General features: G+C 35.9%; 3 protein-coding genes and 1 long non-coding RNA gene across 36 annotated transcripts; 3 read left to right on the forward strand and 1 right to left on the reverse strand.

Annotated features, from left to right (window-relative positions):
* Positions 1-37,257: 37,257 nt before the first annotated feature.
* Positions 37,258-43,569, reverse strand: LOC130973523 (putative disease resistance protein RGA1). The gene is made up of 3 exons (XM_057898089.1): positions 43,448-43,569; positions 42,938-43,083; positions 37,258-40,876 (listed from the first exon to the last, which is right to left on the reverse strand). The coding sequence occupies exons 1-3, from the start codon at positions 43,490-43,492 to the stop codon at positions 37,570-37,572; spliced, it is 3,498 nt and encodes a 1,165-aa protein (XP_057754072.1). The 5' UTR covers positions 43,493-43,569; the 3' UTR covers positions 37,258-37,569.
* A 1,425-nt stretch (positions 43,570-44,994) lies between these two features.
* Positions 44,995-45,996, forward strand: LOC130975575 (serine/threonine-protein phosphatase 7 long form homolog). Its single transcript, XM_057900346.1, has 3 exons — positions 44,995-45,063; positions 45,337-45,605; positions 45,747-45,996. The coding sequence occupies exons 1-3, from the start codon at positions 44,995-44,997 to the stop codon at positions 45,994-45,996; spliced, it is 588 nt and encodes a 195-aa protein (XP_057756329.1).
* A 5,260-nt stretch (positions 45,997-51,256) lies between these two features.
* Positions 51,257-52,916, forward strand: LOC130976607 (uncharacterized). Its single transcript, XR_009084717.1, has 4 exons — positions 51,257-51,558; positions 51,808-51,967; positions 52,053-52,160; positions 52,400-52,916. It is a non-coding gene; the product is annotated as an uncharacterized LOC130976607 (long non-coding RNA).
* An 810-nt stretch (positions 52,917-53,726) lies between these two features.
* LOC130974011 (triose phosphate/phosphate translocator, non-green plastid, chloroplastic-like) lies at positions 53,727-58,252 on the forward strand. 33 transcript variants are annotated; one of them, XR_009084364.1, is made up of 8 exons: positions 53,731-53,763; positions 54,256-54,362; positions 54,984-55,074; positions 55,264-55,335; positions 55,631-55,697; positions 56,318-56,385; positions 56,495-57,051; positions 57,671-58,252. XR_009084364.1 is itself a non-coding variant. In XM_057898723.1 (7 exons), the coding sequence occupies exons 1-6, from the start codon at positions 54,686-54,688 to the stop codon at positions 56,497-56,499; spliced, it is 336 nt and encodes a 111-aa protein (XP_057754706.1). In that variant the 5' UTR covers positions 54,405-54,685; the 3' UTR covers positions 56,500-57,051; positions 57,671-58,252. The 33 variants fall into 33 exon arrangements, 5 of the variants coding, with proteins under 5 accessions (XP_057754706.1, XP_057754707.1, XP_057754703.1 ...); XR_009084362.1 differs by having other exon boundaries at positions 55,276-55,335; positions 55,615-55,697; XR_009084358.1 differs by having other exon boundaries at positions 55,276-55,335.
* The last annotated feature ends 2,696 nt before the right edge of the window (positions 58,253-60,948 follow it).

Raw genomic sequence — 60,948 nt, forward strand, 5'->3', positions numbered from 1 at the left:
TTCTATATAATATCTCAAATGGACCAATGTAACGAGGACTAAGCTTACTTCTTTTACAAACCTCATTACTCCTTTCATAGGTGACACTCTAATAAATACCTGATCATCCATTAAAAACTCTAAGTTACGCCTCTATTATCTACATATGCCTATTTTGAACTGCTAATAAGCATTCTCTTATTAAGAAAACCTTCTCAACTGCATCTTGTACTAAATTTGGTCCTAACAGCTTAACCTTACCAACCTCAAACTACCTAATAGGTGACCTACATTTTTTTTATAAAAAGCCTCAAATGGTGCCATTTGAATGCTGGCTTGATGACTATTATTATAAGAGAACTTGATCAAAATTAGATAGCTATCCCAATTTTTATTAAAATCTAGAACACAACACCTTAACATATCTTTCAATGTTTGAATTGTCCTCTATGATTATTCATCAGTTTGAGGGTGAAAAGCTGTGCTAAGATCCAGACGAGTTTCTAATGCTCTCTAAAAATATTTCCAAAAATGAGAGGTGAACTGAGGTCCACGATCTGAAATAATGGACACTAAATTTTCATGCAGCTTAACTATCTTATCAACATAAATTTGAGCATATCGAGCTGCACGAAAAGTTGTTTTCACCGGAAGAAAGTGGGCTAACTTCGTCATTCTATCCACATTTATCCAAATTGAATCCAAACCTTTAAAACTACGAGGTAAACCTGTTACAAAATCTATCGTAATCCTTTTCCACTTCTATTAAGGTATCTCAATTTGATACAATAACATAGCAGGTCTTTAATGTTCAGCTTTAACTTGTTGGCAAGTTAAGCAATGAGAAACAAAAACTCATATGTCTTCTTCATGCCTTTCTACTAAAATAATTGTGTCAAATTTTGATACATCTTATTGGAGTCTGGATGAGTTGTGTACTTAGAATTGTGAGCCTCCTCCAAAATAGCTTTCTTCAAGTCGTGATTATGTGGCACACATAAGTGTTGACCACAATGCGAAACATCTTGATCAAGAGAAAAGTCTAAGTTCTTCCCATTGCGAACATCTTCCATAAGCTTCTTTAACTTCAGGTCATCATTTTGTGCAGCCTTGATCTGTTCTATCAGGAAAGATTGGGCTCGGACATGTGCTAAAAAAATTCCTAATTCTTCAAGATCAAATTGGATTCCACCAGCCTCCAATTGGTGGGCTTCTTCAATAATTGGTCTCCTTGCAAGAGTGATATGGGCCAAGCTACCCATAAATTTTCTATTGAGGACATCTGTCACAACATTTGCCTTTCCAAGATGATACAAAATGGTACAACTGTAATTCTTTAGCAACTCCATCCATCTCCGTTGCCTCAAATTTAAATTCTTCTGTTGGAATATATACTTTAAACTCTTGTGATCCGTATAGATCTCACAGGTCTCACCATAAAGGTAGTGTCTCTAAATCTTTAAAGCAAAAACGACTGATGCCATTTCCATGTCATGAGTTGGATAATTCTGCTCATGCTTCTTGAGTTATCGCGAGGCATAGGCAATAACTTGACCATGCTGCATCAATACACAACCAAGTCCTATCCGAGATGCATCCCAAAAGACTGAGAATTTTCCAGACCCGGAAGGTAAAAAAAGGATAGGTGCTGAGGTTAGACAAGCCTTAAGCGTCTGAAAATTTTTCTCACAAGCTTCTAACCATTAAAACTTTACATTCTTCTTGGTTAATGGTGCAGAAATTCTTGAGAAGTCCTTGATGAAACGCCGAAAGTAACCATCCAACCCTAGAAAGCTACGGATTTTCGTCATTGTAGTAGGCCTTGGCCACTTTTGAATGGCTTCAACCTTATTTGGATCCACCATGATTTCATCTTTCGATATGACATGTCCCAGAAATGTCGCTTGATCAAGTCAAAACTTAAATTTAGAAAACTTAGCATAGAGTTTGTGGTCCCTTAAATTTTGCAACACAATCCTTAAATGATACTCATGTTCCATAGCACTTTTCAAATACACCAAGATGTCATCGATAAAGATGATAACAAAACAATCTAAAAAAGGTTTGAAGACTCAATTCATCAAATCCATAAAAGTTGCTGGTGCATTTGTCAAACCAAAGGACATTACTAAGAACTCATAATGTCTATAGTGGAAACGAAAGGCAATTTTTGGAATGTCTTCCTCTTTTATCTTCAATTGATGGTACCCTGAATGCAGGTCAACCTTAGAAAAATAGGTAACTCCTTGAAGTTGATCAAACAAATCATCAATCCTTGGTAATGGATATTTGTTGCTAACAGTTATCTTATTGAGCTGATAATAGTCTACACATAGTCGCATCGTTCTATCTTTCTTCTTAACGAATAGAATAGGAGCTCCCCATAGAGAAGTGCTAGGATGAATGAATCCTTTCTCCAGCATGTCTTTCAATTGAACTTTTAATTCTCGTAACTCAGTTGGAGCCATACGATAGGGAGGAATGGACATAGGCTAGACTCCTGGGGCTAATTCTATGGAAATTTAACTTCACGGTCAGGTGGCATCCCTGGTAGCTCATCAGAAAATACGTTAGGGAATTCTCTAACTATAGGAACCTAATCAAGACTAGGCACTTCAGCATTAACATCTCTAACAACTGCCAAAAATCTTCTGACTAATCCGCTAGCATTCTTTTCATGTTTTGTTTGTTCTTTCAATTTTGATTTTCTGAGAGAGGAGAGGAGATGAGTGGGACTGAGGGTGGGTCTAGGCTTTGGGTAGAAAATTTAGGTATTTTAGGCCAAAACGGTGCCATTTTGAAGGTGGTTCCCAAACCGGAAGACCTCTAAAAACCCAGTCGGTTCTACCAGTTAACTGTCGGTTTGACCGATTTTTAATCAATTTTTTGTCAGACGATTTTTTAGGCTAACTAAATCGTTCTGGTGATTAGTTCTCGGTTAATCTGATTGAACCGACAGGTCTAGTTCAATTTTCAAAACAATGGTTAAAAATGCCAGTTATGTGATAAATCAGTCACCATCAACTGCAATTGAATTGAAGACACCAATGGAGATGTGGCAAGGTAAGTCACGTAATTATTCTTCTTTACATATATTTGGTTGTCTTGTGTATATGATGTACATTTTTCAAGAAAGAACAAAGCTGGACCCAAAGTCTAGAAAATGTATATTCTTGGGTTATGCTGACGGAATTAGGGGTATCGCCTGTGGGATTCTACTATCCGTAAGGTAGTTGTTAGCAGAGATGTAATATTTATAGAAGATGAATTTCAAAGAGAATAAGAAAATGACAGCATTATTAAAGAAATAATCACTGTTCAAATAAATGAAAAATGCAGAGAAGATGATATTTCTAAAGCAGAACCAGAGCACGAAGAACAAGAAGCATAGGCCAATAACATAGAAGTTCATTGATTCATTCGACAAAGAAAAACACCATCTTGTCACTCAAATTTTGTTCTGACAAGCTGATGAGCGGATAATTTGTACGCTTTTTGGCATTGTTTTTAGTATGTTTTTAGTAGATTTAGTTAGTTTTTAGTATACTTTTTATTAGTTTTTAGTTAAAATTCACTTTTCTGGACTTTACTATGAGTTTGTGTGTTTTTCTGTGATTTCAGGTATTTTCTGGCTGAAATTGAGGGACCTGAGCAAAAATCTGATTCAGAGACTGAAAAGGACTGCAGATGCTGTTGGATTCTGACCTCCCTGCACTCAAAGTGAATTTTCTGGAGCTATAGAAGCCCAATTGGCGCGCTCTCAACGGAGTTGGAAAGTAGACATTCTGGGCTTTCCAGCAATATATGATAGTCCATACTTTGCCCAAGATTTGATGGCCCAAACCGGCGTTCAAAGTCACCTTCAGAATTTCCAGCGTTAAACGCCGGAACTGGCACCAAAGTGGGAGTTAAACGCCCAAACTGGCACAAAAGCTGGCGTTTAACTCCAAGAAGAGTCTCTACACGAAAATGCTTCAATGCTCAGCCCAAGCACACACCAAGTGGGCCCGGAAGTGGATTTTTATGTCATTTACTCATCTTTGTAATTCTTAAGCTACTAGTTCCCTATAAATAGGACCCTTTACTATTGTATTTTTCATCTGGAGATCTTTGAATATTTTGATCACTGGGGGCTGGCCTCACGGCCATGCCTAGACCTTGTTCTTATGTATTTTCAACGGTGGAGTCTCTACACACCATAGATTAAGGTGTGGAGCTCTGCTGTACCTCGAGTATTAATGCAATTACTATTGTTCTTCTATTCAATTCAGCTTGTTCTTATTCCAAGATATTCATTCGCACTCAAGAACTTGATGAATGTGATGATTATGTGACACTCATCATCATTCTCACTTATGAACAAGTGACTGACAACCACTTTTGTTCTACAAGCAAACAAGGCTCTAATGTTTATCTCTTGGGTTCTTTAACCGGAATCTTCGTGGTATAAGCTAGAATTGATGGCAGCATTCAAGAGAATCCGGAAGGTCTAAACCTTGTCTGTGGTATTCTGAGTAGGATTCAATGATTGAATGACTGTGACGAGCTTCAAACTCGCGATTGTGGGGCGTTAGTGACAGACGCAAAAGAATCACTGGATTCTATTCCGACATGATCGAGAACCGACAGCTGGATAGCCGTGCCGTGACAGGGTGCGTTGAACATTTCCACTGAGAGGATGGGAGGTAGCCACTGACAACGGTGAAACCCTTGCATACAGCTTGCCATGGAAAGGAGTAAGAAGGATTGGATGAAGACAGTAGGAAAGCAAAGAGACGGAAGGGACAAAGCATCTCCATTCGCTTATCTGAAGTTCTCACCAATGAAATGCATAAGTATCTCTATCTTTATCTTTATCTTTTATTCATATATCATCCATAACCATTTGAGTCTGCCTGACTGAGATGTACAAGGTGACCATAGCTTGCTTCATACCAACAATCTCCGTGGGATCGACCCTTACTCGCGTAAGGTTTATTACTTGGACAACCCAGTGCACTTGCTGGTTAGTTGTGCGAAGTTGTGTTTATGCCATGGTATTGAGCACCAAGTCTTTGGGGCCATTACTAGGGATTATTTGAGTTATGAAAAGTAGTGATCACAATTTCGCATGTCAAGTTTTTGGCGCCGTTGCCGGGGATTGTTTCGAGTATGGACAACTGACGGTTCATCTTGTTGCTTAGATTAGGTATATTTTTTTTCAGAGTTCTTAAGAATGAATTCTAGTGTTTCAAGGTGATGTTCTTATCATCACCAAAGCTGATTGATTCTCATCAATTTAGCTCTTGAATGCAATGTCCTGCTGAAGCTTGGCTAGCCATGTCTAATTTCTTTAGACTAAAGCTTTAGACTAACATTGCATGATTCCTGGAATTCTCATTAAGAATTTTGATACCTTTATTTTCTCTTCCACTTAATTTTCGAAAAAACCAAAAAAAATTACAAAATCATAAAAACCAAAAATATTTTATGTTTCTTGAGTCCAGTGTCTCATTTTAATTTTGGTGTCAATTGCATGTTTCTATTCTTCTTGCATTTATTCATGTGTCTTAAGTGATCTTCAAGATGTTATTGATGATTTCTTTGTTCTGATCTTTGAATTCTCTTGACTTGAGTGTTTTGTTGTTTCTCATATGCATTCTCATTTTGTTAGTGTCAGTAGTATACAAACTGCTAAGTTTGGTGTCTTGCATGCATTGTTATTTGATTTTAGTTGCATTTTGTTATTCCTCATTATTAAAAATCAAAAAAAATATTTTTGATTTGTGTCTTTTCAAGTCAATAATACAGAGAATTGATGATTCAGAACATTCAGCAGAGGAATTACACAGAAAAAGCTGGGCGTTCAAAACGGCCAGTGAAGAAGGGCAAACTGGCGTTTAAACGCCAGCCAGGGTGCCTGGCTGGGCGTTTAACGCCCAAAAGGGTAGAGCATTGGGCGTTAAACGCTAGAATGTGCACCATTCTGGGCGTTTAACGCCAGGATGGCACAAGAGGGAAGATTCTGTTTTTAATTCAATTTTTTTTCAAGTTTTCAAAGTTTTTCAAAATCAAATCTTTTTCAAATCATATCTTTTCAATCAAATCTTTTTCAAAATCAATTTCTTTCCTTTTTCAAAAATACTTTCTATCAATTAATGATTTGATTCAACATTTCAAGTATGTTGCCTTTTCTGTTGAGAAAGGTTTAATGTTTGAATCATATCTTTTCTTGTTAGGCAAGTCATTAATTTTTAAAATCAAATCTTTTTTAAATTATTTTTCAAATCATATCTTCTCAATCACATCTTTTTCAAAAAAGTTTTCAATCATATCTTCTTCAAAATCTTTTTCAAAATGTTTTTTTTTCTTTTACTTAATTTTCGAAAAATCTCTTCCCCTCTTCTCACATCCTTCTATTTATGGAGTACCACTCCTCCTCAATGCACAATTCGAACTCTATCTCACTAAGTTTGAATTCTTCTACCTCCTCCTTCTATTTTTCTGTTCCTCTGACACCTCAAGGAATCTCTATACTGTGACATAGAGGATTCCATATTTTCTTGTTCTCTTCTCTTTCATATGAGCAGGAGCAAAGACAAAAGCATTCTTGTTGAGGCTGACCCTGAACTTGAAAGGACCTTGAAGCGAAAGCTAAGAGAAGCTAAGGCACAACTCTCTGTAGAGGACCTAACAGATATCTTCAAAGAAAAAGAACCCATGGCAGCCGAAAACAACAACAATACAAACAATGCAAGGAAGGTGCTGGGTGACTTTACTGCACCTACTCCCGACTTCTATGGGAGAAGCATCTCTATCCCTGCCATTGGAGCAAACAACTTTGAGCTTAAGCCTCAATTAGTTTCTCTAATGCAACAGAACTGCAAGTTCCATGGACTTCCATTGGAAGATCCTCATCAGTTTTTAGCTAAATTCTTGCAAATCTGTGACACTGTCAAGACTAATGGGGTTGACCCTGAGGTCTACAGACTTATGCTATTCCCTTTTGCTGTAAGAGACAGAGCTAGAATATGGTTGGACTTACAACCTAAAGACAGCCTGAACTCTTGGGAAAAGCTAGTCAATACCTTCTTGGCAAAGTTCTTTCCACCTCAAAAATTGAGTAAGCTTAGAGTGGAAGTCCAAACCTTCAGACAGAAGGAAGGAGAATCCCTCTATGAAGCTTGGAAAAGATACAAACAATTGATCAGAAAATGTCCCTCTGACATGCTTTCTGAATGGAGCATCATAGGTATTTTCTATGATGGACTCTCTGAACTATCCAAGATGTCTTTGGATAGCTCTGCTGGAGGATCTCTTCATCTGAAGAAGACGCCTACAGAAGCTCAAGAACTAATTGAAATGGTTGCAAATAACCAATTCATGTACACTTTTGAAAGGAATCCTGTGAACAATGGGACAAATCAGAAGAAAGGAGTTCTTGAGATTGATACTCTGAATGCCATATTGGCTCAGAACAAGATATTGACTCAGCAAGTCAATTTGATTTTTCAAAGTCTGTCTGGAATGCAAAATGCACTAGGCAGTACTAAGGACGCTTCATCTGAAGAAGAAGCTTATGATCCTGAGAACCCTTCAATGGAAGAGGTGAATTACATGGGAGAACCCTATGGAAACACCTATAATTCTTCATGGAGAAATCATCCAAATTTCTCATGGAAGGATCAACAGAGACCTCAACAAGGTTTCAACAACAATAATGGTGGAAGAAACAAGTTTAGTAATGGCAAGCCTTTTCCATCATCTTCTCAGCAACAGACAGAGAATTCTAAGCAGAACCACTCTGACTTAGCAACCATGGTCTCTGATCTAATCAAAACCACTCAAAGTTTCATGACTGAAACAAGGTCCTCCATTAGAAACTTGGAGGCACAAGTGGGTCAGCTGAGCAAGAAAATTACTGAACTCCCTCCTAGTACTCTTCCAAGCAATACAGAAGAAAATCCAAAAGGAGAGTGTAAGGCCATCAATATGGCCGAACTTGGAGAGGTTGAAGAAGCAGTGAACGCCACTGAGGAAGACCTCAATGGACGTTCACTGGCCTCCAATGAGTTCCCTAATGAGGAACCATGGGAATCTGAGGCTCACACTGAGACCATAGAGATTCCATTTGATTTACTTCTGCCAGTCATGAGCTCTGATGAGTATTCTTCCTCTGAAGAGGATGAGTATGTCACTGAAGAGCAAGTTGCTAAATACCTTGGAGCAATCATGAAGCTAAATGACAAGTTATTTGGTAATGAGACTTGGGAGGATGAACCCCCTTTGCTCACCAAAGAACTGGATGACTTGTCTAGGAAGAAATTACCTCAAAAGAGACAAGATCCTGGGAAGTTTTCAATACCTTGCACCATAGGCACCATGACCTTCAAGAAGGCTCTGTGTGACTTAGGGTCAAGTGTAAACCTCATGCCTCTCTCTGTAATGGAGAAGCTAGGGATCTTTGAGATACAAGCTGCAAGAATCTCACTAGAGATGGCAGACAACTCAAGAAAACAAGCTTATGGGCTAGTAGAGGATGTTCTGGTGAAGATTGAAGACCATTACATCCCTGCTGATTTCATAGTCCTAGAGACTGGAAAGTGCATGGATGAATCCATTATCCTTGGCAGACCCTTTCTAGCCACAGCAAAGGCTATGATTGATGTTGATAGAGGTGAACTGATCATTCAAGTGAATGAAGAATCCTTTGTGTTTAGAGCTCAAGGATATCCCTCTGTCACCATGGAGAGGAAGCATGAAGAGCTTCTCTCAAAACAGAGTCAAACAGAGCCCCCACAGTCAAACTCTAAGTTTGGTGTTGGGAGGCCACAACCAAACTCTAAGTTTGGTGTTGAACCCCCACATTCAAACTCTAAGTTTGGTGTTGGGAGGTTCCAACATTGCTCTGAGTATCTGTGAGGCTCCATGAGAGCCCACTGTCAAGCTACTGACATTAAAGAAGCGCTTGTTGGGAGGCAACCCAATGTCATATTTTATCTATTTTCCTTTGTTATTTTATGTTTTCTGTAGGTTGATGATCATGAGAAGTCACAAAATCAATTGAAAAAGAAAAAAACAGAATGAAAAACAGAAAGAAAAACAGCACACCCTGGAGGAGAACTTGCTGGCGTTTAAACGCCAGTGAAGCTAGCAGATGGGCGTTTAACGCCCAGTCTGGCACCATTCTGGGCGTTTAACGCCAGAAAGGGGCACCAGACTGGCGTTAAAGGCCAGAAAAGGGCAAGCACTTGGCGTTAAACGCCAGAAATGGGCACCAGCCCGGCGTTTAACGCCAGAATTGGCAAAGTGTGCATTTTTTTGCACGCCACTTGGTGTAGGGTTGAATTTTCCTTGACACCTCAGGATCTGTGGACCCCACAGGATCCCCACCTACCCCACCACCCTCTCTCTACTTCACCACTCACATCCATCCTTCATAAAATCCCACCTACCTCACCATTCAAATTCAAACCATTTTCCCTCCTAAACCCACCCATAAAGGCCGAACCCTACCCCTCTCCCCACCCCTATATAAACCCATCTTCACTCCTTCATTTTCACACACACTAAACACTACTTCTCCCCCCTTTGGCCGAACCACAAAGCCATCTCCCTCTCCTCCATTTCTTCTTCTTCTACTCTCTTCTTTCTTCTTTTGCTCGAGGACGAGCAAACCTTTTAAGTTTGGTGTGGTAAAAGCATTGCTTTTTGTTTTTCCATAACCATTTATGGCATCCAAGGCCGGAGAAACCTCTAGAAAGAGGAAAGGGAAGGCAAAAGCTTTCACCTCCGAGTCATGGAAGATGGAGAGATTCATCTCAAGGGTGCATCAAGACCACTTCTATGAAGTTGTGGCCTTGAAGAAGGTGATCCCCGAGGTCCCTTTCAAACTCAAAAAGAGTGAATATCCGGAGATCCGACATGAGATTAGAAGAAGAGGTTGGGAAGTTCTTACCAACCCCATTCAACAAGTCGGAATCTTAATGGTTCAAGAGTTCTATGCCAATGCATGGATCACCAAGAACCATGATCAAAGTGTGAACCCGGACCCAAAGAATTGGCTTACAATGGTTCGGGGGAAATACTTAGATTTTAGTACGGAAAATGTAAGGCTGGCATTCAACTTGCCCATGATGCAAGGAGATGAATATCCTTACACTAGAAGGGTCAACTTTGATCAAAGGTTGGACCAAGTCCTCACTGACATTTGTAGAGAGGGCGCCCAATGGAAGAGAGATTCAAGAGGGAAGCCGGGTCAATTGAGAAGGCATGACCTCAAGCCCGTAGCTAGAGGATGGTTGGAGTTTATCCAACGCTCAATTATTCCCACTAGCAACCGGTCCGAAGTTACTATAGACCGGGCCATCATGATTCATAACATCATGATTGGAGAAGAAGTAGAAGTTCATGAGGTTATAGCCCAAGAACTCTATAAGGTGGCGGACAAGTCCTCTACCTTGGCAAGGTTAGCCTTTCCTCATCTCATTTGTCACCTCTGTTATTCAGTTGGAGTTGACATAGAAGGAGACATCCTCATTGATGAGGACAAGCCCATCACTAAGAAAAGGATGGAGCAAACAAGAGATTCCACTCATCATGAAATCCCTGAGATACCTCAAGGGATGCACTTTCCTCCACAAAACTATTGGGAGCAAATCAACACCTCCCTAGGAGAATTGAGTTCTAACATGGGACAACTAAGGGTGGAGCACCAAGAACATTCCATCATCCTCCATGAAATTAGAGAAGATCAAAGAATCATGAGAGAGGAGCAACAAAGGCAAGGAAGAGACATTGAGGAGCTCAAGCACTCCATAAGATCTTCAAGAGGAAGAACAAGCCGTCATCACTAAGGTGGACCCGTTCTTTAATCTCCTTGTTCTTTATTTTTCTGTTTTTCGAAAATTAATGCTTATGTTTGACCATGTTTGTGTCTTATGATCATTAGTGTCTTAGTGTCTGATGAGCGGATAATTTATACGCTTTTTGGCATTGTTTTTATATAGTTTTTAGTAAGTTCAAGCTACTTTTAAGGATGTTTTCATTAGTTTTTATGTTAAATTCACATTTCTGGACTTTACTATGAGTTTGTGTATTTTTCTGTGATTTCAGGTAAATTCTGACTGAAATTGAGGGATTTGAGCAAAACTCTGAAAAAGGCTGACAAAAGGACTGCTGATGCTGTTGGATTCTGACCTCCCTGCACTCAAAATGGATTTTCTGGAGCGACAGAACTCCAAATGGCGCGCTCTCAACGGCGTTGGAAAGTAGACATCCAGGGCTTTCCAGAAATATATAATAGTCCATGCTTTATTCGAAGATTGACGACGTAACTTGGCGTTAAACGCCAAGTTCATGCTGCTGTCTGGAGTAAAACGCCAGAAAAACGTCATGATCCGGAGTTGAACGCCCAAAACACGTCATAACTCAAAGTTCAACGCCAAGAAATGCCTTAGCTCGTGGATTGATCAAGCTCAGCCCAAGCACACACCAAGTGGGCCCCGGAAGTGGATTTATGCATCAATAACTTACTCATGTAAACCCTAGTAGCTAGTCTAGTATATATAGGACATTTATCTATTGTATTAGATATCTTTGGTCTCAGTTTTTGTTTTATTCTTCATCCTAGGAGATCATTGATCACGTTTTAGGGGGGCTGGCCATTCGGCCATGCCTGAACCTTCTGCTTATGTATTTTCAACGGTGGAGTTTCTGCACACCATAGATTAAGGGTGTGGAGCTCTGCTGTACCTCAAAGATTAATGAAGTTCTACTTTCTTTTATTCAATTCCTCTTTTATTCTTATTCCAAGATATTCATTCGTACCCAAGAACATGATGAATGTGATGAGTTAATAACCTCATTAACGTTCTCACTCATGAACGCGCGTGATTGACAACCACTTACGTTCTACATGCAACACAAGCTTGAATGTGTATCTCTTAGATTCCTCAACAGAATCTTCGTGGTATAAGTTAGATGGATGGCGGCATTTATGAGGATCCGGAAAGTCCAACCTTGTCTGTGGTGTTCCGAGTAGGATCCTGGGAATCCGGAAAGTCTCACCTTGTCTGTGGTATTCCGAGTAGGATTCCGGTAATGAATGACTGTGACGTGCTTCAAACTTGCAACCTACTGGGCGTCAGTGACAGACGCAAAAGAGGGATTCTATTCCAGTAGGAAGCGGGAACCAACGGTGATTGGCCGTACTGTGACAGAGTGCGTGAGCATTAGCTTTCACTGCGAGGATGGGATGTAGCCATCAGCCATGGGTGATGCCTCCAGACTGGTTAGCTATGCGAGTGACAGCCGCATAGGATATTTCCCGAGAGGAATGAAAGTAGCCACAGTTGATGGTGAACCCCTATACAAAGCTTGCCATGGAAAGGAGTAAGAAGGATTGAGTAGAAGGAATAGGAGAGCAAGCGTCCGAGAGCTCTACAGCATCTCCATTCCGCTTATCTGAAATTCCTACCAATAAATCTACATAAGTATTTCTATCCCTTTTATTATTTATTTTCTTATTTCTATTTTCGAAACCCATAAATCAATATTTAATCCGCCTAACTGAGATTTACAAGGTGACCATAGCTTGCTTCATACCAACAATCTCTGTGGATTCGACCCTTACTCACGTAAGGTTATTACTTGGACGACCCAGTACACTTGCTGGTTAGTTGAACGGAGTTGTGAAAGAAGGTCAATTTCTAAAAGGAATAATTTCACAATGATGCCAAAAGGCACAAAATAGGAATCACAATTTCGTCCACCAAGTTTTTGGCGCCGTTGCCGGGGATTGTTCGAGTATGGACAACTGACGGTTCATCTTGTTGCTCAGATTAGGTAATTTTCTTTTCAAAAATCTTTTTCAAAATTTTTCTTTTATTTTTTTTGTTTTTCCAGCTTTTATTTTCGAAAATAATTAATAAAAATACAAAAAAATCATAAAATCATAAAAATCAAAAATATTTTGTGTTTCTTGTTTGAGTCTTGAGTCAATTTTTAAGTTTGGTGTCAATTGCATGCCTTTAAAAATTTTTCTTGCAATTTTTCGAAAACTCCATGCATTCATAGTGTTCTTCATGATCTTCAAGTTGTTCTTGACAAGTCTTCTTGTTTGATCTTGATGATTTCTTATTTTGTGTTGTTTGTTGTTTTTCATGTGCATTTTTGCATTCATATTTTCCATGCATTAAAAATTTCTAAGTTTGGTGTCTTGCATGTTTTCTTTGCATTAAAATTTTTTTTCAAAATTATGTTCTTGATGTTCATCATGATCTTCATAGTGTTCTTGGTGTTCATCTTGACATTCATAGCATTCTTGCATGCATCTTGTGTCTTGATCCAAAATTTTCATGTTTTGGGTCATTTTTGTGTTTTTCTTTAAAAATTTAAAAATCAAAAATATCTTTTCCTTATTTCCCTCCAAAATTTCGAAATTTTGGGTTGACTTGGTCAAAAAAAATTTTCAAAATTAGTTGTTTCTTACAAGTCAAGTCAAAATTTCAATTTTAAAAATCTTATCATTTCAAAATCTTTTTCAAAAATCATATCTTTTTCATTTTTTTATATAATTTTCGAAAATTTCAAAAATTATTTTTCAAAATATTTTCAAAATCTTTTTCTTATCTTTTTATCTAATTTTCGAAAATTAGCTAACAATTAATGTGATTGGTTCAAAAATTTGAAGTTTGTTACTTTCTTGTTAAGAAAGGATCAGTCTTTAAGTTCTAGAATCTTATCTTGTAGTTTCTTGTTAGTTAAGTCTTTTTAAAAATTAAATCTTTTTCAAAATATCTTTTTCTCAAATATATCTTTTTATCTTTATTTTATCTTTTTCAAAAATTTTATCTTTTTCAAAAGTTGATTTCAAAATATCTTATCTAACTTACTATCTTCATATCTTTTTCAAATTTGATTTCAAATCTTTTTCAATCAACTAACTAACTTCTTGTGTGTTTTTTATCTTTTTCAAAACCACCTAACTACTTTTCCCTCTCTAATTTTCGAAAATATCTCTCTCTTTTTCAAAAATTCTTTTTAATTAATTAATTGTTTTATGTTTTAATTTTAATTACATTTTATCTCTAATTTTCGAAAATCACTAACTCTTTTTCAAAATAATTTTCGAAAATTATCCCTCCCCCATCTTATTCTATTTGTTCATTTATATCCTAATATCTCATCTCACATCTCTGCCATCCTCACAGTTGTGTTTCTTCCATTACATTACATTCTTTGTCTCCCTCTCTTCTTCTACCCCTTTCTTCTTCTACTAACATAAAGGAATCTCTATACTGTAACATAGAGGCTTCCTTTTCTTTTCTTGTTTTCTTCTCTTTCATATGAGCAGGAACAGGGATAAAGGCACTCTTGTTGAACTTGATCCAGAACCTGAAAGGACTCTGAAGAGAAAATTAAGAGAAGCTAAATTACAACAATCCAGAAGTAACCTTTTAGAAAATTTCGAACAAGAGGAAGAGATGGCAGCCGAAAATAATAATAATAATAATGCAAGGAGAATGCTTGGTGACTTTACAAAACCAACGTCCAAGTTTGATGGAAGAAGCATCTCCATTCCTGCCATTGGAGCCAATAACTTTGAGCTTAAGCCTCAACTAGTTGCTTTAATGCAACAAAACTGCAAGTTTTATGGACTTCCATCTAAAGATCCTTACCAGTTTTTAACTGAGTTCTTGCAGATCTGTGACACTGTAAAGACAAATGGAGTTAATCCTGAAGTCTACAGACTCTTGCTTTTCCCTTTTGCTGTAAGAGACAGAGCTAGAGTATGGTTGGATTCACAACCCAAGGATAGCCTAGACTCATGGGATAAGCTGGTCACTGCCTTCTTGGATAAATTCTTTCCTCCTCAAAAGCTGAGCAAGCTGAGAGTGGATGTTCAAACCTTCAAACAAAAAGATGGTGAATCCCTCTATGAAGCTTGGGAAAGATACAAGCAGCTGACCAAAAGATGTCCATCTGACATGTTTTCAGAATGGACCATATTAGATATATTCTATTATGGTCTCTCTGAATTTTCGAAAATGTCATTGGACCATTCTGCAGGTGGATCTATTCACCTGAAGAAAACGCCTGAAGAGGCTCAAGAACTCATTGACATGGTTGCAAACAACCAATTCATGTACACTTCTGAGAGGAATTCCGTGAATAATGGGGTACCTCAGAAGAAAGGAGTTCTTGAAATTGATGCTCTGAATGCCATATTGGCTCAGAACAAAGTGTTGACTCAACAGGTCAACATGATCTCTCAAAATCTGAATGGATTGCAACATGCATCCAACAGTACTAGAGAGGTAGCTTCTGAAGAAGCTTATGATCCTGAGAACCCTGCCATGGCAGAGGTTAATTACTTAGGTGAACCTTATGGAAACACCTATAACTCATCATGGAGAAATCATCCAAATTTCTCCTGGAAGGATCAACAAAAACCTCAACAAGGTTTTAACAATGGTGGACGCAACAGGCTGGGCAATAGCAAGCCATATCCATCATCTTCTCAGCAACAGACAGAGAATTTTGAACAAAATAATTCTAATTTAGCTAATATTGTCTCTGATCTGTCAAAGGCCACCTTCAGTTTCATGAATGAAACAAGATCCTCCATTAGAAATTTGGAGGCACAAGTGGGCCAGCTGAGCAAGAAAGTCATTGAAACTCCTCCCAGTATTCTCCCAAGCAATACAGAAGAGAATCCAAAAGGAGAGTGCAAAACCATTGAAATACTCAACATGGCCGAATGCACAAGGGAGGAGGAGGACGAAAATCTTAGTGAGGAAGACCTCCTGGGACGTCCTTCAAGCAAGAAGGAGTTTCCTATTAAGGATCCAAAGGAATCTGAGGCTCAATTAGAAATAATCAAGATTCCATTAATTCTCCTTCTGCCATTCATGAGCTCTGAAAACTATTCATCCTCTGAAGAGGATGAAGATGAAACTGGAGAGCAAGTTGCTCAATATTTAGGAGCTATCATGAAGCTGAATGCCAAGTTATTTGGTAATGAGACTTGGGAAAGTGAACCTCCCTTGCTCATTAGTGAACTGGAAACTTGGATTTAGAAAACACTACCTCAAAAGAAACAAGATCCTGGCAAGTTCTCAATACCTTGCACCATAGGCACCATGAGCTTTGAAAAAGCTCTATGTGATCTGGGGTCAGGGATAAATCTTATGCCACTCTCTGTAATGGAGAAGCTGGGGATCATTGAGGTACAACCTGCCTTGTTCTCATTACAACTGGCAGACAAGTCAGTGAGACAAGCCTATGGATTAGTAGAGGACGTGCTAGTAAAGGTTGAAGGCCTTTACATCCCTGCTGATTTCATAATCCTAGACACTAGGAAGGAAGATGATGAATGCATCATCCTAGGAAGACCTTTCCTAGCCACAGCAGGAGCTGTGATAGATGTCAACAGAGGTGAGTTAGTCCTTCAATTGAATGGGGACTACCTTGTGTTTCAGGCACATGGCCATCCCTCTATGACAAAAGAGAGTAAGCATGAAGAGCTTCTCTCAGTTCAGAGTCAAGAAGAACCCACACAGTCAAACTCTAAGTTTGGTGTTGTGAGGCCACAACCAAACTCTAAGTTTGGTGTTCAAACCCCATATCCAAACTCTAAGTTTGGTGTTGGGACTACACACTTAAGTTGACCTGATCACCTTGTGGCTCCATGAGAGCCACTGTCAAGCTATTGACACTAAAGAAGCGCTTGTTGGGAGGCAACCCAATTTTATTTATCTAATTTTATTTTATTTTGTTTCTTTGTTATTTTTGTGTTTAATTAGGTACATGATCATGAGGAGTCACGAAAAAAATCAAAAAAAATTAAAAACAGAGTCAAAAACAGAAGAAAAAAATTTTTCACCCTGGAGGACGCACGGGCTGGCGTTCAACGCCCAGAAGGTGCATCTGGCCGGCGTTCAACGCCAGAACAGAGCACCATTCTGGCGCTGAACGCCCAAAACAAGCTACATCCTGGCGTTTAACGCCAGGATGCGCACACAGAGGACAATCTGGCGCTGAACGCCAGAAACAAGCATGAAACTGGCGTTTAACGCCAGAAACATGCATTACATGGGCGTTTAACGCCCAGAACATGCACCAATGGGCGTTTGAACGCCAGAATGATGCATGAAGACATGTTACATGCCTATATGGTGAAGGAATGGTATTTGTTTTCACCTTAGGATCTGTGGACCCCACAGGATCCTCACCTCAGGATCTGTGAACTTCACAGGATCCCCATCTACCTCGCCCTATCTCTCTATATTCATGTTTATCCCTTCTTCATTCACCACTCACTCTTTCCCATACACCCCACCTACCTTTACAATTCAACTTCTCCTTCCCACCCAATCCCACCCATATAGCCGAATCCATCTCCCCTCACTCACCTCCATTTTCTTCTTCTTCTTCTTCTCTTCTTTCTTCTCTTGCTCGAGGGCGAGCAATATTTTAAGTTTGGTGTGGTAAAAGCATAGCTTTTTTGCTTTTCCATTACCATTAATGGCACCTAAAGCCAGAGAAACCTCAAAGGGAAGACAAAAAGCTTCCACCTCTGAGTCTTGGGAGATGGAATAACTCATGTAAGCTGGAATAGCTCAATTGGTTAGAACATGTGGCTGCAAATCAAGAGATCCCTGAGATACCTCAGGGGATAAGTTATCCTCCACACAAACATTGGAAGCAACTAAGGGTGGAAACACTAAAATTATTATGGATCATTCAACAGAAGCAAGGAAGAGACATAAACGAGCTCAAAGAGCACCATTGGACCTTCAAGAAGGCGCCACCTTCACTCAGGTGGATTCATTCCTTGTTCTTTATTTCTTTCTGTTTTCGGTTTTTAATATTATGCTTATCTATGTTTTGTGTCTTTATTTCATGATCATTAGTATGTAACCATGCCTTAAAGCTATGAATAAAATCCAGTACTCCTTCACCTCTCTTAAAAGAAAAATGTTTTAATTCAAAAGAACAAGAAGTACATAATTTTCGAAATTATTAGTAAATTTAATTTAATTATATTGATGTGGTGACAATGCTTTTTGTTTTCTGAATGAATGAATGAACAGTGCATATGTCTTTGGATCTTGTTGTTTATGAGTGTTAAAATTGTTGGCTCTTGAAAGAATGATGAACAAAGAGAAATGTTATTGATGATCTGAAAAACATCATGAAATTGATTCTTGAAGCAAGAAAAAGCAGTGAAAAAGAAGAAGCATTCGAAAAAAAATGGAGCTAAAAAGAGTATACAGAAAAAGAAAGAGCAGTAGAAAAAGCCAATAGCCCTTAAAACCAAAAGGCAAGGGTAAAAAAGGATCCAAGGCTTTGAGCATCAATGGATAGGAGGGCCCAAGGAAATAAAATCCAGGCCTAAGCGGCTAAATCAAGCTGTCCCTAACCATGTGCTTGTGTCATGAAGGTCCAAGTGAAAAGCTTGAGACTGAGTGGTTAAAGTCGTGATCCAAAGCAAAGAGTGTGCTTAAGAGCTCTGGACACCACTAATTGGGGACTTTAGCAAAGCTGAGTCACAATCTGAAAAGGTTCACCCAGTTATGTGTCTGTGGCATTTGTGTATCCGGTGGTAATACTGGAAGACAAAGTGCTTAGAGCCACAGCCAAGACTCAAAAATAGCTGTGTTCAAGAATCAACATGCTTAACTAGGAAAGTCAATAACACTATCTGAAATTCTAAGTTCCTAGAGAAGCCAATCACTCTGAACTTCAAAGGAAAAAGTGAGATGCCAAAACTGTTCAGAAGCAAAAAGCTACAAGTCCCGCTCATGTAATTAAATTAATATTCATTGATATTTTGGACTTTATAGTATATTCTCTTCTTTTTATCCTATTTGATTTTCAGTTGCTTGGGGACAAGCAACAATTTAAGTTTGGTGTTGTGATGAGCGGATAATTTATACGCTTTTTGGCATTGTTTTTATATAGTTTTTAGTAAGTTCAAGCTACTTTTAGGGATGTTTTCATTAGTTTTTATGTTAAATTCACATTTCTGGACTTTACTATGAGTTTGTGTATTTTTCTGTGATTTCAGGTAAATTCTGACTGAAATTGAGGGATTTGAGCAAAACTCTGAAAAAGGCTGACAAAAGGACTGCTGATGCTGTTGGATTCTGACCTCCCTGCACTCGAAATGGATTTTCTGGAGCTACAGAATTCCAAATGGCGCGCTCTCAACGGCGTTGGAAAGTAGACATCCAGGGCTTTCCAGCAATATATAATAGTCCATGCTTTATTCGAAGATTGATGACGTAACTTGGCGTTAAACGCCAAGTTCATGCTGCTGTCTGGAGTAAAACGCCAGAAAAACGTCATGATCCGGAGTTGAACGCCCAAAACACGTCATAACTCAAAGTTCAACGCCAAGAAATGCCTTAGCTCATGGATTGATCAAGCTCAGCCCAAGCACACACCAAGTGGGCCCCGGAAGTGGATTTATGCATCAATAACTTACTCATGTAAACCCTAGTAGCTAGTCTAGTATATATAGGACATTTATCTATTGTATTAGATATCTTTGGTCTCAGTTTTTGTTTTATTCTTCATCCTAGGAGATCATTGATCACGTTTTAGGGGGGCTGGCCATTCGGCCATGCCTGAACCTTCTGCTTATGTATTTTCAACGGTGGAGTTTCTGCACACCATAGATTAAGGGTGTGGAGCTCTGCTGTACCTCAAAGATTAATGAAGTTCTACTTTCTTTTATTCAATTCCTCTTTTATTCTTATTCCAAGATATTCATTCGTACCCAAGAACATGATGAATGTGATGAGTTAATAACCCTCATTAACGTTCTCACTCATGAACGCGCGTGATTGACAACCACTTACGTTCTACATGCAACACAAGCTTGAATGTGTATCTCTTAGATTCCTCAACAGAATCTTCGTGGTATAAGTTAGATGGATGGCGGCATTTATGAGGATCCGGAAAGTCCAACCTTGTCTGTGGTGTTCCGAGTAGGATCCTGGGAATCCGGAAAGTCTCACCTTGTCTGTGGTATTCCGAGTAGGATTCCGGTAATGAATGACTGTGACGTGCTTCAAACTTGCAACCTACTGGGCGTCAGTGACAGACGCAAAAGAGGGATTCTATTCCAGTAGGAAGCGGGAACCAACCGGTGATTGGCCGTACTGTGACAGAGTGCGTGAGCATTAGCTTTCACTGCGAGGATGGGATGTAGCCATCAGCCATGGGTGATGCCTCCAGACTGGTTAGCTGTGCGAGTGACAGCCGCATAGGATATTTCCCCGAGAGGAATGAAAGTAGCCACAGTTGATGGTGAACCCCTATACAAAGCTTGCCATGGAAAGGAGTAAGAAGGATTGAGTAGAAGGAATAGGAGAGCAAGCGTCCGAGAGCTCTACAGCATCTCCATTCCGCTTATCTGAAATTCCTACCAATAAATCTACATAAGTATTTCTATCCCTTTTATTATTTATTTTCTTATTTCTATTTTCGAAACCCATAAATCAATATTTAATCCGCCTAACTGAGATTTACAAGGTGACCATAGCTTGCTTCATACCAACAATCTCTGTGGATTCGACCCTTACTCACGTAAGGTTATTACTTGGACGACCCAGTACACTTGCTGGTTAGTTGAACGGAGTTGTGAAAGAAGGTCAATTTCTAAAAGGAATAATTTCACAATGATGCCAAAAGGCACAAAATAGGAATCACAATTTCGTCCACCAGTGTCTATGCCTTAAAGTTATGAATGTCCTATGAATCCATCACCTCTCTTAAATTAAAAATGTTCTTAATTGAAAAAGAGAAGAATTGCATGAATTTTAAATTTTATAACAGATTAATTATTTTGATGTGGTGGCAATACTTTTGTTTTCTGAATGTATGCTTAAACAGTGCATATGTCTTTTGAATTTGTTGTTCATGAATGTTGGCTCTTGAAAGAATGATGAAAAAGGAGACATGTTACTGAGGATCTGAAAAATCATAAAAATGATTCTTGAAGCAAGAAAAAGCAGTGAATACAAAAAAAAGAAGGAGAAAAACGAAAAAAAAGGGAGAAAGAGAAAAAGAAAGAAAAATAAAGAAATGAAGTTGTGATCCAAGGCAAAAAGAGTGTGCTTAAGAACCCTGGACACCTCTAATTGGGGACTCTAGCAAAGCTGAGTCACAATCTGAAAAGGTTCACCCAATTATGTGTCTGTGGCATGTATGTATCCGATGGTAATACTGGAAGGCAGAGTGCTTTGGGCCACGGCCAAGACTCATAAAGTAGCTGTGTTCAAGAATCATCATACTTAACTAGGAGAATGAATAACACTATCTGGATTCTGAGTTCCTAAAGAAGCCAATCATTCTGAATTTCAAAGGATAGAGTGAGATGCCAAAACTGTTCAGAGGTAAAAAGCTAAAAGCCCCGCTCATCTAATTAATGCTGATCTTCATAGATGTTTTTGGAATTCATTGCATATTCTCTTCTTTTATCTTATTTGATTTTCAGTTGCTTGAGGACAAGCAACAATTTAAGTTTGGTGTTGTGATGAGCGGATAATTTGTACGCTTTTTGGCATTGTTTTTAGTATGTTTTTAGTAGATTTAGTTAGTTTTTAGTATACTTTTTATTAGTTTTTAGTTAAAATTCACTTTTCTGGACTTTACTATGAGTTTGTGTGTTTTTCTGTGATTTTAGGTATTTCCTGGCTGAAATTGAGGGACCTAAGCAAAAATCTGATTCAGAGACTGAAAAGGACTACAGATGCTGTTGGATTCTGACCTCCCTACACTCAAAATGGATTTTCTAGAGCTACAGAAGCCCAATTGGCGCGCTCTTAACGGCGTTGGAAAGTAGACATTCTGGGCTTTCCAGCAATATATGATAGTTCATACTTTGCCCAAGATTTGATGGCCCAAACTGGCGTTCAAAGTCACCTTCAGAATTTTCAGCGTTAAACGCCGGAACTGGCACCAAAGTGGGAGTTAAACGCCCAAACTAGCACAAAAGCTGGCGTTCAACTCCAAGAAGAGTCTCTACACGAAAATGCTTCAATGCTCAGCCCAAGCACACACCAAGTGGGCCCGGAAGTGGATTTTTATGTCATTTACTCATCTTTGTAATTCTTAAGCTACTAGTTCCCTATAAATAGGACCCTTTATTATTGTATTTTTTATCTGGAGATCTTTGAATCTTTTGATCACTGGGGGCTGGCCTCACGGCCATGCCTAGACCTTGTTCTTATGTATTTTCAATGGTGGAGTCTCTACACACCATAGATTAAGGTGTGGAGCTCTGCTGTACCTCGAGTATTAATGCAATTACTGTTGTTCTTCTATTCAATTCAGCTTGTTCTTATTCCAAGATATTCATTCGCACTCAAGAACTTGATGAATGTGATGATTATGTGACACTCATCATCATTCTCACTTATGAACAAGTGACTGACAACCACTTTTGTTCTACAAGCAAACAAGGCTCTAATGTTTATCTCTTGGGTTCTTTAACCGGAATCTTCGTGGTATAAGCTAGAATTGATGGCGGCATTCAAGAGAATCCGGAAGGTCTAAACCTTGTCTGTGGTATTCTGAGTAGGATTCAATGATTGAATGACTGTGACGAGCTTCAAACTCGCGATTGTGGGGCGTTAGTGACAGACGCAAAAGAATCACTGGATTCTATTCCGACATGATCGAGAACCGACAGCTGGATAGCCGTGCCGTGACAGGGTGCGTTGAACATTTCCACTGAGAGGATGGGAGGTAGCCACTGACAACGGTGAAACCCTTGCATACAGCTTGCCATGGAAAGGAGTAAGAAGGATTGGATGAAGACAGTAGGAAAGCAAAGAGACGGAAGGGACAAAGCATCTCCATTCGCTTATCTGAAGTTCTCACCAATGAAATGCATAAGTATCTCTATCTTTATCTTTATCTTTTATTCATATATCATCCATAACCATTTGAGTCTACCTGACTGAGATGTACAAGGTGACCATAGCTTGCTTCATACCAACAATCTCCGTGGGATCGACCCTTACTCGCGTAAGGTTTATTACTTGGACAACCCAGTGCACTTGCTGGTTAGTTGTGTGAAGTTGTGTTTATGCCATGGTATTGAGCACCAAGTCTTTGGGGCCATTACTAGGAATTATTTGAGTTGTGAAAAGTAGTGATCACAATTTCGCATGTCACAAGCCATGATGCATATTATCTTTTGACAGAAGATAGAGAGCCAACAACTTTTATGGAGGCTATGCACAATCCAGATGCTTCTATGTGGATGATAGCAATACAAGAATATATTGAGGCATTACATAGGAATCATACCTGGAAACTTATTGCACTTTGATAAACCCATTTGTAGGGTTTATCTTGTATTGATTTTTGGGGATTTTATCACCTTTCACCCACATTTATTCAATGAAATAGCATGGTTTTGTAACTTCTCCCTTAATTGTGCTCAAGAGTGAAAACATGCTTTTTAGGACTTAAAATAGCTAAATCTAATTCTCCTTGATTCCATTAGATGCCTTGATATGTTTGCTAAGTGATTTCAGATTTAGGAGGCAAGGATTGGACCAAGGGAATGAAGGAAAAGCATGTAAAAATGGAGAACTCATGGAGAAATAAAGGAAACGCAAAAGCTATCAAGCCAACCTCTTCGCACTTAATTGATCATAACTTGAGCTACAAAGGTCCAAATGATGCGGTTCTAGTTGGGTTGGAAAGCTAACATCCGGGGCTTCGAAACGATATAAGATTTGCCATAGTTGCTACACGTATGGTGGCGCGCACGCGCATAGTACGCGCACGCGCCGTTGCTGCCACCTGGTTCACTTAAAGCAAAACGTGGTCAGCGAATTCTAAAGCCTTGTGGGCCCAATCCAACTCATTTCTGATCCTATTTAAGCCAAGGATTGAAGAGGGATGGACATGTTAGTTACCATTAGTTTAGTTTAGCTTAGTTTAGTAGTAAGAGTTCGTTCTAGAAAGAGAAGCTCTCACTTCTCTCTAGGATTAGGATTAGGATTAGGTTTAGTTCTTAGATCTAGGTTTTAATCTTTGCTTTCTTCTACTTCTACCTCTCAATTCTTTGTTGTTACATTCACCATTCTTCCATTCTTTTGTTGCAATTTCCTTTATGTTGTTCTTATGCTTTGTTGTAGATCTACTATTGTTCCTTCCATTTTCCTTCAATTAAATAAGAGGTAATTCATAATAATTGTTCTTCTTTGCTTTTCTATTGTTGATCTCTTGCCTTTGTAGTTAGATCTCTCTTTAATTCTTGCAATTTATGTTGTTTACTTTTATTGCCTTTTATGTGTTTGTTGAAATGCCTCTTCTAGATATAGTATAGATTTTGTTCCTCTTGGCCTAGGTAGAGTAATTAGTGACATTTGAGTTATCTAATTCCTTTGTTGATTGGTAATTGAAGAGATTGCTAATTGGTTTGGAGTGCACTAAAGCTAGTCTTTCCTTGGGAGTTGGCTAGGACTTGTGGCTCAAGTCAATTCATCCACTTGACTTTCCTTTATTTAGTAAGGGTTAACTAAGTGGTAGCAATGAACAATTCTCATCACAATTGAGAAGGATAACTAGGATAGGACTTCTAATTTTCATACCTTGCCAAGAGCATTTTATAGTTGTTAGTTTATTTTCATTGCCATTTACTTTCATGCTTCTTATCCAAAACCCCAAAACACATTTCTAACCAATAACAAGACACTTTATTGTAATTCCTAGGGAGAACGACCCGAGGTTTGAATACTTCGGTTTATTAATTTTAGGGGTTTGTTTTAGTGACAAACAACTTTTTGTATGAAAGGATTAGTGATTGGTTTAGAAACTATACTTGCAACGAGAATTCATTTGTGAATTCTAAACCGTCAAAAATCCAATCATCAAAATGGCGCCGTTGCCGGAGAGTTGCAATGGTGTTATGTTATTGGTTATTGTATATATGTGAATAGTGTGAATATGTTTGCTTTTGTTAGCTCTTACTAGTTTTAGGATTTAATTTTCTTGCTTCTTATTTGATTTTTGTTTTCATTTTCCTCTTGCTATCATGAATTCTCACCTTGGCTATGAGTTTGGTTATCAACATGTTGTAGGAAATGAGGACTATAATGAAGATGTGTATCAAGAATGGGATAACCAAAGGTGGGAGGAGCCATATGCTTATGATCAATCCTCATGGCAACAACCCCCACCAATGCACTATGAAGAAGAGCCATTCTATGATGCATATCATTCCAATGGTTATCGTGAATCACCTTGTGACTTTCAAGAACCACCACCATATGCCTATGAACCATATCCTCAACATAACTCTCAACCATACTCACAAGCCCCTTCTTACCAACCACCTTCATATGACCCTAACTCATATCCATGCTACCAACAACCATATGAGCCATATGAACCACACATAGAGCTACCACCATTCCAACATCAATATTTTCAAGAGCCACCTCCTCCACATTATTACCAAGATGAACCACCTCCAATATATGAAAATTTTCAACCACAAGATGAATTCTACCTTCCACCACAACCTCACATGGAAGAATATTCATGTCCATCGATCCAAGAGCCACATGATCCTAATCATATAATTCAAGAGGAACAAGAGTCAAGGGATCGTCTCAAGGAAGCATTGGATCAATTTCAAGCAACCATGGAGTGTGTTGTGCAACACGTGGAAAGAGTGGAAAACATAGAACCACCACAACTCTACCAAGAAGAACCACCTTCCTACTATGAACCTTCCCCCCAATTTGATGAACCCTTCCACCCACCCCAATCTCTAATGGATGAAACCCTTGGTGTTCTTGTTCAAGCGCAAGAAGAGATGAAATGGGATGTGCAAAATTTCATGGCCGCCTTGGATGCGGTAACAAATCAATTAGCCTCCCAATGCTTGAACACTCAAGGAACTCCCATGGCTACATGTGGAGAATCGAATGAAGAACATAGCATGAAGGAGAGATTGGAAACACCGGTGGGAAATGAAGGAAGTTGCTTTGTATTGGAACAATTGGAGGAAGCTTTAATTGTTGAAGACAAGAAAGAAGTAGTAGAAGACTTAGGAGATACAGAGCCTCCATGGGAACAAAACCCCTCCAAGATGATTGAAATTGATGCTAGGGAGGAAAGTGCACACCTTCCAAGGCATATCCCATATGAAGACTTGGATGGGATAGAGAAAGAATTGAGTTCCCTTGGTGATGAAGATCAAGCATCAAGTCTTAGTGGTGAAGAATCCTTTGAGCATGAAGAACCTGCTCCGGTTGGATTTGAAAGTGTTGAGGAGGTAAATTTTTCTCACCCTCCCTATTATGATTTGAGTAAAGGAAAAGGTTTAGATAAAATTGTTGAACAAAGGATTGAGATTAAGAGATCTTGTGAAGAGGTGGAAGTCCTTAGAAATAGAAGAACGAGGGTTGGCTATGCTTTGTCAAGATCTTTGGAAGCATCTTTGCCTAGGTTGCCATCTATACCTTCATTTGAGTGGGTGAAATTCATTTCTATTAGCTTTATTATCCCACTTGAATATGGTTTGCTTGAAACGGATGGCCAACTTAGGGAAGTTTGTGGGATGAAGCGTAAGCGGAAAAGGTTTTGTGGTGGGCGTTGCAAATCAAGGCTCATTATGGTTGATGCATCAAACATGAGATATAAAGGTTGGAGTAGTGCTCAAATAGATGGGTCTAGAAGGATTGTTGGCCACTATATAGAGAATTCACCTTAATCACCACCCGGTTGGACTAATAATGATGATCAACCTCAAGACGGGTGTGAAAACAAAGTGTGGGATCCCGGATTACAAGAAGAGGATCAACTTTGGGAGCCCCAAGCTTGTGAAGAACTCCATCAACACTTGGCTCAACCCATAGGAAATCTTGGGGCACAATGGAGAACCAAGCATTGGTGGGAGTTCCAAGATGAGTACAAGCACAAGCCACCTTGATGAGGAGTTCCCCATAAGTCCAACTTAAGGACAATAAACAAAAGTGCTAGGTGGGAGACACCCCACCATGGTAAAATTCTTTCATTTTCTCTTTTGTACATATTGGTAGAACTAGTTTAATTTCATGTTTAGATTAGTTGGTTGAGTTTAATTAGTATTTTAACATGTTAAATAAGGTTTTAGGGTGTTTTGGTAGTAGCTTGGAGGTTTGGAATGCTTGGATTGGTGCAAAAACATAGCAAAAATTTTTGAAAAACAGAACACCATCCACGCGTTCGCGCACATGACGCGTACGCGTACCTGAGCATTTTTCGACCACCCATGCAGACGCGCACTGTACGCGTACGCGTGGATGCAAAAATTCTACCCCAGTCAAAAACCCGAGAGTTAGGCCTGCGCTGTGCGAACATTGGGCCTAAGGCACAAGTCTATGCACACGTGCGCGCACCTGGCGCGTACGCGCACATGATCTTAAATTCGCAATGCACGCGCACGCACACTTTGCGCGCGCGCGTCGATTGCACGATCCACACTCCTGGTATTTTTACCAGAGAGTTGTGCCACTTTTGGGCCAACACTAAGCCTCTCGCCTTACTCGACGCACGCGTGCGCGCACTTGGCGCGTACGCGTCCTTCGACCAATATACCCATCGACGCATAAACGTGCATGACGCGCACGCGTCGGTAAAAAAAAAAAGAGTTTTTTTTCTCATCTTCCATTTTCTTTTGTTCACTGCATTCGCATACTTCTACTCTTTCCATTTTCATTTTGTTTTTATAGCATGTTTTCAGTTTTTTTTCTAAGTGTCATTTCAATAATGGTGTTGGATTCTTACACTCAATTGTTGATAAATTCTTGCATTATTTTGGTGCTTCTTGACTTGTTTGATATTGTTGGGTGATGACACTTTTAAATCAATGCTTCATCTTGTATGACTCTTATGTCTTTATGCATTGATATGACCTCATATTGTCTTTCATGACCCACTTCTTCTTATGTGAACTTGATGTGCCATATGGTCTTCATGCTTCGATTTTACTCTTGCATCAAGTATTAGTTAATATGCCATTAGCTTATATTGTTTTCTCACCTACATGCGTAGATAACATGTAGTGGAACCTTACTCTTATTTGGCATTAGCCCCGGCCTACGTTATACTTGTTTTGATATCTTTGTTGTAGGCCTAATTGTCGTTCTTCTTTCCTCCCCTTTTAGGTTGGCCACCAAGAAGGGAGAAATGAATACCTTTATATGGGGCAACAAACAAGTCATCCGCACTACCATTTGAGGAGCTCATCAATTGTAGCAACCCATCCACTTTGCTCTTCTTTGCGTGCACCGAGGACGGTGCAATCTTCAAGTGTGGGGAGGTCGTTCGACCGATCTCCATAGGTAACAATTTTCTTTTTCAACACCAATGTTAGTTAGTTATTGCATTTGCATGATAGGTTGCATGTTAGATAGAATTTGTACATATTTTACTACCTTCTTCTTATTAGGACTACTTGGTTAGGGTGATGATTTCTTTCCCAAGAAACCGTTTTAGGGCACCCTACCAATTTGAAATTTTTTTGTTGAACTTGCTTGAAAGAATGTATTTTGGAACATGGTTTTTGAGCTAAGAACACAAGCTTGCGAGATTCGAGCCTAATGGTGTGGTTACATCTTATAACCACTTATTCTTCCTTCTTGTGTGCATTATTCTCTTCCTATGATTGTAATCTTTGAATTGTTTGATTCTTTATGTCCATTATTTTGTGTATTCATGCATTTATATGATTGAGGCCATCATTTCATTTAGCTCACTTACCCAAATAGCCTTACCTTTTATCTTCCATTGTTAGCAAATTTGAGCCTACACTTAACCCACTTGTTCTTTAATTTAGCACATTACAAGCCTTAAAGCGGAAAACAATAAAAGTCCTTATTTGGATCTTTGATTAGCTTAGGCTAGTGTGTGTGAGTATCATTCAAGTGTGGGAACCTTGGGACATTGGGTGAATAAAAGGGTAGTTTTGTATTATTATTGGAAATATTGGGAATTGGGTACATACTCATGTATTGATCGAATGTAAAACCTTATGCATTGATGCTCTTATAAAAAAAATGAGAAAAGAAAAGAAAAAAAAACAATATGGAAAAGAAAAAAAATATAGAAAAAAAAGAAAAACAATAAAAACAATAAAAAAAAGGAGACAAAAAGCCCCAAAGTAAAGCTCAAATAAAAGTCAATGCATATGTGTTGTGAAATGAAAAGAGGATGCATGAGTATGTGGAAAAGTGAAGAATGGGTAGTTAGGTTAGAACTTAAATTGTATAGGATGTCATAGATTAAGTGAGAAAGTCTAGGTTAATCAAAGATTCAAACCCTAGTCCACTAGCCATATATGACCCTACCTTAACCCTAGCCCCATTACAACCTAAAGAAAAGACCTCATGATAATTGTATGCATGCATTGAATAATTTTTGATTGTTAGATGAAAAACAAATCTTAGAAAGCATGATTAGGGGAGAATTGAGTGAATCAACCTCAAACACCAAGCGACTAGAGTGCAAACACTTCTGGTGAGGGTTCGATGCTCGACTCCTTGATTCCTGGCTTTCATAAGCTTTCTTCTTGCAAGTCTATTTGAACTTCAATTTTTATATTTGAATTGGTAGGATTCATGAATCGTTATCTGATCTTGACCCTACTTGTGCATGTATGACTTGGAGGATTGATTTATTTTTAACCAAGTAGGTAAAACCATTTTGCATTTAGTTGCATATAGTTTAGGTTGTATATAGTTTATTTACATTGAATAAATGTTGATACCCTTTGTTTCTCTCTTGGCTTAAGCATGAGGACATGCTTGGTTTAAGTGTGGGGAGGTTGATAAACCCCATTTGTAGGGATTATCTTGTATTGATTTTTGGGGATTTTATCACCTTTCACCCACATTTATTCAATGAAATAGCATGGTTTTGTAACTTCTCCCTTAATTGTGCTCAAGAGTGAAAACATGCTTTTTAGGACTTAAAATAGCTAAATCTAATTCTCCTTGATTCCATTAGATGCCTTGATATGTTTGCTAAGTGATTTCAGATTTAGGAGGCAAGGATTGGACCAAGGGAATGAAGGAAAAGCATGTAGAAATGGAGAACTCGTGGAGAAATAAAGGAAACGCAAAAGCTGTCAAGCCAACCTCTTCGCACTTAATTGATCATAACTTGAGCTACAAAGGTCCAAATGATGCGGTTCCAGTTGGGTTGGAAAGCTAACATCCGGGGCTTCGAAATGATATAAGATTTGCCATAGTTGCTACACGTATGGTGGCGCGCACGCGCATAGTACGCGCACGCGCCGTTGCTGCCACCTGGTTCACTTAAAGCAAAACGTGGTCAGCAAATTCTAAAGCCTTGTGGGCCCAATCCAACTCATTTCTGATCCTATTTAAGCCAAGGATTGAAGAGGGATGGACATGTTAGTTACCATTAGTTTAGTTTAGCTTAGTTTAGTAGTAAGAGTTCGTTCTAGAGAGAGAAGCTCTCACTTCTCTCTAGGATTAGGATTAGGGTTAGGTTTAGTTCTTAGATCTAGGTTTTAATCTTTGCTTTCTTCTACTTCTACCTCTCAATTCTTTGTTGTTACATTCACCATTCTTCCATTCTTTTGTTGCAATTTCCTTTATGTTGTTCTTATGCTTTGTTGTAGATCTACTATTGTTCCTTCCATTTTCCTTCAATTAAATAAGAGGTAATTCATAATAATTGTTCTTCTTTGCTTTTTTATTGTTGATCTCTTGCCTTTGTAGTTAGATCTCTCTTTAATTCTTGCAATTTATGTTGTTTACTTTTATTTCCTTTTATGTGTTTGTTGAAATACCTCTTCTAGATATAGTATAGATTTTGTTCCTCTTGGCCTAGGTGGAGTAATTAATGACATTTGAGTTATCTAATTCCTTTGTTGATTGGTAATTGAAGAGATTGCTAATTGGTTTGGAGTGCACTAAAGCTAGTCTTTCCTTGGGAGTTGGCTAGGACTTATGGCTCAAGTCAATTCATCCACTTGACTTTCCTTTATTTAGTAAGGGTTAACTAAGTGGTAGCAATGAACAATTCTCATCACAATTGAGAAGGATAACTAGGATAGGACTTCTAATTTTCATACCTTGCCAAGAGCCTTTTATAGTTGTTAGTTTATTTTCATTGCCATTTACTTTCATGCTTCTTATCCAAAACCCCAAAACACATTTCTAACCAATAACAAGACACTTTATTGTAATTCCTAGGGAGAACGACCCGAGGTTTGAATACTTCGGTTTATTAATTTTAGGGGTTTGTTTTAGTGACAAACAACTTTTTGTATGAAAGGATTAGTGATTGGTTTAGAAACTATACTTGCAACGAGAATTCATTTGTGAATTATAAACCGTCAAAAATCCAATCATCACACTTCCAACAGGTCAAAAAGCCATTGGTAACAAATGGGTTTACAAGATCAAGTAAGATAGTAATGATCAGGTAGAACAATATCATGCAAGATTGATTGTCGAAGAATATACTCAGAAAGAAGGTGTTGACTTCAATGAAATATTTTCTCCAATGGTAAAACTAACTACTATCAGAGTAGTTTTGGCTATGTGTACTATTAGAGTAGTTTTGACTAACTACTAATAATTTTAAACATAAAGACTACTTTTAAATTATTGTACCTACTACAAGAGATTTGGTGATAATGATTTTATCATTTTGCTGTTGTATATGAATGACATGTTGGTGGTAGGTCCCAACAAAGATCAAATCCAAGAATTGAAGGTAGACTTGGCTAGGAAGTTTGAAGTTTGATATGAAAGACTTGGGACCAGCAAATAAGATTTTAGGGATGCAAATCTACCGAGACAAAAAGGATAGGAAGATTTGGCTATCGCAAAAGAATTATTTGAAGAAGATCTTGCAACGCTTCAATATGCAAGAATGTAAGCCAATTTCAATCCTACTTCCTATGAATTTTAAATTATCCTCAAGTATGTGCCCTAGTAGTGAAGCAGAGAGAATAAAAATATCTCGAGTACTGTATGCATCAGCGATGGGAAGCCTTATGTATGCCATGATCTATAGAAGGCCAGATATTGCTCAAGCAGTTGCGGTGGTAAGTCAATTTATAGCAGATCCAGGTAAAGAACGTTGGAATGTTGTTAAGAGGATTTTGAGATACATCAAAGGGACATCGAATGTTGCATTATGTTTTGGAGGATCGGAATTCATTGTCAATAGATATGTGGATTCAGACTTTGCAGGTGATCTTAATAAACAAAAATCTACTACAGAATATGTGTTCATGCTTATAGGAGGAGTGATGGGCGTAAAATCGTCGGTAAAGATTTTATAAAAATAATTACGTTGCAAGTATAGATCTAAACCAACAAATTATCCTCAATCAAATTTAATTTGTTTGTTACAATGCAAACCCAATAAAAATAAACCGAAGTATTTAAACCTCGAGTCGTCTCTCAAGGAATCGTAGGAAAGTGTATTTATTATTGGTTATGAGATTGTATCTTTTTGGGTTTTGTAATAAGAAACAAGAAAATAAAATGGCAAGAAGATAAATCAATAACTAAGAAAACTCTTAACTAGGATTGAGAATTAAAAGTCATGTCCTTGTTATCATCATCAATTGTGATGGTAACTGTATTTCTCTTTCACTTAGTTAACCTCTACCATGAAGGTAAGTCAAGTGAGCAAAATCAACTTAGATTCACAAGTCCTAATCAAAGACTAGATTTAGTGAAATATAAGCCAATCAGCTATTTTCAATTATCCTTCAACAAGAGAATTTGATAACTCTATAGTCTCAACTAATCAATTCAAGTCAAGAATATAGAAAGCTAATTAAAAATCTAACCAAGAATTTTATCAAACACTTGGAAGGCGCAAAATAAAAACATAGAAAATTAATAAGGAAAGATAAATCTAAACAACCAATTGCAAGACAACAATAAACAATAATTAAGGAAAGAACAATAACATAAAAGAAAAATATAAATTGCATTAATAGGAGTCAAACGTAACAAGAGTTCATAAATTAAAATGGCATAAAAGGGAAATTAACAAGAGAAGGAGATGAACCAAAGTGCTTAAACAAATAAAAGTAAGAGAAAACTAAATTAAAGTAAAATTGAACCTGAAGCTAAAGAGAATTTGAAAGAGAAACCCTAAAACCTAGAGAGAGGAGAGAGTCTCTCTCTCTAGAAAACTACATCTAAAATCTAACTAATTGTGTATGTGAATGAATGATTCCATTCCTCTCATTTTGCCCACTCTGCAGCTTCTAATCTTCATTTTTGGGCTTGAAACTGGGCCAAAAACAGTCTAGAAATCGCCCCCATCGATTTCTGATACGTGTAGCACGTGGCTCTGTCATGCGTATGCATCGCCCACGCGTATGCATCACTTGTCTGCCGCACTATCCACGCATACGCGTCATCCATGCGTACGCGTCGTCTAACAGCAAGGCAACTATTGCAAATTGCATATCATTTTGAAGCCCCAGATGTTAGCTTTCCAACATATTAGAACCACCTTATTTGGACCTCTGTAACTCTAGTTATGATCAATTTAATACGAAGAGGTCAGGCTTGACAATTTTGCAATTCCTTCAATTTCTTGTATTCCTTCCACTTTTGCATGCTTCCTTTCCATCCTCTAAGCCATTCCTGCCCTATAAACCGTGAAAGCACTCAGCAAACATATCACGGCATCGAATGGTAATAAGAGAGGATTAAAATTATCAAATTTAAGGCCAAAGAAGCATGTTTTCAATCATAACACAAAATTAAGAAGGAAAATGTAAAACATGCGATTTCTATGAATAAGTGTGAGAATAATAGGTAAAATCTACTGAATTAAGTACAAGATAAACCGTAAAATAGCGGTTTTTCAAGGAGCTGAGCTGGCTATCTAAATTACAGACTGTTATAGCTTTATCTACTACAGAAGCTGAATATATGGTAACTACGCAAACATGCAAGAAAGCTATTTAGATCCAAAGGTTGATGAAGAAACTCAGACACAAACAACAGAAGATTTCTATGTATTGTGACAGTCAGAGTGCCTTGCATATTGCAAGGAATCTTGCCTTTAATTCAAGAATAAAATACACTGGAGTACAATATTACTTTGTTCGAAAAGTAGTAGAGAAAGGAAGTGTTGATATGCAGAAGATTCACAGTAAAGATAACCTAGCAAATGCCACGACAAAATCAATCAACACTGAAAAATTTGAATAGTGTAGATCTTCATATGGCCTATCGAATAAATGAATAACATGAATTTTGAAAATTTACCAAAATTAGCTTTAAGTGGGAGATTGGAAATTTAGTAAAGCTAATTATAGAAAAGAAAAAAGAAAAGAAAAAAAAAACAAATTATGAAAGGAGAAAAATACTCCTATATAATAGCTATTAAACTTTGATAGTGGAGAGAGAAAAGAATAGTAACCTCATGTTACGGGTAATTTACGTAACAGAGGTTTGCTTATAAATTGAAAATTTTCTCATTTCATCCAACAAAGATAATAGTAACATTGAGTTACCGCTCTTCTTCATCCATGTTCCTCCTCCTTTTTTCTCATCTTTTTATTTATTATCATCGTCATCATCGTCACCACTACTATCACCACCTCAGGGACAGACCAGGTTCAAGGAGGAGGGGGCACTTGCCTCCACTAACTTAAAAAAAAAGTAATAATATTATATAATCAATATATTTGTTTCAATGTAATTATATTTTTGTCCCAACAAAAATTTATAAAATTTTATTTTGAGATTCATGCTAAAATTTTTTCTTATTAAATTTAACATGTAACAATATTTATTTTGTTAAATTTGATTTAATATTAAAATTGAAAATAAGTAAATAAATTAACTCAATAAAAAATTAATAAACAATGATAATATAATTTTTAAAACTAATTAATTAGTTAATTATCAAACTAAATCTCAGTTCTATAAATATAAATAAAATTATCAGTATCTTATTTTGTCTTCAAAAATTGGTTATAATAAATAAATAAAAAAGTTATTTATTAATTAATATTCTTTATTTTAATATTATATAATACTTTTTAATTTTATCTCTTAAATAATTTTGTTTGTAACAACTATGTTAGATTAAAAATATTTTATGTCACAAATATTCTAACAAATAAATTTTCTAATTGAATGAGATGTAATTAATATTTGAAAATTATAATGAGTAGTAGAACAATTGTTTAAAAGCATAGAAGTTGATTTTGATATGTTAAAATATGTATATTTTTTTAGATAATTATTTACGTGATGAATGTAAAATGTAATTTTTTTAATTACAATACATAATTAAATTGATACATAAAATCTTTAGATAGTATATCAAAATTAAATTAAAATATTTTAAATAAAAGTATTTACTAACTCTTTTTAATTTTTATATCTCTATTATATTTTTAGTATAATTGGTAATATTAAAAAAAATTTATCTTAGAATATATATTTTGCCCCCCACTCCTATAATTTTCTGGGTCCGTCACTGCACCACCTCCTCCTCCTTCTTTTTTCATTTAAATTTCTTCACCTCCTTCATTTTCCTTCTCCTTCTTCTCTATCTTCATCATCATTGTCATTATCATCATCGTTATCGTTATCGTTATTGTCATCATCGTCTTCTTCTTCTTACACATATAACAGTTTAAATCCAGAATGTACCAACATTTTTTAATAATGATAACACATAAACAAACTTAGTTCAAAACAAGTTCAGACCAAATGCATCTTATTTAAATTCAGAATGTACCGAAATTACTTAATGATAACTTAAAACTCCTCCTCCTCCTTCTCCTTCTTCATCATCATCCTCATCATCATTATCATCATCATCCTCATCACATCATTTCATCCTCCTCCTCCTCCTCCTTTTTTTTCTTGTTTTACTCTGTTAAAAAAAATCAAACAAAGAAGAAGAAGAAGAAATACATAATATTGCAAAATTAGTAGAAAGAGAAGAAACATATATTTATTCAACTAAATAAGATTGCAATATAGTACAATATGTTCATTTAAGTCTAATATGAAGTAATGCTCCTAAAAGAAGAAATAAGAGCAACAGAAGAAAGGAAAAAAAAAAAAGAAAAAATGCAGCATTAAAGAAGATATTTTTGTGCTTTTGTAACAAAATTTTGATGTCAAAACTAAGAAATTTATGTGTTATTGTTAAAAAATTTCGGTGTTATTTTTCTGATAAATTCTGCATAATTCAAAACTCTTATTCTTCTTTCACTTTTTTAAGAGGAATAAAATAAAAAAAGAAGAAAAAATAAAACAAAAAAGAATAAATAACTATAATATCACATGAAGAAGAAAAACAAAAGAACTAACAAAAATTAATGCAGCAACAGCAGCATCAATAGAAGAAGGAGAAGGAGGCACACAAATAAATAAAAAGAAAAAGAACAACATAATTTCACGCGCATGTTATGTGATTAGATTTTGTTAGGTTCAGATCAACTTGATTGAATTTGATTTGCAAAAAAAATTAAATATGTAGCAGGATACTATATTTTATTCATAATTTTAGACTTATATATAATCAATATTGTAACATTTTTTTAATAATAGAATGATAGTTATAATGTAATAATTAATTTTATAAAATTAAATTATTAAGTATTATTATGTGATGAAGAGTTAATACTCTTTGTAACAACTTTTTTAAAATTTAAAGAAATACTTAATCATCAAACTAAGTTTTTAAAACTTTTCATACTCATAAATTTGGCTCTTGATATTGTGCTTATAGTAATGGTCCATAACAATATTCTTAATGGTCACTGACCATTATACTAAATGTAACGAGAAAAATACAATTTTACGTAATTAAGGTTGGAGGTGAGTCAAGTCAGCTCATGAGTTAGTTTGAGTTTGATTCGTTAATAGTTTGTTAAGCTAAACTCGTGAGTTGGTGAGGCGAATTTAAATTTAGAATTGAGCTTATAAATTAAATTAGTTGAGTTTGACTTTGGATAAACTCAACTCATTAACTCGTAAACTGGTTCGATTATATATATATAATATTAAAAGTATAGATTAAATGCGTATACGATACGCATATATATATCTTAATTATTTAAAATTTTATAGTCATTTTTTATATATAATTTAATATAGGATATAAATAAAACATTTATAATTGATAGATAGGTAATATATACAATTTATTTTTTTACTTTTTTTAATATATATAAATAATAATTTATTGATATAAAATTATAGATTATATTCATATTATTTGAACCAACCAGTAAACTTAAACCAGTTTGTGAGCTTTTGTTGAACTGAACTTGAACTTATGAAATAGGCTTGATTATTAATCAACCAAACCATAAACCAAACTTAATTTTCGTGAGTCGAGTTTGAATTTGGTCTAACTCGACTCACTTCCAACCCTACATGCGATATATAAAAACGGGTATCTAAGCTTATAATCCTAACTCCTAAGAATCAATCAAGTAAACCCCGATAGAAGTAACAGTGTAACATGAGATAGCAGTAGCACACCAAATTCCCTTTGCTTAGTTCATGAAATGAAAGACAAAAGATAGTGTTGTGATTGATATAATCATTCATAGATTTCAGAAGCCCCAGCCAATCGGATACGTCTAATATGCTTAATCTGTGGCCAGTCATCCCCGGTTTCTCTCTGGCACCTCGGCAACAACAAGCGACAATCCGTAATGCTCAACTCCTTCAAAGACTCCAGTTTGCTTATTCCAAGAAGGGAACCTAACTTGGGGCAATCCTTAATCAAAAGGATCTCTAGGGATTTGAGTTCGCCTATTCCTTCTCCTAGACTTGTCAACTCGCTACAACTCAAGATGCTTAGCTTTGTCAGAGATGTAAGGTGTTTCACTCCTTCCGGAAAATGCTTCAGTTTATCCACTTCTTGTAGCTCTAGCCGTCGAAGACTCTGCAGACCCTGCCATTGCTTATCATAGGGTAAATCATCTCTGCTGCATTTTGTAACTATCATTGTGCTAAGCGATGTCAAGTGCCTAAATCCTCTCATTCGCTGCATATTCTCGCTGATACAAAGAAAGTGGATAGATATGAACCTTTCCAGCCAGTTGTCCGGTAGCGGGGATTGTTCCTTCCCCTCCACGTTTGTGATTGTTAAACGCTGCACTTTGTAGAGTGGCGGAAGAGAAGATGATGATAATGACATATTGCTACTGCTGTAATCTATGGTATGCAACAGTGGTTTCATGCTGGAGCCTTCCAACAGAAGGTTTCCATCAAGATTCGGATACAGTGGCATGCATTCCAATTTGGGACAATATCGGATCTTCAAATTTGATATGGAGGGAAAGATAGCAGTGGTGTCTTCGGTTCCCTCCTGCCACCAACTCTTGAGCTTGGGGCAATCCGCTATTGACAGCTCTTGTAGGAGTTCCAACCGCAGCTCGTTCTGGCTAGCGTTTATGTATTCCAGAGAATCCAATCTTTCGAGCCGGAGAGATTTCAGCTTAGGGAAACTATCTAAAGGAGGGAGAGATTTACACCAAGAGCAGTTGTACAAACTGAAGGTGACAAGATTCTCAAGCGATAGGAGCCAATCTGAAAACTTTGCACCTTTATAGCCCACAATGTCTAGTCCTTGAAGATTTACATGTGGCTCAAGATGTCCCAATGATGTTTCATCATTCTCATCATGATTCTTGTGATTGTCATTGTCATCATGATTCCATTTCAGAGTGAGGTGCTTCAGATGTTGTTTCTCTTTCAAATAGGCAAGCCCCTGTTCTGATTTCTTGAGTTTCAGTTGCTCTAAGCGTGAAATTTCCAGTTCACCGCTCAAGTTTTTCAGATTAACAAGCTCCCGAAAACCTAGAATGTGTTTGCTCTTGTTGTTTCGTGTGCTAACTGTGAAATGCGACAATGTAAGAAGGCTTGTTAGCTTCTTCAAAGCTAACGGCACGTGTTCCAGCTGAAGACACTCATCCATCACAAGATGCCTGAGATTCACCAGGTGCTGAAACTCACTTGGCAGCTTTCGAAGCTGGTGACAATGAGACAATATCAATGTCTGTAAATGCTTCAGCTTACCAATGGATTTGGGAAGTTTCTTCATGTTGTTGTGGGACAAATCAAGGTACCTTAAGCTCTTTAACTCTCCAATTGAATCTGGTAAATTCTTCATTCCTAGATCTGTTAGGTTCAGTACACGCAGACACTTGAATGCAAGAAAGAGTTCATGACATGCAGACCAACTTAACTTCACCTCATATGGAATTCTTGAAGACCAATCATATGAATAAGGCATGGGGAAGAGAAGGGTATGCAAGGTTTTGTTGGTGTTAATGAGGAATTTCGGAATCCCATAAGTAACGTTTAAGCTAGGAGATAATGCCACTCTACTAACTGTTTTCTTAACAGTTTCAACGCGATTATCCACGCAGAAGCAGAATCGGTCCTTGGTAGCCACAAATCTTGATAACTCCCAGATCAGTTCGTTACCGATCTTGTAAGTCATGATTTTGGAGTCGTGAAGAACTAGGAATGAGGTACGGGAAAATTCTTGTATGCAATCAAGGCCCAAATCTTCTGGCTGTGAATGTTGAAGAGAAGGAGAATTCAAATTTACATGCCCTAGAAATCCCTCTGCCATCCAAAGCTGAATTAATGTCTCCACTTTAACCGAAAAAAAATGAGTAGGGAATACCAATGACAGATAAGCAAAGCATTGCTTTTGATGCAACGAGGGGAGGTCGTTGAAGTATATAGACTTCATCTCCTGCATGAACTCCTCCTCCAAATGGTCTTGTTTTAATTCAGTAATTGGTTTTGACTTTAACATTCTCGCCATTGTTACTAATGCCAAAGGCACTCCTTTGCAGTTCTTTTCCAACTTTTGATGAACTCCTCTAATTTTGGATTCACTTGAGTTTCCTCCAGCAAGATTCTCAAATAGAGACCAAGAGTCTTCTTTCCTTAGCCTAAATAGTCTCCAAGCATTTGGGTCAACAACATTGGCTACATGAGAATTCCGAGTAGTTACAAGAACTGCACCACCAGATGAAGTAGCTGCCTTCTTTAGCATCTCATACAACTTCACCCATTCCTCACGGTTCTCGCTCCGTAAATCATCCATCACAAGAAAGAATCTTCTTCCACGAACCACTGCTCCAAGATCAAGATTTTCATCAATTGCAACAGTCTCCTTTTCTGGGTCCAGTTCCTGAATCATACTTTTCTTGACGGAATCAGCATAGAACTCACCATGTGTACCAGCATCGACCCAAATCACCACAAAGTTATCTTTCACCCTGTCATCATCACAAACAGACTTGGCAAGTGTTGTCTTTCCCATCCCCTGCATCCCTACAATAGCAGCCACGGAAACAATACCGTTCACTTTCGTGGAAATCAAAATCTTCCCTATTATAACTTCCTTATCCTCTCTTCTCCCATGAACCTTCGTTTCATTTCCCCTCGCCTCCGATCTCCTTAACTTGGTTCTGTCTTTCAGAGAAAGCTTGGTAGAATCAGCTGCAAGGTTTTCTAGCCTCTTCTCGATTTGTTCGAGCTGGAGAACTAGACCACGAGGTGTACGGCTAAAGAAGCAGGAGAAAAATGATGTAGCAATGGTACCCTGTTTTGGATGCAGAGAAGTGGTGTTTGTCAACAACTCCCACAAATTGGTGAGCACATCCATGACATCGGTTATCCAATCATGTCTATGTATGTGTAGAGAGGCATCATCACCATGGCATTTACCCGACACACCATTGATGGTTGAGAGATGGCGTTTGATATTATCAATAACGGTCATGGTCTCATGATAGGAAACACGTACGGTGTTAAATCTCTCTGTGATTTTAGTGATGGTATTGCTAACTACGTTTGTAGATGAAGCCATTGTGCCTTGCCTGAAGAAGAAACATATATCGTCAGCAATATCTTATTGAATCTGATTATATCTAAGATAAATCATATAAAAAGAATTATTATACCTATGTATTATTTTTACGTATGAGTGTCAATGGGATTTGGGAGGTGAGAGCAAACATATAATAACGCATAAAAAACATATTAATAAAAAAATTCATCTTCGATTTTCTTATCCAATGAATTATATCCACAATATATGATACTTTAACTAAAATCTTACATTCAAGATATATCTAGACTTAAATCCCAAAGTGGTAATGAGATTTACGAATTATATTGATTTATCCATTGCATCATTTATGCTTTTAAAATTGTAAAAAATATATCTAGTTGATCCCTCACTTCATTTTCAGCCATTTAATCTTACTAGGAATTAATTTGCGTCGTCTGAACAACTGCTATGTGTGTTAGTCTAGATCTCCATATTAATGTTTGTTGTTTGTTGAGAATAAGACTATACACGTGATTTATTTGCTAAAATTAAATGTGAGAGCTTTTTTTGTGTATTTTAAAAATTAAAAAATTAAAGTATTCAATTTTAAAACTCTCAAAAAATGATTTAGGTAATTAATCATAATTTTTTATTAATTTTTATATAATTATATTATATTATAGATATATTATATATCTCAAGATGGATACACCCTAATTCGATCTCGTCCCAGCTAAAACTTATTTTATATCAGATTTGGTAATCATCCATTTCACATTAGGTAGTGCTGGATCGAGTATCTACAAGTTTAACTACTTCTGCCATTCGTCTGTCTCTACATGGTGGTGGTTGTTGTTGTTAATTGTTATACAAGTAAAAAGTAAAATTGCTTAAATAAGTTTGACCTATAAACTGATTGTTACAAAATTGAGGGTAAGAATAAATTAAAATTTATTTTAAATATTTAGGACAAAATTAAATTAAATTAAACATTAGACACTATGAAGCATAAATATTTCGCTGAGTTATCGTGTGTTGTTTGTCCAATATTCAATTGTGTCTTAATAAAAAATGAAAAAAATTTGAACACGTTTTGAACACACCTAAATATCATTACGCATTAACGTGTATATCTTTATTCTTAACATATATTTTTAAAATAAAATTAGAAATGATATATATTATTTTTTATTAAAACAAAAAATATTTTAAATATTTATTATAATTAAAATAAAATATTAAAAATTTAATTTATATTTTAATATTAATAAAATATCAAAATATTATTATTTTTTTAAAATACTTTATATATATATATATATATGGCTGATACCTTATAAAATTTTAAATTAGGAGTACTAAGGAACTAGCAATTTTTATAATTTGTAGCTATCAAATAGTTATCAATAATAATTTTAATGATATGAAATTGGTGTAAGATTTCATCCAATAATTCACTTTTCTTTTACTGATTATATACTAACCAAAATTTAATAAATTTACTGATGCTAAACTTTTCTATTTTAAAATTCATGTCTCGACTTGTTGGGTGTGGTATTCTATGTCCCTTGTCAGTGTCAGCATCAAAGGTTATGCATAATTTTGCTGCAAATATAAAAAATTCAAAATAAACACGTAAAAATAGACTTTGGATCAAATAACGGATTTAGCCCTCTCCCTCTCCCTGAGTCCCTGTCCCGTTTCCTTTCCTACAGTGATTAACTACTGTAGTTATTAATCTAAAGTTTTTCAGATTAACTCTAGTTTTGATTTAAAAGAAGAACAAAAGGATCGTAAAGAAAGACTAACAGTTCATTGATCAAAAGATCATAATAAGCTGTTAATTGTCAGTTTAACTTTGTTTTTATGTTTAAAACAACAGAAGCACGATTATTACACCGAATTCAGTCAATTAAGCAGAACGAAACATTACTATTTGTTTGTCTATATACAAATCAATATTCATGGCATGTAAGAATATTATCATATATATGAGACTGACGGTAATCAACAAAGAAAAAAAAGCAATATATATTGAGAGAGAGAGAGAGAGAGAGAGAGAGAGAGAGAGAGAGAGAGAGAGAGAGAGAGAGGCAGCAGTCATTACCAACGGTTCTCTTCAAGAAAAAACTGGCCGAATACAGAGAGAAGACACGAGATCCAGAACTCTAATGATGGTTGAATTAGTGAACTTCCCTCATCCCCAGTCAAGGTGTTCTTCTTGTTAACAATACCATTGGCCAGCTTGGTCTCCTTTTATATATTGTTAATTACAGAGGAAGGAGAGTATAGAGAATTAAAGTAAGGGTTGTGTTAAACCCATACAGAAGAAAATTGAAAAGACAAAAATAGATAAGGAAATTAACTTTGATATAGGATATAAGATTGTGAAATATTAAAATATAATAAATAGATCCTCTCAATGATTTTTTTAATTTTTTTATAAAGTATAATTTTTTATTATTTAACATTTTTTGTATAATTTTTTTTAATTTCACTTAAAAAATATATAATAAGAAATTTCATTTTATCAAAAAAATTAAGAAAAAAATGAAGACAATCCATTTTTAAAATATAGGGCAAATTTTCAATCCAAGTTATCTAAAAACTCACTCACAAGGTGACAGATCGAGACGGGTCCAGTACCGCCTCCCATGCCCATTCTTTGTAATCCAAACTCAGGTACTCTTCCGTACAAGAATTAAAGTATAGGAAAATTAGTAGGTGAGTTTGTAATCAATTCAAATTGTTAGTACTTAGTCTTAGGTGGAGTAGAGTTATGTTTGTATTTGGTTGCTATAGTCGTGGGGTTATCTTGGGCTGTCCCGGTACTTTCTCGGTGCGGGTTGGCTTTGTCGAACCCAAACCATGACAGAATAAAATTTTATAGAAAAATTATCACGTATATCATGTACTTTCTTGGAAGTTCAATATTTCTTGTACGATTAAATGTGATTAAATGTGTTTTTAAATTACAGTTTGTAAATAAAAATTTGTATAAATTAATTTTTTAAAATTAATTTAATAAAAAATAAATTTATATTAAGAATAATTTACAAAAATAAAATGATTGAAGAAAAATTTTACATAAATACAACATTGGTAATTTTTAGATGCAAATACAGCAAATGTAACTGTATATAATTCGCTACATCCTGTAGTAGAACTCAATTGCACGTAATTCGTTACAGGGTATCGTGGATTATGTTGAGAGCTGCATTACTTATAAACCACTACAATGATCAAAAGGGGTTTGTGCATAATCTGCTACACCCTGTAGCGGATTATGAGTAGGGGTGCACATGGGTCGGGTGAAGACGGGTTTGATATGACCCATATCCGACCCGAAATATACACCGGGTCTATTTATTAGACCCGAACTCGACCCTAGACCCGATGAAACCAATACACTTTCGGGCCATAATTATACCGGGTGAAAACCAGGCCGTTAACATTACATTACGTTGATACCTTCTTGTAAGCTAGCATGTAAAAATATCCAAATTTTCAAGACTCTAACCATTATTTAATATGGTAAAATTCACTTAGAAAAATATAACAAGAACCAACCCTTCTTTAAAATTAAAGCATAACCACAATTAATACTAAAGTATAATCACAATCAATACCAATATTGTCTAATAACACCAAATATTTAAATCAATACAAATAACACAATATTATGTATTAGTCTAAAGTTTTATGCATTCTAAACATAAAACATTAACTTATAGTCTTATAATGAATAATAACACAAAATATTAAGGTTTATAATACTTAAATTCCACATAAGAATAGCCATGATCTATCACTAATAACACAAAATATTAATTGTATATGATGACCGGGCCACTGGGCCGACTTCGGACGATCCGAGCTATGGCCCGGACCCGACCCGAAATAATGACCGGATCTATTTTTAAGACCCTTACCCGACCCTGAACCCGGCGAAATCACACCAAATTAGCTCCTAAAGTGTTCGAGATCGGACTGCGTCTTCGAGCCGGGTCGGGCCATGTGCATCCCTAATTATGAGTACAGTGGTGATTATATATACCGCGTTAGGCTGTAGCGGAAATCATTTGAACGATTTTAGAAAGAAAGTTAGAGAGAGAAAATAGAGAGAATGGAGAGAAAATTCAAATTCTGGAGTAGTTTCGAAAAATGGAGGATGAACGGCGGTTGTACCGGCTCGACGGTGTTGCTCACATAGCCGGAACCATCGATGAAGAGGTAAGTGTCTCTATTTTTCTTCAATATTTTAATAAATGTATATTTTATTCAATATTAAGGAAATTAATTAGATAGATAGAGACTTAGTTTAGCTTTTGGTTTAAAAATGAAAATTTGAAATTTAAACTTTGACATTTAACAATTAATAGTCAAGGTAGAGAGGTAAATTAGTAATTTTAAAACCCATGTAGCTTAAGAATAGAAACATAAGCTATAGTTTGGTGATGTCATTGTTAGAAATTAAGCCGGTGTTCTTTATTTCTGAAAATGCAGCTTTCCCGATGTGTGCATAACGTCCGTAGGCAACAGAATATGCCATTACATGATAGGATCATACTTTACTTGGAGAGGGCTGGGTTGTACCACCTGGCTAGGCTGAACGCGCATTGGTTCTGGTTGGATGAGCCTCTGGTCAGCGCATTTATCGAGAGGTGGTGGCCTGAGACCCACACTTTCCATATGCCATTCAGAGAGTGTACTATCACGCTCCAAGATGTGGCATACCAGCTCGGGCTGCCCGTGGATGGCCAGGCTGTTTCCGGGTGCATGATAGACTTCCACATGCACATCGAAGGGGCCAGACCGGCATGGGAGTAGTTCGAGAACTTATTTGGTGAGCTTCCATCACTGAATAAGAGAAAGTTATACACAGTCCAATTCATATGGTTTCATGAGCGGTTCAGGGTGTTACCAGCAGATGCTTCGGAGGAGACCATGCACATATATGCACGTGCGTATATTATGATGCATTTGTCGACACAGCTGTTCATGGACAAGAGTGCTAATCGGGTCCACCTTCGCTGGTTGCCTTTTGTGGCGAGACTTGACGATATGGACAGCTATAGCTGGGGTGCCGCTGTATTGGCGTGGCTGTACCGATGCATGTGCAGGGTGGCGAACAGAAACGTCACCAACTTGGCTGGACCCCTTTAGTTGCTACAGTCATGGATCTTTTGGTAGTTCCCCACCCTGAGGCTGCAGGGTTTTGATACTTTCTCTTTTCCATTGGCATTAAGGTATAATTTAATTCACGTATTCTTTCAAGTTCATTACGTTCTATATATGAAATTACATACTTACGTGCTATTTTTGCAATTCAGATGGGCCACATATTTTCCCACTTCTGATGGGAAGGAACAGCGAATTATTCAGTATCGTCTGGCATTGGATCGACTGACTCGTCGAGATGTAAGTATTTTGTTTTTGTTCTTCATTATTTTAACTGTTTTTTCCACACTTATATGTATACATTGGTACAATGCTGACTTGTCTTCTGTCACTCAGATTGTGTGGGAACCATATGGTTCTCTGGACGTACTGGCAGTCATCCATCAGGAGATAGTGGCTGAGGAGCATAGCCAGTTATGGCGGGCCATCACCAGCCTGATATACTTTGCAGTGATTGAGTGGCATCAGGTAGACAAGGTCTTCCCACAGTTAGGGGGCGTACAACATCTACTTGAGCCAGCGCTCAACATAGAGTATCTTCATAGTAAGGACAGCAGGGGTGGAGATAGATGGTTCCCCATTTACTATAGGACATGGCATCAGCATTGGGACGAGCGAGTTCACTATGTGTTGAATGTTCAGAGAGTTCCTGATCCTGATCCATCCGTTGAGTACCTGGACTGGTGGCACCGTGTTGCACATAGAATTCTATCATCAGGGATTGCTTTTGCCAACCTCAGGCTGACCTAGGTTCCGGACGATGCTATACTCAGAGGGTCGTCGCAGGCGCCGACTAGAGTTCCAGCATCCGATATGCCGGATAACAGACGCGTGGAGTAGAGACGACGCATCGGTACACGTGCCACTGATCGCGAGTAGCGCTGGCTCGACGACATGATGCAGGAGGAGCAGGTTGGTGGTGATGACGGAGGCCAGGAAGATCATCGCCTTCGTCGATCTACTGCTAGACGACGGGCTGCTCGTGGTGGATGAGCACCTCCCGTCCACCATGATGACGAGGCTGGATCGTCTTGTCGGCACCCTACAGACACTCATGTTGGTGGCACCGCAGAGGCTAGTTTAGGTGGTACACCTTTTACTCACGTATATAGCTCTCAGGTACTACATGAGTGTAGCACACAGTTGTTAGCCGATCTTGCTACCACTTCTTTCATCATGGATTTGGACGATCAGTTGGCTGGACCCCAGCTCTATGCGAATTTTACTGAGATCATACGGGGTGACGATGTTCATCATTACCAGAGCCCGATTCCAGGCGGCCCTTCCGACCCTCCGGAGTATAGGCCACAGCCAGCGGATATGCCGGACCAGGTTCCTGAGACCTAACTCTCAGTCGACCTGAATGAGACCGCAGGTAGCCTGTATGACACTTGGTTCGACATGGGGGGACGCCACCATCTGCATTTAGAGTTGGGCCACAGGAGGCTCCACTGGGAGATCGGCGAGCGGCTAGGGTTAGGCGTCCGACTCGATGTGGCACAGGCTCACACCTACTTGGTCCATTCGGAGGCGACCATGATGTTGATGGTGACCAGCAGTAGCGCTGATTGTCTTCTTTCTGACCGTTATCCTTGTATGAATTATGACTTATTTATTTTCTGTTAGGATTAACGACTTGTGACAGTTATATCTGTATGAGTTATGTAGTTAACTTATTCTATGTTATTCTTAATGCTTCATGGCTATTATTTTTGTATGACTTATTGCAAATGACGATTACATTTTCTATCAATTTGCATTTTGCATCATGAGTTGTTACTATTAACATATAATCACCACTATACTCATAATCCGCTACAGGGTGTAGCGGATTATGCACAAACCCCTTTTGATCATAAACCGCTACAAGGTGTAGCGATTTATGAGTAATGCAGCCCTCAACGTAATCTGCGATACCCTGTAGCAAATTACGTGCAATTGAGTTCTGCTATAGAGCGTAGCAGATTATATACAGTTGCGTTTGTTGCATTTACGTCTAAAAATTGCCAATTTTGCATTTGCATAAAGCTTTTCTTCAATCGTTTTATTTCTGTAAATTGTCCTTATATTAACATGATTTATATTTGACAAACTTTATATCAAAATGAATTATAATAAAATAAATATTGTTTAGATTATATTATTTAAAATTATTTTTAAATAAAAATACTAAAAAAGACATTAATTTAAATATTTTTTATATTATCCTATAGATATTTTGATGATAAAATATTTTTTGTCTTGTAACTTTTCATAAGATGACGAATATAATCCTTCAATAAAAAAGAAGAAAGACAAGGGGTTGACGATATAATCCACCTAACTTTCATGAATTTTAAGGAGTGGTTACATGTGGATTTCTTCTGTTGTTGATGGCAATGCCGAAGATGACAAAGGGTATCATGTAGTTGTTCTATTTAATTTATGCTTTAGTATAGTGTTGTTCCTTTTTGTTTGTTCTCTTTGCTCTACTTGTTATGTTGAGCTCTTTCATTCAAAAAAAAGGATAAAGACAAAATCTATAAGAGTTTGTTTGGATGAACTTCTAAGAAAAGATATTTTTTCGAGTTATCTATTTTTAAAAGATCTTATGGAGAAGTAAAAGTAATTTTATGTTTGGATATCTTATGTAAAAAGATCTTTTTATCTATCAATTATGTTTGGGTATAATAATATAAAAGTATTTTTTTGTTTATTTATTACATAAAAACATCTTTTTTTTAAGGAAAAAAGATCTTTTAAACAAAGATGTAAATTACAACTTCTCAAAAAAGATCTTTTTTTATTTTTCTAGTGCTTTTAGTTTTACTACTAGAAATTTGCTAAACACACTAAAAAATAAAAAAAGATCTTTTTTCATTCTTTTTTTAACAAAATAATAGCGTCCAAACAAACACTAAAAGTCTATAACTTTAAAAATATTTCTTTTTATTTGTTCTTTTTGTTTCACTTGTTATATTGAGCTCTTTCATTAAAAAAAAAGAAAAAAATAAAATCTATATCTTTAAAAATGAGTCTACAAATAAATATTGAAATAAAAAAGAGTAAATTACAATGGCAACTTTGGTCTTTCTTGTGACGACGCAATTTTTAATGGAAAAAAAAAAAAGTCATTTCGGTCCATGATTTTTTTGAGACAATATCTATGAGTTTTGTCGCTAAGTACTAACACAAATGATTGATCTGAGATATTATGCTGGTGAGATAGACATTACATACCAACATGAATGGTTAGGAAAATATAAGAATAATTTATTTCTGAATTTAAATTGATTAGAGATCTATTTATTTTCAGTCATTAAAAAAAATAACGTAATTTTAATTTTAACTTAAATTATCAAGAATTTATTTATTAAAAATTTATTTTTTTTAAAAAATTGATATAATATTTTTTTAAATTAATTTTTTATCATTGTGATATTATTATATTATTAGTATTTTTTAATAAATTTTTTATTATAAGGTATAATAAACATAAACTAATTAATAATACTTGATACATTATTATAGATATTAAATAAATAAGAAATAATTTTAAAGATTAAATAATAAATCTAATTATCCTCCTAACTCTATAAAATTAACATGTATCAACCTTTTTTATATCTCATGAATAAGTATTTTTTTTCTCTTTATTATCATTTTTTTTCATTTTTTACTCATTTATTTGATTTTATATCTTTTTTTATTCTCTCAAATTTTTTTATATTTTTCTAAACTTACAAATATAAAATAATGTCTTATTATCTTCTAAACCCAGAAAATTAAAAATCTTTCATATGCTATAATCATCTTTAAAATTAACCACAAAAATTATTTGACACATAATTTATCGAGGTCATTAAAACATTCAAATAGAAATAAAATGTTTATTTTGACATAATTTTGCTTCTTGGTTAAATGGTGCATTAGATTTGTGGTTTTACTCTGCTATTCAATTTTTGTTGATTTTAATTTTTTTGTTTATAAATAAGAGATTATCACTTTATATATGACTATATATATAAACAATGCAATTTTTAAAGTTAATCATAAATTATCGAGTTAATACTCAAAATTTAAAATAATTCTTGAAATTTGATTCTCAACTTAATTTAACCCACAAATTACCAACTGACTCAAATTTTTCTAAAATTTTAAGACGTGACTCAAATTGGTCCTTCTGTCTATTTCCGTCACCGAAAAACTGACGTAACACGTATAGTTAACATTTAGCAGTCTCAATGGTGGTTTGACGTGGCAAAATTTTTGTATGCATCAATTTAACCCTCCAATAATTTGAAAAAAAAACTAGCAACTCCTATTTCTTCCAAATCATTGTATTTCTTGTGAATTGGGAAGCAGGAGCAAGCCCCAGGTAGCTCTAACATATCCTCTAGATCTGCCTCTTCTCGTACTTCTTTATTTCATTATTAGCATTTGCCATCCTCTGCTTCAATTCGGCCTCTGAGTCATTGTCGCCGTCACAGTTGTGGGTCAACATTTGTCTCTATTCTGGCTCTACGTATTCTGATTCTTCTTTGCCGTCGCAGTGCTTGGGTTGGCTGTCTGCCTCCACTCCTCTTCTGAATCTTCTACTGCTTGTGCTAGAAAATTTTGGGTGACCCTAATCTGCATAGTGCTAGGTAAATAAGTGTGAAAAGTTTTCAACTTGACCTACAGCAACACCATGTGCACACAGCATCAGCAAGACTTAAACCCACTTTCTAAAATTAGACTCTTGAGACAACTCTCTTTTTTTTTGGTGTCATGGAATTCTGATTCCTTTTAAATGGATTGGCCACCATAAAAATTTATTGTAGCAAAGCTCTCTGAAAAGGGTGAACAACAACTATTTTCTTAGAAATATTTTTTCGAAAAACAAAGAGAAAACTTAGGTTGAAAGTTGGAATCTTTTGGAAAAGATCATAGTACCAATGCTTTCACACTACTAGAAAACTAGTTATTACAGACGGATATTTCCGACGGATTTTATCCCACTGAAATACAGAGGGAATTTCAGAGGGATTTTTTGTCGGAAAACAAAAAAATGGATTAGCATAAATTACAGACAGAAAAGAGAATCCGTCGATAAATCCGTCGGAAAAATTATTTTTTTTTCAGTGAGAAATAGTTACAGACGAAAAATTCGTCTGTAATTAAATAGACAAAACGCTGCGTTTTTACTAAATTATTACAGACGAAAAATCCGTCTATAATTTAAATTTTCTGTCGGAAATATTTAATTAAACCTAAAGAAGGACGAGCTTGTTCCAAATGAAACATGAGCTTCTTCATCTCTTCATAGCACGAGCTAGTTCTTCCCTCTGTGGCTGCTACTTCTGCTTCTTCCGCCGTTGCCGCTGCTGAGCCGTTGCGTCACATAATATCTCTCTGTCATCCCTTGCGTCGCATGAGATCCCTCCGTCGCCGCTCTCGTCGCATCTACTCCCATCGTCGCAGAGCTCTCTCTGTCGCCCCTCTCATCGCATCTGTTCCCTCTGACTCCTCTTCCATCTAAGCTCAACCCGCTCTCTCAGTTCTTCTCGTAACCATCTCAAATTTCAGGTATATATATATATCCTGATTTTGTGATTCTGTTCTTCGTGATAAATCTTAGGGCTCAATTTTTCTATGCCAGTTTTAGGTTATCATACTATGCTTTTGTGCTTTGTTTGAATCTGTAGGTTTACTTTGATTTTGATGAATTATTTTCTGCAATCAAAGCTTTTTTGACCTAAAATTCATGGTAGGCCATTGCTTTTGTATAGTTTTTAACTTTCATAGTTTGATATTGATTTTTGATGAATTTTGCAGGTTTTCTCTGAAGAAAGGTGGAAAGGATGGTGATGATGGTACTGAAGAAGTGACTATTTTAACGTTGGTAGAGAAGTCCATGTTGTCCACGCTTCAAAGAGCTTCATTGGTAGAGAAGTCCTGGCAGAAGCCACCAGAGAGGATGAGGGTTTTATCTAATGTACGTTGTTATTCTAAATTTTAAGTGATGTGGTTACACTGCTTATGCCTTGGTTAAGGAAGCTTATTAAATATTGTTTTGTTAGGCACTAAAAACCAGCAACTATGGTTCTGAACCTATACTTCAAAATTGTGGAATTTCTATAAGCACCAGCTTTACTCAAGTGGATGGTCATGTTCTGCTTTCAACAAGGGTATTTAATATTTCTTTTTGTTATTGTGCTCTTGAAACTTGTTTATTGTGTGTTGCCTTGTTGTTCTATTTGAACTTGGTGACTTGAGATTTTCTTAATTATGACTTAGAAGGTCCCTGAAGAATATAGTACTAAATTTGATGGATCTTCAGGAAGCCAGTTGTAAAGTAGAATACAAATAGCCATTAACAAAATTGTACTCATGTTGTCATAAAATATAGTTGGTGCTGTGTTTGTAGGAATTTTTAGCTCTCCAAGCAAGTTCTCCAACCAAACAAGCTCAGCTTCACATGATGTAAGGCTCCTAAATTCTCTCTCTATGAAAGCTAGTAGCTTATATTAGTAGCCTATTTTCTACAAGATCAAGAGATAAGATTAGACCCAAGGTATAAACAAAAGCCTGAAACTGAAACTGACCTTCTATCTCAATATTCATTGCCCAATTTGAATAAGAGAAGGCAAACAATTTCGTGATCTCATATTTGTGAAGCTGCAACCCATACTCTTTTGTCCCTTGAAGATAGCTCAACACCTTTTCGATAGCCTTCTAGTGAATAATAAGGGACAATGTATGAATTGACTTCCCTTGCTCACTGCAAAGGATAATTTAGGGCGAGTGATAGTGAAGTACTATAATGATCCAATCGCAGTCCTTTAGAACTTTGGATCTTCGGATTTTTTAAACCTGTAGACATCAAATAAAGAGAAGAAATCATAGGATTAGGCTTTGGACTTGTCCTCCCATACCAAGTACGGATAACAGAATATATATTTAGTTTGTGATAAATGAAATTGTCCTGAACCATTCATTTGTATCCCAATTTTTAGAAAATAATTGGTGTTTGATGAATCAACTAAGATGTGTTAATAGTAAGAGTATTAATGTAAGATCAGAGAAACTGAATGAATTAAACTTGATTGAATTCATTACAGCATATACAACGAGAGAAACTATTTATATAGAACTGAACTAGTTAAGTCTAGTTTGCTCATTTGTTGTGCATGTGACTTGATTTTTATTTTGTTAGAAAATGATTACTTAATTTTACTCAAGGCTTAGGTTATTGTCAAATGTTGCTGCTGCCAATTAAAGTTTCTTGGCGGCCGGGTGCTACAACCAATAAATGAATTGAAGTTTAATTGAAGAATGTTCAATTAGTTGGAAAAATAACCTTTGAATAATTTGATTATTGTTAAACATTGCTGCTGCTGAATAAGTTTTTAGGCGGGTGCAACTAACCATGCAATAAATGAAGTTGAAAATTATGAATGCTTAGTTGGAACCTTTGAATGATTCGTGAAACTTGCTAGCACTTAAATTTAACATTGTAATTTTATTTGGTATTTTTTAATTCTCAATTCAGTCTCTTTCTCAAATTTGACATAGCTACTCATCAATTTGGTAAACTCTGAATTACTATTTATAATTTAATGATATTATTATATAATATTAATTTATAATATCCTCAATAATTAATTTGGTCACCTGCTACTTTATTTCTCCAAACCAACGTGTAATTTTGTCTTTATACTAATTCTGTTGGCAGATACATTTTCTGTATGCGACTATACAAAATCAAAGTTTGAAGTGCTGTCGTCTGAGGTAATCCATATGTTTTAACATTTCGTTTTGGCTATCTATTATCTGATAAAGTCATAGGAATATAACTCCATTTCCTTTTGAGGAGCTAATACATGAGCGAATATCATGAAATGTTGCATCTGCACTGGCATCTTTGAAGTAGCCTGGGAATCTCAGGGGACTTTTCAGTTCTGTATTCTATAGACCCCTTTCTGAGAATATATTTTAAAACTTACAAGTAGCAGAAATTCTACCAACAAGTGTTTTTTTAAATAAAAGAAATGATATAAGTAAAGCTTAATACCAAAGACAGATGAACATCTAAACTCTCATAGAAATCATGCTTGGTTTTTGCCAATTGCATCATGTATTTAGCTTGTATACTTGTCAACCAAACCAATGTCTTTGGCACACATTGTTACTGAATAATGAATGATGAATATTTCATTAACTTATTGTCACATATTGCTCTGGATCTTTCTTTCTTCTTATACTCTCTCTCTTCACATGAAGTCTCGGAATATTGCTCTGGATCTTTGCTTGGTAATATCAGTAGCAGCAATATGACTATGGTAGTTTCAACTGACCCTGCTCACTCCTTAAGCGACTCTTTTGCTCAGGTACCTAACGAGACCAAGAAAATCTCTTGATTGTTAGTTTAGTAGTTGTTCATATGGATAAAACTTCAGAAGTGTAATGCTACAATCTTGTTAGTAGTTCTTCAATATGGATAAAACTTCACTGCAATAAGTCTATTTATAATCATGCATGAATTTAATAAGAATCATATCCAAAGGTAAAACAAGCAAGGTTTGAGATAAATAAATTTAGAGCTATAGTAATTCCAGCATTCAAGTATCTACTCTATTAGTATCTTATGAGAAGGAAGTTGAGAGAGAAACTGCAAAAACTGCTGACGTGAAGGAGAAGGGTGCTGACCCTTATGATCTCAAGCAGCAGGTATCTAATTTCAATTTAAGCTACAAAAATAAGGGAATTTGTAAATTCTAAATTCTAACTGCATAAGCTCATTTTCAGTTATGTCTTTGTCTACAATTCTTTTTGACTCAGTTGCATATAAGAGTCCTTTTAGTAGAGACATGGATTCAAATAAGCATTGCCAGTAAACTGTGATATCATTCAATTTTTCACTTAGCTTTCAAGATTTTTTGTTGTCTACTTATCAAGGATGAATTCATAAAATTTTCTTTCACACCTTGGTGTTGCTTTTAAATGTTTAGGGCATCAACTTTATTTATTGGAGTTTATGAACCTATGAAGCAGAAACTGTTGAGGATGTTTTCTGAAAACCTGAGTGCTTTTGCTCATCTGGTAAGATGTTACTTACATAAACCTTGATCTGAAAATATAAGATGTTAAATAATCCTATTTCTTACTACTTTTCTTTTGCTGTATTCTTCCTTTTCAATCTCGTTTTCACATGAAACTCGTATAACGCCATATGTAGATGATTCCATGTTATGTACTGTAATCCGCATGCAAATCAGTAAGAATATCTAGTTTTTCACACAGACAATTAAAGCTATGGAACCATTTTTCACTGTTGTTCTTTCCTCCCTCTTCCTTGGTGAGGTAATGTTCAAGCACTTTCAATTTTTCATGCACTTTCTTACTTGATCATGTAAGACTCAATTGGTTATATTTTTGGCTTGAGATTAGGATACAAATTTTTGTCTCTCTGACGAAACACTCCTTTCTAATGGACATACCTAATTTCAATTGCTTAGTTTGATATTTGTCATCCCCATATGATTTGGTTTTTCATGGATGTAAAGTCTTATATTTGATCGGCAGCAATACAATGTAATAGTTGCATTTAGCTAATCTCCAGTTTGATCCTTAAATGAATAGACGCCGACTTTTGCAGTAGTTTCTTCTCTTGTACCGATAGTAGGAGTAGCACTGGCATCAATGACTGAAGTCTCCTTCAATTGGTAATTGAACAAACTAGTGCTATTGAATGCAGAGTTTTTTTTGCAGCAATACCGAATAACTAATTCTGCTACCTTACCAAATAGGATTAGCTTTGCTACTGCTATGGCATCTAACCTTACTAACCAGTCGCGGAACGTTTTGAGCAAAAAACTCATGGTCAATGAAGAGGAAAATGAAGTATTTTTCGAAGAAATGGCAAATGTGTCACTTTCAAATATTTTATGTATTTTTCTCTTTTTTATATTTTATTTTTAATACCAGAAATAAAAAATTAATATAAAATAAAAATAAATATAAATTTAAAATAGTTTTACATATACATTTAATTATATAACAGTATATTAATAAAAATAATTATTTTTTATATTAATTAAATGAATAATCATCTAAACAATAAATATAATTATACAATTATATAAAATATTTTATATTATCAGTATAATATATATATAAAGGTTATGTTCCCTGTAACCTAAACTTATTATTTATTTTATAAACATTTAAAATACTCTCAAGACTCACCTCGACAATCCCATATAATAATTCTCCTGTGGAGTCATAGTAGTTTTCATTCTTATTTTATTTTGTTTTCTCCCTCAACGCCAAAATTATCTTTCAGTTTGAAGAATCGTTGGTGGAGCTGCTACAAAATCTCGCAGACATATATATTACATTCCAAGGTTGAAGGTAATTTAGCTTCTTTTGTTTAATTATTTTTATTTTCCTGTATAACGGAAAATAGTTTGAAGACTAAGGTTTAGGAAGCTCACTTTGATTGCTGCATTTTATATTACAGATTAACAATCAGCACAATGTTGATGAGTAAGCACTTGTTGTGAATTGATGAGTAAGCACTTGTTGATGAGTAACCAATTGAGTAATCATAGAGCTTTGTAAACTGAGTGCACATTCGTTGGCTGAAAATGTAATTGATCATTTTTCTTGTGCAAGTCCCTTTTGCACGGTCTTCACTGAACCATGATGATGTATTCATCCTAGACTCACAGAATAAGATTTATCAATTCAATGGAGCTAATTCAAATATTCAGGAAAGAGCCAAGGCTTTGGAAGTTATCCAGTATGTGAAGGAAAAGTATCATGAAGGGAAGTGTAATGTTGCCATTGTTGGTAAGGGCACATAGTACATGTTTCCATGTCACTTTCCAAAAACCCTATTATAATTTTGTATTTTTATTTGTTTATGACAATAAAAACGTGTTTCATGATGGAAAGTTGGACACTGAGTCAGACAGGTGAATTTTGGGTTATCTTTGGTGGTTTTGCTCCAGTTCGAAAGAAAGTAGTTAGTGATGATGATATCATTCCTTAGACAACTCCTGCACAACTCTTTAGGTAAGTTGATTTTATTGTCCTCCCTGACCCTGTTTCTTCTTGATGCATGCTTTAAAAAGATATAATAGTGATATGTCAATGATTTTAGCTGAGATAAATCCACAACAAAGAGATTCATTGGCTACTACCTTTTAAACATTTTGCCTAATGAGTAGATCTACTTCTCTGCTAGCAACTCAAGACAAAAAATGGTTCTTTTGTTGATTATAAAAATATTGTGCTACTTTTAAATGAACTTTTGGAGACATAAGGGAATCTTGATTAGAACTAAGTATTTGGAGTATCCTCATTGTCGAAAATTTGTAGACGTCTTACCAAGTTACCTTGTTGCATGCTGGCCATAGTAGTGCCAGTCTTTTCTCTTTTCTTTTGTTATTAGTGGTAAATTTAATAATTATATTTAGGTAGGTACAGGTTCAGGTTTTTCCATCTTTGCCGAAAAGAAAATTGAAGGAAAGAATATCATAATATTTAAATTAAATTTGCCAAAAAGAAAAATGAAGGAAAGATATCATAGTTTTTAAATTAAATTGAACATCTCCAAATCAAGTCACAGATCATGATGATTTCATACTCCGTTGGAACTTGCCTTTCTTTCTAATACTTTCTACTCTCACAGTCACGGGATAGATTGAATGGGCTGAATCAAGGAGGGCCAAGACAAAGAGCAGAAGCTTTGGCTGCTTTGAACTCTGCATTTAAATCATCATCCGGAACCAAAAGTTCTAGCCCTAAGACAACTGGAAGAAGTCAAGGATCACAAAGAGCAGCAGCAGTAGCTGCTCTCTCTCAAGTTCTTACTGCTGAGAAGAAGAAACAATCACCTTATTCTTCTCCTGTGGCAACCAGAAGTCCTGTTGTAGAAACTAGCACTTCCGGTGAGAAATATAGCTCTTATTGTCCAAGTTAAATGTGTCACAAAAGAAAGATTAGCTATTATGAGAAGGTTAGAGCGTCAAGTAGTTCTAGTGCAGTTCCACTACCACCGCCACCGCCGCCACCCTCAATGTCTTCGGATGAGGGCTATGATGATGATGAGGATGAAGATGACACTGAAGACTATAGCTGATAGTTTTAGTATGGTTGAACAATATACTAGGAATTATAGTTGATGATCAATACATTTTGTTTATGTTTTGAATTATATTGACTTTGCTTGTTTATAATACTTTTCTTTTAGTTTGATAATACGATGAATTTGTTTATGTTTTGAAATATTATAAATATTTAAATATAAATTAGATAAAAATTTGTATTAAATTTATATTTATTTTGTATGAAAATAAATTTATTTTGTAATTAGAAAAAGTAAAAAAAATTCTATTTTACCTTACAGACGGATTTTCTGTTTGTAATCATGATTTTCCAAAGTTTAAATTACAGACGGAAAATCCGTCGAAAAATTCGTCTGTAATTACAGAGAGAAAATCCGTCGAAAAATCCGTCTGTAATTACAGACGGAAAATCCGTCTGTAAGTTTGTCGCCTTCAGGAAATGGAGGGAGGGTTTACAGAGGGAAAATTCGTCGGTAAATCGTAAAAATCCGTCGGTAATTTTTCGACAGAAAAAAAATCCGTCGGTAAATAATTTCCGACGGGACTTTTACAGTGGGACAAAATTCGTCGGTAATTTCGTCGGTAACCAAAAATCCGTCTGTAATAAAGACTAAATCTGTCTGTATTTATCCATTTTCTAGTTGTGTCACTTGAAGGATTTGATCTTACCTGAGATCCAATTGACTTGATTGATTTCAGCTTCCTCAACAAATTTTTTTTCAACCCATTCATTCTTTGTCCCAGAATAAAAAGTAATAAAAATAAAAAATTAATTTTGATTTTGTTATCTGAACAAATTAGGGTGAAGATTGAAAAAATAAAGTTTAAAACTTTTTCTTTTTTTCATTTTGGATTCTTCTTTTGATGTATTGGACTCTTAGTTCCTAGTTGAGAGGAGAGAGAGAGAGTACTATAATGATAATAGTGGTGGTGGTAAGTATAAAAGAACGGTAAAATTGAAAAAAAAATTGTTGACCATATGGCCCCTGAAATTTGTTAGGTTAGTTTTTCGATGACGAAAAATGACGAAAAGGTCAAATTGAGGCACGAGTCAAAATTTCAGGGTACAGTTTGAGTCAATTGAAAGTTTAAGGGCTAAATTGCGTCGGGGTCAAATTTCAGAGACTATTTTAAGTATTAATCCTAAATTATCATTGTTTAATTATTATGACATTCTTAAATTCAATGTACATTAATCTACATATATTGTTGCTTTTGTTGTCGTTGTTATTGTTATATATGACACATATGTTAAATAATATGTTCATTAATGTTCATTTTTTACTTAAATTATCCAAATTATAAAACTAATAATACATCATAGAATTATTATTATTACTAATTTATTAGTTATATTTTAATTTTATTATTTTTATATTTAAAAATATTATTGAAAATTATTTATTTAGTTTTGTAATAAATTATATTTTTAAATTTGAATAGTTTATTAATTATTTATATTTATTATACTATATATTTAAGAATTTATTGAAAAAATATTAATATAAAAAAATAATTAAAAAATATTATATCAAAATTTTTTAGTATAAATAGGTTCATGGCCAATTTAGCATTAAAACAACGTCGTTTTATCTAACTAAATAAGATAAAAAGACCCCTGACTAATTTGAATTTTGGACAAATCGGCCTGTCTTTTTCTAACTATCCACGTTGGCATTTAACGTCCACCTTACCAGTTTAACGTGCCAGATCAGATCAGCAATTTTTGTTAGTGTTTGATGACAAAACTCACAATAGAACTGCATTGTCTTATGAAAATGAGAGACAAGGATCGAAATGACTCTTTTTTCCGTAAAAAATCGCATTGTCTTTCGTAAAAAGGTACAGGGGCCAATTAATAGTTCACTCAAATAAAAAGGCACAGCACACAAGTGAATTTGAAGGACTATTCGATAAGTGTTTTTTTAAGGTTGAAAAAAATATTGTATTATTATAAAAATAAAGATTAGAGTTTGAGAAGAGAAGAAAGATAAAAGGGAATAAGGAGAATAAGAGATGATGTTATTAATGATTGATGTTATACACAAAACATCATAAAAAAAACTATTTATAGAAGGACCCAAATTCTAGCTCACTTAACTAGGTTACATCTGTAATTGATTCTATCTACTTGAAATTTAAATTATAGTTACAATTTGGACATTCATAATAAATATATTTATATCACTCTCCCTTAAATGTCCTTAGTATAATACGTTAGATAGCTGTCTCATTAAAAATTTTATAAAAAAAAATCGAAGTGGGACGAAAATCATAGTTAAGAAGAAAAAGAATATACTAACTTTTCAATCTTATACTTTTCATATTATTCGCCCTGATAATTATATCATATCATTTGATATCTTTTAACCGGCGCATCCTAATCTTATATACTGACTTTTCAAATGTTAAAGTAGGTAGTGTTTGGTTGAGAAAATGTTTGAGAAATGTTTGGAAATGGTTGAGAAATGTTTGGATGGGACCCGAAAAGGGTGGTAGTGTCCGAGTTTTAGAGGAGATGCTGCCGAAATTTTATAAAATTGAAAGTTTTATTTAAAGTAATTAATTAAAAAGATTTGTTTTCAAGCATTATACGTTTTAAGATTGATTTGTCTATCAAAGAAAGAATTTTGTTTTGGAACTGAGATTGTTAACGAACAGAATGAAAAAGAGGATGATGAGGATTTTATTTGGAATATGGCTTTGAAATGAACTTGGAAATGAGATTTGGATTGATGAATGATTATGATGTTGAGAATGTTGAGATGTGAACTTTGAATTATTCACATGGCTTATGAATTTGAAATATCTGAGATACGAGGTTCCCTGGATTAAGTGCCGT

The sequence above is a fragment of the Arachis stenosperma genome, chromosome 4, assembly GCF_014773155.1.
Source record: "Arachis stenosperma cultivar V10309 chromosome 4, arast.V10309.gnm1.PFL2, whole genome shotgun sequence".
Classification (NCBI taxonomy): Eukaryota; Viridiplantae; Streptophyta; class Magnoliopsida; order Fabales; family Fabaceae; genus Arachis; species Arachis stenosperma.

Excerpts from the sequence above, each read along its gene's own strand:
- LOC130973523 (XM_057898089.1), bottom strand. The coding sequence starts at position 43,492 with ATGGGCATGGGAGGCGGTACTGGACCCGTCTCGATCTGTCACCTT. Across the intron at positions 43,084-43,447 it reads CCGTCTCGATCTGTCACCTT|GAGACCAAGCTGGCCAATGG; the intron begins GTGAGTGAGTTT and ends AATATATAAAAG. Across the intron at positions 40,877-42,937 it reads TTTCTTGAAGAGAACCGTTG|GCAAGGCACAATGGCTTCAT; the intron begins GTAATGACTGCT and ends TTTCTTCTTCAG.
- LOC130975575 (XM_057900346.1), top strand. The coding sequence starts at position 44,995 with ATGGAGGATGAACGGCGGTTGTACCGGCTCGACGGTGTTGCTCACATA. Across the intron at positions 45,064-45,336 it reads CCGGAACCATCGATGAAGAG|CTTTCCCGATGTGTGCATAA; the intron begins GTAAGTGTCTCT and ends CTGAAAATGCAG. Across the intron at positions 45,606-45,746 it reads GATGGCCAGGCTGTTTCCGG|GGTGTTACCAGCAGATGCTT; the intron begins GTGCATGATAGA and ends TGAGCGGTTCAG.
- LOC130974011 (XM_057898720.1), top strand. Across the intron at positions 55,336-55,614 it reads CCTCCCTCTTCCTTGGTGAG|ACGCCGACTTTTGCAGTAGT; the intron begins GTAATGTTCAAG and ends TTAAATGAATAG. Across the intron at positions 55,698-55,781 it reads ACTGAAGTCTCCTTCAATTG|GATTAGCTTTGCTACTGCTA; the intron begins GTAATTGAACAA and ends CTTACCAAATAG.